Source organism: Electrophorus electricus, chromosome 12, assembly GCF_013358815.1.
Source record: "Electrophorus electricus isolate fEleEle1 chromosome 12, fEleEle1.pri, whole genome shotgun sequence".
In the NCBI taxonomy this organism is placed as follows: Eukaryota; Metazoa; Chordata; class Actinopteri; order Gymnotiformes; family Gymnotidae; genus Electrophorus; species Electrophorus electricus.
Genome location: NC_049546.1, coordinates 11729867 through 11801955, shown reverse-complemented (window position 1 = coordinate 11801955; position 72089 = coordinate 11729867). Strand labels below are relative to the sequence as shown.

The window sequence follows — 72089 nt, the reverse complement described above, 5'->3', positions numbered from 1 at the left end:
CAGTCGAAATGATTAAAACACAATGAAGAGAGTGCTAGAATGGATTATGGTTTTATTAGCATCTTTTCAGCAAAAGAGGTTATGTTTACGTTACGCTCAATTAAAAATTATATACGGATTTGATCTTATCGGTTCTGACTCTATTTTCAAGGGTTTTAAAGAACAGCATGATCAACTCCGTCCTCAGCGCTTTTTTCCTTGGGTGAAGGACCAGAGCGGGTGTCGAAGAGGTTTCCCATATGACCTGATCACCAGGGTTCAGGCTTTCGTGCAGATTCCAGTAGTCCATGACATCGTCACGTACCTGCTCCCCGTACACACTACCTGCTCCTTGCACACGCTACGAACTCTTTGAGAGCGGATTTGATGTTCTGTTCCTCCTGCAGGTCGGTTACCACTACCTCAGCGAATCTTGCTAGATGATGGAGGTATCTGAATGCCACACAGCTTCAAAACTCTGGCTAGAGTGTGTATGAACCACAGCTTGAACAGTTTTTTTATTAGCTTAGGTGCGTTGAGGCTGAAATAGGATTCATCCGGATTGTACAGGCATGTGTGCTGACGCTGACTAGGATGGTCAATAGCACAACCATAACAGTTTTCTCTCATATCTTCATCAATTATTCTATACATCAGATTCCTGATCACAGCTCAAATGACCACCAGCACCAGTGCGTTGATGCACCCATTGGTTTCGTTGTTATTCATGTTTTCACAAAAGCTTGTTTCAGAGGGTCCACTCTCACTGTCATTCACTCCTGTAAGAGCCGCTTCATTGTCATGAGTTCATTGTTGTAGTATAGAATATCAGACCTGTTTCTAGACTCATCGTTTCAGCTGTAATGTTTTGGCCAGTCCATGCCCCCCCCCCCCCCACCATTTATATTAGATGGGCGAGGTGGGGGTGGGGTTATTGCTCATGGCAGCAACACAGGGCTCGGTTTCCCTTTGACACGTGACACTACCTTCTATGTATGGGTATCGAATATCCGCTTCAAACTTATCAGAGACCCTCACTTTTAAAGAATCATTCAACAAAACGTTTCAGCTGTTTAAATAACATATCGATCAGGCTGAAATACTTTTGCAACTGAAACCAGCTGCTACATCCAAAGTTCAACATTGTAATAAAATTCATATGATTTTATTTAAAAGGCCAGGTAGTTATGTAGTGTCTTTTGTTACTTTGTCTTGTTTGACAGTTTTTCTTAATGTGTTGTCTAAAAACCAAAAGAACATGTGTTGTGGTTACCAGATCCAATCCAATCTTAGTTCTCATCTGTGTTTTCTTACTGCATTGTCTGTCAATGAGATGTACACCTTAACTCTTATAATGAGAGAAATCCTATTTGGGAAAAAATAGCCAGTTGTCTAATGATAAGGAAGTTAGTAAAGACAAAATTTAAAGTAACTAAATCCCTGAGGGGCATATTTGGAAACAGCACTCACACTCTGTATGCATTTATCTAAACATTTTACCTGTCTAAACATTGCAATTTCAAAATAGGGGAAGAGAATAAACATTATGATTTTTTCCCAAATGTAGGATGAAAGGATGAATGTTTATGTTTATGGCATTTAGCAAACACTCTTATCCAGAGTGACTTACAAAGTGCTTTGTCATTTACTCATAGAATATCCTAGTACAGTATGTTAGAATATAACATACCAATGAACTAGAATACTGTAGAATACAGGGATCAATGCTGAAACCTAGAAGTACAAAATACATAAGGTCTATCTTAAACAATAATACGTGTAATAAACAATAAGTGCTAGAGTTTGTTAAACAACATAAACAATGTCCTACAATAAGTACCAAATAGATGGGTCTTCAGTCTGTGTTTGAAGACTGCAAGGGACTCTGCTGTCCGGACTTCAAGTGGGAGTTCATTCCACCATCTTGGAGCCAGGACAAAAAATAGTCTCGCTGCTTGTCGTCCATGAGTCCTAAAGCAAGTCATTTCAAGCTGAGCCATACTTGAGGTTCAAAGTACTCGAGGTAGGGATCGGGCTTTGACCATTGACCTCATGTATGAAAGGGCTGGTCCATTTTTGGCTTTGTAGGCAAGCATCAAGCTTTTAAATCTGATGCTTGCAGCTACTGGGAGCCAGTGAAGGGAGTGCAGCAGTGGAGTAATGTGTAAACTTTGGAAGATTGAAGACCAGTCATGCTGCTGCATTCTGGACAAGTTGTAGAGGTTTGATGGCTCTTAGAGGAAGACCAGCAACTATTGAGTTGCAGTAGTCTATCTTTGAGACCACAAGAGACCGCACAAGCAGCTGGGCAGCTTCCTGTGATAGAAAGGGCTGAATCCTTCATATGTTAGAAAGGAGAAATCTGCAAGACCGGGTTAGATTAGAAACATGAGTTGAGAACGACAACTGGTTGTCCAAAGTTATGCCCAGGCTACAGGCAGCTTGGATGGTGATACCAGGGAGTTCTTGAAGGAAAATGTGAGGTCAAGGTAAGGCTTGGGAGTACCTGGGATGAACAGAAGCTCTGTTTTACTAGGGTTGAGCTTCATGTAGTGGGCTGTCATCCATGACGCGATGTTAGTCCAGCATGCTAAGAGACGTCTCGAGACCTGCTTGTCAGAGGGTGTAAAAGACAGAAATAATTGAGTGTCATCGGCATAGCAGTGGTGGGAAAAACCATGAGAAGATATTATATCACCAAGAGAACAAATATACAAAGAGAAGAGAAGGGGGCCTAATACTGAGCCCTGTGGAACACCTCTCCACAGGTGTTCCACAGGGCTCAGTATTAGGCCCCCTTCTCTTCTCTTTGTATATTTGTTCTCTTGGTGATCTACAAGGTTTGGATGTGGATCCTCTCCATGTCACCTGATAGGACCGTCCCTCCAGATAGGACTGAAACCATCTTCAAGCAGAGCCAGTCACACCAAGCCTGGAGAACAGAAAGAAGAATTGTTGTGGTTCATTGTGTCAAAGGCTGCTGAAAGGTCTAGAAGAATCCAAACAGATGACTGTTTGGCAGCTTTCGCAGCGTGATGTTTTTCCGTCACTGCTATGAGGGCCGTTTCTGTAGAATGCTTCAGAAAAATTAATATGTCTGCTTGGGACTTTACCAACTTCTACAGAGTGGACAGCATATTGACAAGCTAATTGAGCCGGTAAATTATCAAATGCCAGCTGAACTTCACAAGACTGCAGGTTACCTCATGACTTGGTTAACTGCTGCTACGTGTAACATGTCATGCATCTTTCCCAAACATTATGGAATATGGCCTTGTCTAATACTTTACTTTCTTGTTTGGTACATTTTCTTACCAAAATGTCATAATCTTCAGCTCTGACCTAAAACTTATTAAACATTTGAAACTTTTGTCACGTTAGATGTTTTATGTTAACCTCAGTATGTTACCAGTCATCTTAACTTTATGTTACCAGTCACCATAACAGAGGTCTTGACACTCATGCTCAATTTTCTACTGCAGTCTCTGTCCACTCAGTAGAGGTCCATTTCAGCGAGCGAGCCTTAAAACTTATATATTAAGTCTATTGGAAGTATATATAAATATATTTTAGCCCATGGTAGAAGTAATTTGCTCCATGAGTCACGCAAAACTATCTGAGACACTTTTTCTGACAGACTCAGTACAGATGTTGGATTTGATAGGCTGTTACTGTGTTGTTGAAATTGTCATAATGTAGTGCTTCTCTGGATGCAATGTGAATGGACCGTCAGTGATATTTCCTCAACATGATGAACAGGTGACCTCAGCTTTGCCCCAGGCCATTCTCAACCTATTTTCGTAACCTAAAACTGGCTGTGTGCAATAAAAAATACACAAAGAAATCTGTCAAATTTATGTTCTTTAGGGTTTGGCATGCAAACCTTCATTTTGTTAATCCCCACCACTGAAATAATTACTTTTCTTAAATCCATTTTATTTAAAGACTGATACCAGATAACATGATAGCCATATTGCCACAGACATAAATGGGTGTCAAATTTCAGAAATCAGATTTTTGGAATACTTGTGTTCAGGTTGTAATCAGCAGCAGTGAAAAAATAAAAACTGAGTATATGCTATAATCATTTTTGCATTCGTACCACGCCCTCCAGGATTGCACACACCTGAACAGGGTTTACTGTTGTATGTTTGTCTGTCTATTTAAACCCCTGTCGGTGTGTGCTCCATTCTTGGTCATTGTCACTACATATGTGTTAATGTCTATCTCTGTAGCCGTAATGTTGGTTTCTGTAGTTACCGTTAATGTGTTTATATTCTTCGTTTAATGTTAATTGTATTGTCACGGTAGACATTATATGTGAGTGCCACTTTTTTTCATCTGTGTTTTAGGTTAATAAACGTCCTACACCATCAAGAGGGTCTGTGCGTCCTGCCCCGTGCCCTGCAGCACTCAGGCCTACAGCGTTGCAATTGGACTTGATAACAGTGCCTGAAGATGAGAATTGACCTTGGTATTACACTGGCATGAAAGACTAAATGGCCCTGACTCACAGGAATATGACATTGTACCAAATATCCACTACGCCCTGTTGCAGTGTAGTAGTGGTCTTACTACCCTGGATTCAGACTTTCAGGCAGATACTGCACTGCTCATTTTCAGAGGTGAAGGTTTAAGAGAAAGTAAAATTATTAACCTGGTTTTAACTTGTCAGTGCAAGTTGGTTTTTTGTGGAAAACTTTAATTATGTCCTATAGGGACTTCCATCTGTCAGTTCACAATATCATTAAATGTACTTGCATCACACAGCTACAAAAAAAATCTAATTTGGGCAGTCATAAATTACTAGGTGACAGATATTATAAAACAGAAGATAATTTGTCTTTTCCTGTCTATGTAGGTGAGTTGGTCTGCATGTGAGCAACTGTTCAGTTTTCCTTCCTGTCTCTGTTTAATACATGCTGTCAACAACAACAACATGTTCTTCTTTTCTCAAGGCTTTAAAGTTTAGTTTTTCATGATTTGTGTTTGAGTGACTTCGAGTCTATGAAATTAATATTCTTCAAGAATAAGCCCATGACACATATATGTGTAACGTGGGGAAGGTCGAGGGCGAACATACCTGCAAGGTACCACTGCCTCGGATGTGAGAGCAGGCAGAATTCAAAGCAGGGAAGCCATAACGAAAATGATAGACAGGACTGTGTAAATGAATGACAAGTTTAATAACAACAGGAACACCAGGAGAACACAATACAGAACCAAATCCAGGAACAAACAAAAGGAGAATAGGCTAATAAGGGTGAGGATGAGCACTAGATAAAGAAGGTAATTAAATATTAAGGGAAGACATAGGGGAAAACAACGAAGCATGAAACTAAGACAGGGTAACTAAAAACACAAGGAAGAGGAGTACATAGAACTGGGCTACTTAAGCTAACGAGGTAAACAATAACCAAGACTAAAATACAGGAAACAGATTTAAAAGGAAAACCAAGGAATCCTGAAAAAAATGGAAGGAAACCCCATATTGTTTATTGTGTATTTGTTTATTATTGTTGTACTGACTATCAATGCTCTACTTCCCAGAACTCTTTTCGAAATTCGTGCCAGTTTTCTTGCTGGTACGGCCAGTCTCTCACCAAGGCGAGTAACCAGATGACTGCTAGGATTGAGAGACATTGTCACTGACCTGTCCGTGATTAGGAGGAGAGACTAGACTGGGACCTTTGGGAAGGTTTTTGACTGAGAGATAGCAGGAGAGAGTGGAAATTTTCCCCTGAAGTTTCATTTGTTGGAGACTTAATATACACTGTATATAGGCCCAAACTAACTTTTTCCCATTTTTTTCTTTCAAGTCTAACAGTGTTTGTTAGCATAAAAGTATATTCTCTCTGCAGTAGGCATTGTCTGTTTGTTTCGGTTCTGTGAAGAGAGTTATCCATATTCAATTGAAAAGCTAGCTACAGCTCCAGGCTATACCACTGAACTGGCTACTTCTCAGCAAAGAGGACTAAATTCTCCACGCTGCTGCTCATGTGGATAGAGAAGGAGGACTAGAGTCTTAACAAAGATCATCACACTTGTGTTGTGCGAGTAGCTGCTCGTTGCAGTCACTATGGCTCATCTCTATACGTGTCAGGGACTCGTGAGTATCAGACCAACCAGCTCCATGTGTCTCAAAAACTTCTCCCGCATTCTACAAATGTGCACCAACATTTTGGGCCCCAGCGAGTTCTAACACAGACGCTTGTGAACATCCACACACTAAATTGGACATAGCTAAACTCTGGTTCATGTTCATATTAATTATAGTAACCATTTATTATTGATTGTTTGTTATGTTTGCTAATGTCCGTGTTTACTCATATATATGCATTTTTGTTTAATTAAAAGTGCCATTTGGGGTTTACTAACATGTGAATCATTTGGGTCACTCAGCACAAGGGGTTTAAAAGGCTTTATTGGTATCAACATATTTGACGTAAACCCATTTTTGGAGGCACTGCGCTAACTTACATTTAACTAACCCAAAATTTCTGAGATGTGCTCCCCCTAAATTATCATTTTATTAGGGCGCCTTTAGGGAGGGGTTATATTTTTGGAGGCACCGCATGGGATTTATTGATTTATTTTCCTAATCTCCTGTATGCCAAATATCCTTGTTGATGTACAGAGTTAGCAGTATGGACCTGAGTCAAGCTGTTGAGTGGAGTAGGCAAGAGAATATTAACCCTGCAAATTCCATTGTGCTGGGCAAGGTTCTCATTGATGTAGCAGATGACATTATTGAAAGTGTGTTGGGAACAGTCAAAATGTTTGGGCGGCGCCGGATACAAGGTTGTCCTGGAGACTCCACAAGTAGACAAGTATTTATTCTACTGGAGAGCAGCATGGTGTTGGAGCACCATGAGGTTGGCATTGAAGGAGAGGTGGGGCCCTGGCCTCTGCATTTAGTGAGTGGTCTAGTGGGGGATTCCAGCTCTGGAGATGATGTTTTCCGTGCCAAGCTGTCTATGCTACTACAGCAGGAGGGAAAACCTATGCAAGATGTCCTTGCCATGGCTAGAGCTAATCAACCCCCTAAAGCCAACCTTAGTGTAAATCTAGTGAAGACCACACCTGTGAACCAGTTTGCCAATGGCAAAGTACCTACCAATGGGCTTAGTTACTGTAAATGAATGCTGTTTTTGGATGTTAGGCCAGTTCCCTCAGAAGAAGAGGAGTATGATGCCTGGATGGAACAGGGTACTCAAATGATCAGTGAGTGGCAGTGTAGTGAGGCTGCAAAAAAACAACGTATTATGAAGAGTCTAAGGGGACCAGCTGCTGATATTATTAGATTTCTGAAGGTTAGCAACCCTTTGGCTACTGCTACAGACTGTTTGGAGGCCCTTGATACTGCATATGGCACTACTGAGAGTGGGGCAGATTTAGTGGCTAAGTTAAGCCAAGATAAGGGTGAGAAGCTCTCTGTTTTCCTATGCGGGCTGAATAAACTTCATCAAGCACATCTGAAAGGGGGAGTTGAGGTTGAAGGTTTTAATAAAGCCCGTATAGGTCAGTTTGTTGAGGGGTGCCCTTACCGGTGATGGGGTGGCTCTTAGGCTCTGAATGACCCACACCCTACAAGATCCTCCTTCTTTTTCACAGCTGCTTAAAGAAATCAGAGAGGAAGAGGAATGGATCAAAGCCAGAAAGGGAGTGAGAGCTGCAGTTGCTACTGCTGCTGTATCTCAACCTGCTAAGATACGTAAATTAGACAGTTTAAAGAAAGAGGTAAAAGAACTGTCAACTAAAGTTGCTAAACTGTTAAACGTGGCTACTGTGAGGTCTTCACCTTGTGGGCTAGGGGAAGAAACTAGGACTGCAGGTCAAGTAGTACATAATGATGATGTATCAGAGAAAACAAAATCCAGACCCAACATAGCAGGTATTTTCTGTTACCGGTGTGGGAAGGTGCACACACCAGGAGAGAATGTAATGTTCCCGAGGACTTGAGAAATGTTAATTGGAAGCTGATTAACATGAACCGGCAGAACAAAAACGTCATGGGAGGTGCATGAAGGAACAGCACAGAGCTCCAACTGAGGCATTTTCCACCAAATGTTCATCTACAGTAGTGAGCACCACAAAGATTCCTGAGGGTTTAGTGGGGCGCACATCAGATGTACCAGTTCAGATAGAGGGGATTTATGCTAGGGCACTTTTAGATAGTGGTTCTCAGGTCACTATTTTGTATAGGAGCTTTTATGAAGCACATCTGAAACACTTGCCAATATGGCCAGTTGAGGACTTGGAAATATGGGGGTTGAGTTCTCTTAAGTATCCTTATGATGGGTATCTGTCGATTAAGCTTGGATTTACTGGGGGAATTGCAGAGGTCCAGGAAACAATAGACACATTGGCATTAGTGTGTCCCGATGCTGTTTCTGAGTTATGTGTAGCCCTGTTAGTGGGAACAAACACTCAGTGCGGAAGCTGTTTAATTCCTGCTGAACTCATGGTGGGGAACAATTTTTAAATACTTTAACTATACACCCCATGATCCGGAAACCTTATGAGTCTTTGAAAGTGACAGAAGCTCCCTTCAAGAACCAGAACAGAAAGAAACTGTCTGGTTTGTTCAGCATAAGTCCATCGCTGTGCAGCCAAGTCAAGTTCTTCGTGTTGCTGATGTGCCCAAGTTCCCTGTTAAACTTACCAACTCACTGTTGCTGATAGGTCAGCATCAAGAGGTATATTCCTCAGAGAAAGTACAAGTGAGACCTGAAGTTCATTCACCATCTGTCCTGTCCAAGAAGAGTGTAGTTGTCATTGTAAGGAATGTCTCCAGCAAGCCTGTAGTTCTGCGAAGGGGAATGCCACTTGCTAATATCTTTCCTGTCACCATGGTGCCACAGCTGGAAGCATGTCCAAACCCTAATATGACAAACACATTGTCTCCTGATGCATTTGATTTTGGAGACTCCGCAATGCCTGAGGAGGCCAAGCAACATTTCTGCGAGAAGATGATGGAGAGAGGGGAAGTATTTTCCCACCATGAGTGGGATGTGGGATGTTCTAAAAGTACTCTGCATGAAATCAGGTTGATGGACTCCAAACCCTTCAGAGAAAGATCTCATCACCTAGCTCTAGGAGGTATAGAGGATGTGCACAAACATCTTCGTGAACTTCAAGAGAATGGGATCATTTCTGGGTCAAGAAGTCTCTATGCATCCCCTATAGTGGTGGTGCGCAAGAAGTCTGGGAAAGTTAGGATGTGTGTGGTTTACCGGACACTCAACCAACAAACCATCCCCGACCAGTATACCATTCCAAGAATTGGGGATGCCCTCCACAGCTTGTTAGGAAGTAAATGGTTCACAGTCTTAGATCAGAGAAGTGGGCATTACCAAATTCCTATGAGTGAAGCTGATAAAGAAAAGATGGCTATTATTTGTCCTCTAGTCTTTTACCAATTTGAACGCATGCCTCATGGAATTTGTGGAGCCCCTGCAACCTTCCAGAGTGTCATGGAACAAACAGTTGGGGACATGAACTTTCTTGAGGTGTTGATAAATTTGGATAACTAAATTGTTTTTGGCAGAACTCTGGAGGAACACGAAGACAGACTTCTCAATGTTCTTGATCGGTTGAAAGAAGAGGGTCTTAATCTGTTGCTGGACAAATGTCAGTTTGGTAGGACCTCAGTTACCTATGTGAGTCACATTGTTTCACAAAATGGAGTGGCCACAGATCTGTCAAAGATAGAAGCTGTGTTGGCCTGGCCCAAGCCTCAAACACTGTCAGAGCTCAGATCCTTCCTGGGATTTTGCGGTTACTACCGGCATTTCATAAAGGATTTTTCCAGCATATGTCCTCCTCTAAATGAGTTACTTCAGTGCTATCCAAAAGCTGGCAGGTCCATTCAGAGAAAGACCTTCAAGGCTTCTGAGTTTTTTGGTTCCCGATGGACTGAGGAGTACAGTGTTGCTTTTGAAGAGCTAAAAAGCAGGCTGACCCAGGCTCCAGTGTTGGCTTTTGCTGATACACAGAAGCCCTATGTCTTGCATGTTGATGTTAGCCTGGATGGCTTAGGTGGTGTTCTGTATCAGGAGCATGACGACAAACTACGGCCTGTTGCATTTAACAGCTGAAGGCTTCCTCCATCTGAGAAAAAGTACCCAGCTCATAAACTGGAATTTTTGGCTTTAAAGTGGGCTGTAGTAGATAAATTACATGATTATCTTTATGGAGCCTCATTTGAGGTAAGGACTGACAACAATCCTTTGACTTACATTTTGACATCTGCAAAGCTTGATGCAACCAGTCACTGATGGTTGTCTGCTTTGTCAACATACAATTTCAGCCTGAAATATAGGCCTGGGCAGAGGAATATAGACGCAGACTCTTTGTCCAGTTGGCCCCGTGCATGTTCTTCCCCAGAGGGTGAATGGCAAGAAATTCCTGCTCCTGGGGTTAGGGCAATGTGTCAGGTACTGTCACATGATGGCTGGAGGATTGTGCGATCAGGTCACCTTATATATCAAATGGGGGCTCCTGTGTCTTCCATACCAAGGGCTTATTGTCAAGGTACTACAGTGGGAGCTGACCAGCTGCCAGTTTTCAGTTCACAAGACTGCACAAAGGAGTGACCTGTGTATTGGACATGTTTGGTCATCTCTTAATCAAAGAAAACCTGCTGCAAGTGTTGGGACTATACATCCAGACATCAGCTTTGAGGAGAGAATGGGAGAAATTGTCTCTTAACCCTTAAGGACTATTATGCCGAATAATTAAGCTCCTTGACCAGTGAATGAGACAACAACTAGTGCTTCCCAGGTAGTTTTGTGGTGTTGTATTAAAATCTTTGCATGATGACAGTGGACATCTTCGTTTTGATAACCTATGCCCTAGTACGAGACCGATTTTTCTGGCCACGCATAAAGCACGAGGTAGAGATCTATTGACAGACCTGTGATCATTGCATAAAGAGGAAAACCATGCTTCAATGAGCTGCTCCTTTATCCCATCTGAGTAGTTCTGGACCCATGGATCTTGTATGTATATATTTTCTTAGCATTGAGCCAGATTCTCAGAATGTGTTTAATGTCTTGGTGGTAACGGATCACTTTACAAGGTATGCGCAGGCGTTTCCCGCTAAGGATCAGAAAGCGGTGATGGTAGCCAGAACCCTGTGGGAAAAATATTTCATTCATTATGGTCTGCCGATGAGAATTCATTCTGATCAGGGAAGGGATTTTGAGAGTAAATCAATTCACGAGATGTTGAGCACGTTGGGGGAGAAGAAGTCCCAAACATCACCATATCGTCCACAGGGTGATCCCCAGCCAGAAAGGTTTAATTGCACCCTGCTGGATATGCTTGGTACTTTGAATGTTCAGTAAAAGTCTAAATGGAGCCAACTCACCTAGTGCCTGCTTATAATTACACACCCACTGAGGCTACTGGTTACTCCCCATATTATCTCTTATTTGGACGAGAAGCGAGACTGGCCATTGATGATTGTTTCGGTGTCTCTACTGATGATGCATCACCTACATTGTCTGAAATGTGTCAAGGATGAAACAGGAATTGGAAGAGGCCTATCACCTAGCACAGGCTACAGCTGCCAAAATCAACCAATACAACAAGGAGTGACATGATAAAGTGCAGTATTGCTGTCTGAGCTCAGGGGACCAAGTTCTCATTCGAAATCTTGGTGTTAAAGGGAAGCAGAAACTTGCTGACTGGTAGGGGGTCAACTGCTTATGTGTTGGAGAATAAATTGAGCTGCCTATGTATCACCTAAATCCCATACTTGGGACGGGGCCTGTGAAAGTAATGCACCATAATCATCTCTTGCCCATTGGACAGGAAGTTAAATCCTGAAGTGCACTCTGAGTCAGTAATTTCAGCAAGGACTCTTTGGTGGCAAAATGCTAAGAAAAAGAAAGCAGCTGCTGACCCAAAGGAATATGATTCATGTACTGAGTTGTTGCATGCAGCCCAGTGTATATCAGATAGTGACTCTGACTATGGGTGTTATGCTGAGGACCGTGGCCAGAGTTCTCAAAAAGTTGAAGAGGGTCAGGAGGAACCTGTAGTAGAGACTAATCACTTACCTGTTGAGAAGGTAGATGAGATCCTAGTGTATAAGACCCAGGAAGAGTTACCCAAAACAGCTATATTCTTTTCCGAAAGGGAAACGGATGAGAACCAAGGGGAACATAAGGTAGATAATCATCTAAATATGGAGGGTGCAGGAGAATCTGAAAGTCTCAGAAGGTCTGAGAGGAGTAAAAGGCCTGCTGAGTATCTAACCTTTGATAGTTTGGGTAGACCTAGAAGGGAGCCAGAATTAATAACTAACATGAGTGCTGTTGAAGTACCTTCAAGAGACAAGATTTGTTTTCCTTTATATTTTAATAGTCATCACGCATGGTGGTGTAATTGCCAAGCCTTATGTAGGACTTGTTCAGGTACACCGGCGTTATTGCATTGTCCAGTTGTTGTGAATTAAGCTCAGGATAATGTAACCCTTGTGTTTAATGCAAATGTTTGTTTTTGAGTTTGGTGAGTCCAGCATGGGGACTTGCTGAGATTTAGTGATGGGGGAGTGTAGGGATCCTGAAAAAAAGGGAAGGAAACTCCATATTGTTTATTGTGTATTTATTTATTATTGTTGTATGAGTGTTAAATACTCTACTTCCACGGAATTCTTTTTGAATTTCATGCCAGTTTTCTTGCTGGCATGGCCAGTCTCTCACCAAGGCAAGTAACCAGATGGCTGCTAGGATTGAGCGACGTTGTCGCTGACCTGTCTGTGATTAGGAGGAAGGACTAGACTGGGACCTTTGGGAAGGTTTTTGGCTGGAATGTTTGACAGCAAGAGATAGCGGAAGAGAGCGGAAATTTTCCCCTGAAGTTTCATTTGTTGGAGACTTAATACACATTGTATATAGGCCCAAACGGTAACTTTTTTCCCATTTTTTCTTTCAAGTCTAACAGTGTTTGTCAGTGTAAAAGTATATTCTCTCTGCAGTAGGCATTGTCTGTTTGTTTCAGTTCTGTGATGAGAGTTAGTCATATTCGGTTGAAAAGCTAGCTACAGCTCGAAGCTATAACACTGAACTGGCTACTTCTCAGCAAAGAGGACTGAATTCTCCACGCTGCTGCTCATGTGGATAGACAAGGAGGACCAGAGTCTTAACAAAGATCATCACACTTGTGTCGTGTGAGAAGCTGAGAGGAGACGTGAGTAGCTGCTCATTGCAGACACTACGGCTCATCTCTATACATGTCAGGGACTCGTATCAGACCAACCAGCTCCGTGTGTCTCAAACACTTCATCTGGCATTCTGTAAATGTGCACTAATGTTTTGGGCCCCAGCGAGTTGTAACACAGACACTTGTGTACATCCACGCGCTAAACTGGACATAGCTAAACTCCGGTTCGTGTTCGTATTAATTGTATTGTTTTGTTTGCTAATGTCTGTCTTTACTCATATATGTACATTTTTTTAAATTAAAAGTGTCATTTGGGATTTACTAACATGTGAATCATTCAGGATAGAAAGATAGAAAGCATGCAGGAACTAAATGAGAGCGATCACTAAAAAAGAGGAGAAAGGCGAGTGCAAACAGAGTGAGTAACTTAACTTGGACAAGTACAGCATAACCAGAAGCGAGCGAGGCAGAGTTAGAAAATGCCATAGACATAAACATAGACACGACAGGGAAACCATGGAAACAGGGATGCCAGGAGGGTGGCCATTCATGACAATATGTGCTTTTGAATTTTATAATCAGTTGATGGTGAGTAAATAATGGAACATAATTAAATGATAGACGAAGAATCAAGAAGAATAAACCTGACTATTATGTCTTTGTACTGAGATTCAAGGAACAATTTCCATGCTGAGACATGCCATACCAGGAAAATACTACATAGTATGTTTAAATTAAACTTATGGCATTGCTTGCAAAAAAATTGTCCTTAAACTATTTAAGGTTGTCACAAACTTGATATTAAAAGATAATTTTAAATGTTTATTCTTGTATGTCATTTTTAAAGAAATCCCTCCATAATGAATCTCTGCCAAGTTATTACTTGATATTGCCGCAGATGGTTTCCTTTTTAGAGCTTCTGTGTTAAGTCTGGAATTTTCTAGAAGAAACATTTGGGGGATGCATAAAAACAGCAAGACTGTTTTATATTCTTTGCAAAAATGTATTCAAGAGCCCATAGATGATTGCATTGAGGCTGCTATTGAAGAATGCCATGAAGTAGCTTGTGACAAATAGTCACTCTGGGATGCGGGGAGCCATTCTCACAAGCCTGACGGTCACAACCAACCCAATGAAGTTCAGAGGAGCTGAGCAAACAGCAAAGAACAAAAAAAAACAAAACAAAACAAAAAAAAACATAAAAATGGTCAAAAACTCATGCAAGTCACTGGGATTCACTTTCATCCAGGGTCCAGGCTTCACCTGATGCTTCATATGGATCACAAACACCCAGATTCCTATGTAGAAGAAGGAGATCATGAGGAGCTGTATAAGGAAATGGACCACCACTACAGATATTGTATAACACGAGCTAACTGTCTAAGTAAAGGTGCACAAGAAGATGTGGGCATCATACTGTAGGGAGTCCACAAAAAAAGTTTGGCACAATGTCGATGGCTTTGAGATCCCAGGTGAGACACAGGTAGAATCAGGTGTTCTTGAGGCTATAGAGTTGGTCATAATGGAGGATGTGGCAGATGTAGCAGTAGTGGTTGATTGCAATCGCCATGATGTTGAAGACTGAGCCAAGGCCCATGATGAAGCCACACACTCAACAGTGAAGATCTTCCTTGTCCAGTCATTGTGGAAGATCGCCAAGAGAACCAGGGGTAGGGACCACCCTGTCTACCACTGAAAGGCTAACAACAAAAATGTTACCTTCAAAGACAGGCAAACTTTGAGATTTATTCATTGTTGGGCAGCAAATTACCCATAACATCACAAGTCAAGCTCAGAAAAGACTGGGCATGCATCGTTTCCTTCTTTGAATTACAGTGGTGCACTTTCCTTATTATTCAGCTGTTTGACAGTATTATGGCCAGCACATCAATGCTCATATCAGCTTCTGTTATCATAAGTATGCAGGCATCAAACTATTTGTATTGCTAATATTATTTTCTGGTGTGTTGAATTCACATGCAACACACCAGTATCTAGTTGTTGTTGTTGTGTTTTTTTTGTTTGTTTGTTTGTTTTTTGCCATTTATTAGATAATAGCTGTAAGGTATGAGCTGACTTCTCAAGCCAATTTAATAAAAACAATTTTATTTGAAATACCTTGTTTATGTAGAGTTCATAGCCCTGTTGTAATGCACAGTTTGTATTAGCCATCCTCTAGTTCTTCAATAATGCTCAGTTTCTTATCTGTAGGACTGTTGTTAGATATTTTGGGGTGTGAGACCATCCTCATTGCAACAATGATACTGACACGAGGAAAAAATCTTAGCTGTGCTTGATAAACTTGTTCCAGCTGCAGCTCTAGACAATGTCTGTGTTGCTGTTGTTTTGTCCATCATTTAAAACAATTCTCCTGTGGTCAGAAACAGGCCAGTGATGAATGGCGCTGAGGTTGACTGGCAAAGTGTGCATACCAATGGATGGGCAACCATCTGTAATAATACCCTAATAATAATACATGAATGCAGATATAAGGCAGCGGTTTCTAATACAGTGGCTGGTAATTGTTTAATGTTAAATAGTAGAGTTGTAAAAAAGTAGAGTTTTAAAGTTGTAAAAAATCTGACTCAGACTTTGGCCTTACTGTAGAGCATTGTACAACTTCCATGTTACTCTGAAACCTTCTTGCTACTCTGAAAGAGTTTCAGACTCTAGAGTGAATGAGGCATAATCAGTGTCCCTTTTGGATTCTTTTTTTTATTGGTTCATCTACAGTTGATCACTAGACATGGTGGGCTTTGTGTGTTTTTCTGCAATGAATTTTAGATTCCAAAATGGGCACTTCTATACATGCTTATAGACAGTCACACACACACACACACACACACACACACAAACACACACACACACACACACACACACACACACACACACACGTACGTACGTACGTACATACATACATACATATCTATACACACACTCACACATTGTTTTGCATCGGACTAGTGCTGAAGTCAAACCTCACACAAATAAACTATGCACTCCTGTTGCAGTCTTGCACATTATCCTACTTGCTGCTAGAGTACTGTACTAAACCAGCACTGTACTCTGAACTGTTCTGGCTGTTACCGGTGACTGCTATGTTCAGGGTAGCATGTCACTGATTGCTATGCACAACTCGCTTTATATATGCACAGTACTGTGTACTGTACTAAATTGCACTGTCTACTCATTTTGTATTTTGTATTTGTCCTGTCCTGTATTTATTATTGTTTATTTAATGTTTATTTAATGACATTTTGCACTATATTGGACTGTTTGCACTTGTGTAGCATGTTGTCTGTCGCACTGTTGTTTTTATGTTGCACCATGGTCCTGGAGGAACATTGTCTCATTTTTGTTGTGTACTTGTATATAGTTGAAATGACAATAAAACCTCTTGAACTTGAACTTGAACTTTATGCCTTTTGGTAAGACCTATTAGATTTCATGACTTTTTTTTTGCTATGCTGTTTGAAGTATGAGACAAAAATAAGATGGACATTTATTTAGACAATTAGTCTAATTGTGTCAGATAATCTGGCATTTCTGAGCATGTTTTGGAGGTTGGAGCATAACTCTGCTTTTGGTTTCTATAGTTTATCTGATAAAGTAATATTCAAACACTTATAAGCACTTATATTTGTCTTTACTTTTAAACTTGATTTATACTACTGTGCCAAAAGCTCAAGACAGCTAAATAACACAGAACTGCAACTATACCCTATGCCCTACTCACTGTACACCTTCGACTGCACAGCCACTTCCAGCTCTAACATCATTGTCAAGTTTGCTGACGACACTGTTGTCATGGGTCTGATCTCGGACAACGACGAGAGGGCCTACCTGGAGGAGATTAAACACCTGGAAAACTGGTGCCAGGAAAATAATCTCCTCCTAAACGTCAGTAAGACAAAGGAGCTGATCGTGGATTGCAGCAAGAAGCAGGAGCGGCACTACCAACCTGTGAGGATCAGTGGAACCACGGTGGAGAGAGTAGATAGTTTCAGGTACCTTGGAGTTCACATCTCGCAGGACCTGTCCTGGTCCCGCCATACCAACTCCCTGGCAAAGAAGGCTCGTCAGCGTCTTTACCACCTCAGACGCCTAAGAGACTTCAGACTGCCCTCCAAAGTACTGCGGAACTTCTACACCTGCACTATCGAGAGCATCCTCACGGGGAACATCACAGTCTGGTTTGGGAATAGCACCAAGCAGGACAGACAAGCACTCCAAAGGGTAGTGCGTTCAGCAGAGCGCATCACTCACACGGAACTTCCTGACCTGCAGACCATCTACTACAAGCGGTGCCAGACCAAGACCAGGAAAATTGTGAAGGACCCCACCCATCCCAACAATAGACTCTTCTCTCTGTTGAGGTCAGGGAGGCGCTTCCGCTCCCTGAAGACCAAGACAGAGAGGCTGAAGAGGAGCTTCTTCCCACAGGCCATTCGGGCCCTGAATCAGGGAAACTGATAAACTGTGGGGACCACCACCACCATGTAACATAACTGTATATCTGTACACCTGTATATATAGATTTATACTCAATTACCTTGTTACACAACAACTGTAGATATGTTATTATACAAAATGGATCTGTACATTCTGTAGATTGTGTACATATATACCCAACCATATTACACCTGCACTGTACATTCTGTAGATTGTGTACATATATACCCAACCATATACATTGTACATTGTGTATATAATCATAATATACATATATTGTACATACATTGTTAATATATTTTGTACATACATAGAGTATATATATTTATCTTGCATATATACATTTTTCTCTATGCACCCCTGTTTCCTTTCCTCAGTTTGGACAGAGCACTCTCCACCATTTCACTGCGAGTTATACTGTGTATGACTATGTATGTGATGAATAAACCGAACTTGAACTAGCATATTAATTCAAAGGCCATTGGCAAAATTTAAAAAATGCTTTGTATAAATTCTTACTTTGTAAGTGGGCTAAAATCTGCATTGCAATGTATCTACTCACTGGAAAGGCACTTCATTAAGGCATGATTTCCTCAGCATTAAACCATTTACAAGACAATTCCGACATGGATTCACAACCCCAAATAAAATGTGCACATTTTTTTAAAAAGCCATTATGTCCTGCTTCACTGAGTGCTGCATAAATCTACAATTATAAGCCTAATTTGAATTCTAATCCAATAATGAAGACTACACTTTTAAGTGGTCTAGAATACCCAATCATATAAAATGTATCAGAAATTGAACAATTATTCAGTAAAACCAAACTATTAGGTATAATGAAATGATGCAGTGTTTATGCAACCAATAATGTTCTTTTTACATTTTATTTGCATCATTCTTTCAACAAGTTTTATTATTATTATTCATTTTTACAGAGGCTATTCATTTGTGAGTTATTCAGCAGTTCCATGACACAAGCTTTATTCTTGCAGCAAAGACTTCATTCGTGCTTTAGCAGATACGAAGTCATATCTCCTTGGTCATCTTCCCTGATGATAAGCAGATTTCCTCTTCACATATGCAAAATTTACAGTGAATGTATATGTGGAACATTTATGTTTCCTGATGAAACATTGTGCAAGCATTACATTGTTTATAAACCAAAATAAAATTTGCATAGATTAGAAGGATAATCCTGCAATATACTAGATCTGAATCATGGTTATACATCGTTTTAAACAAAGATCAACCAAACTGAAGTTTCTTGATATTAATATATTCCTTAATACACCTGAATGTGTACTACTAATGTGTACTTCTACTAGTCAAGCAATTTTCAAACATATACCTCTGAAAACTGTTTTTAATCAGCTCATACCAATATAACTGGAAAACACTGGTTTAAAAGAACAAATATTCAGAAGTAAGAATGCATATCAAAAGAGTCATAAGATATTAAAGTAAAGAAACCCAGAAAGAGACTTCAGGGAACCAACTTCATGTGCTTTCGCTTTAGTAGCAGGTTGTATTTTATAGTTATAATGCTTATATTAAATATAAATATTATGTGATATGTTCCTTTACCTGCCTTTGTCAGTATGACCTTAATATATAAAAGCAAATATTATCATGCCTCCTATTTACTGTAAATAACTAGCAATATGCTGTTTTCAATATAATCTTGAAACGTCTTCTAGGACACATTTTAGGATACACCAGTTGATCAGATTATTAGGTACACCTACTCAATTTTATGCTCCCAGCTTTGTGGGAACAGTTTGGGGATGGTCCCTTCCTGTTCCAACATGATTGTGGACCAGTTCACAAAGCAAGGTCCATAAAGACATGGACGGGAGAGTTTGGTGTGGAAGAACTTGTCTGGCCTGCACAGAATCCTGACCTCAACCTGATAGAACACCTTTGGGATGAATTAGAGCAGAGACTGAGAGCCAGGCCTTCTTATGCAACATCAGTGTCTGACCTCACTAAGCGCTCGAAGAATGGTAAAAAATTCCCATAAACACACTCCTAAACCTTGTGGAAAGCCTTCCCAGAAGAGTTGACGCTGTTATAGCTGCAAAGGGTGGGCCTACATCGTATTAAACCCTATGAATTAAGATTGGGATGTCACTCAAATTCATATGCCTGTGAAGGCAGACAAGTGGATACTTTTGGCAATATAGTATGTGTGTGTGTGTGTGTGTGTGTGCGTGTTGCGTGTGTGTGTGTGTGTGTGTGTGTATATATATATATATATATATATATATATATATATATATACACATACACACACATACAAATAATGTAATGATGATAGGTTAGGAAGCGGACACATAGGCTGAGCAGAGCGATATTTATTATGGGCAAATCCAGAATCATAATCGTTATAACAGTCCAGGGTCATAGAGCCAATGTGGAGTGACCAGGAATGCATGTGTCGTGATTGGCCACCCTCCTGGTGTCCATGTTTTCATGGTTTTTATTTTCCTTTATTTCCATGTTGTGATTCCATTCCTAAGTTTAGTTTTCTCCAGCCCTCATGATTTGCACCTGTGTCTTGTTTAGTGTCAATTAGATCACCTATTTAAGCCATGTATTTTGTTTACCACATTGTCGGTTATTTTGGTTTGGTCAGTTTTGTTTAGATTTGGTGTTGCTATTGTTGTCTCTGTTTACTTGCTAGTTAATTTCCTGAAGTCCACCTCCTTCTGCTGCTGTTTTGTTAATCAGCATTTTGTCATTTCTCCACCAATATATTACTTTTCCTTTTGCTTATTTCATATTTTGGTTTGCCTGCTAAAATGTTATGACATGATAGTCAAAAAAGAAACAAAACACATGATTACAAAAGAGGAAGCAGGCTATAACAACACCACAAGCAATGATGAGAACAAATAACTATCACTAGCGAATACAAACAGGCAGCAAAACCATAAGGCTTGGAAGACAAACAGAGACTAGGATTAACACAATGACCAGCAAACAAACTGGGAACAAGACAGGGTTTAAATACAAGTACTAATGGGGTTAACAAGATAAATGTTGGGTGGACATAAATGAAACATGGAAGCAAAACAAACACAAGACAGTAAAGAGGCTAGGAGCCAAACATGACACATGACTCTCACCTAAGGTCTTGGTTTCCTTGGCAACCTGCCATGTGTTTCATTGTTTTTGTTCAGTTCATGATTTAGTTCCTGATTTTGTTTCTTGTTTCATTTCTCCATCCTTGATTGCTTTCACCTGTCTCTCGTTAGCTCTTATGTGTTGTATTTAAGCTCTGAGTTTCTTTCATCTAGTGCTGGTCATTGTACTAAGCCTGCATCTAAGTTCTTCATCTCCATGTTACGTTTCTGTTACATGTTACATTGCCTTGTTGTCTGTCGACTGTTAGATGGTTACTATGTATTACAAAATATATTTGGCAGAGGAGGCATTGAATGCCTAATTTTAGAAAATATTTACATTTATAATTTCTTCTCAGTACAGTAAGCAACAAATACAGTAACTCAAACTGAATGGCAACATACACAAGAACCTACATCTTCCATTGAAACATAAACTGACCAGTCAAAATGAAGAAACAAGTTCTGAATCAGAATGACAAGGCATTAAGAGTTCAAAGGGAAGCAAAATAAAATGTACTTCTTTCTATGTTGATAACCAGATATATTTGGCTACAATAATGTTATACATAGGGTAATCTTTCAGCCCTTTAGCTTTGACAACCACTTAGACTGTGTTCGAGACACTAGATCTTTTATGTTCACTATTAAGGCTGGCTAACATGGCTAGTAAATTGAAGATTTTGCTGGAAAATGACAAATGTATTTACTGTGTGGCTTTCTGTGTAATGGGCTGTGCTTTTAAAACTTCGTTTCACAAATACAGTATTACTGTCTGTTTGGTTAGGTAACAAAAATATGGATTCACCCAGCCTCCTTAAAAAAGCCTGGCCTAAAGACAATCTGAAAATTACCTTTACTTTTAAAAGTCTTGGAAAAAGTTGCTTGCTCTCATCTGTTAAACAACCATAGTAGTCTGCCCTAAGCCAGCAAATGATTTACTTTTTTTGTTTATTTCTCTTGAATGTTAGTATTGCCTCCGACACTGCTGATCATACTATTTTATTGGATTATCTGAAGTGTGGTATTGGCATCCATGGTACTGATATCAGGTGGTTTGCTTCCTACATGGAAAGCAACATTTTCTGTTAAGATGGGCACTTTTCCTACTCTTCATTGTCAACTGTCTTTGGGGATTTCAGGGCTCTGCTTTTGGCATTGTGTTGTTTTCCTTATACTTGCTTCCCCTGTGTTCCATTTTCCAGATATACAATATCACTGCTACACAGCTCTATCTAGTAAGCTCTATCTCCAATTTAAACCTGAGATACTGGCTCACTGCACCTCATCTCCAATTGCTTGAGAGATGTAAACATTGTCATGACACAACATTTTCTTAATTTAATCCAAGATAACACTCAGGTACTTATTTTTAGTAATATTGATATTACTAGAGCAAATGATTTGGAGCCAATATCTAGTAATATACAGAGCCTTGTGAAAAATTGGCTTTTAATTTTGAGAAGGTCAACCCCATCCATGGGGAGCAGGGCAATTTGGATGTGTGGTGTGGATCTCCCTGAATAAACAGGGATATCCTCCTCTGATACCCAGAATCATTCCTCCAGCCCATATCCCTCCCAGTCCTCGAGATATTGCATGTGCCCTTGGCAGCGGTGAGAGTCCACAGGGGCATGTAACAAGTAGACCGGCTGAACGTCAACCTCCAGTGGTTCAGGGGTCTGACTCTGGTGCTTTCTGCAGACACATGACTAGAATACATCAGCTTCAGTAGGGCGACATGAAACGTGAGATTCAGTTGGAACTACCTGGGGATTTGAACATGATAAGATACTGGAGACATCTGTCTCACCACTTTGGGTCCGATATAACAAGGATGATGCGTCTTGCTTCTGGATTGGAATTGCATGTATAGACCCAGACACCCTCTGACCTGGATGATACAATGCAGTATGGTTATGGTGTTGGCTGGTGAGCTCCTGCTGGAATAGCACTGCCCTGTTCAGCTGAATATATGCAGCCTCCCAGGTTTCCACATTCTTCTGTAACCAGTGGGCCAAGGCGGGGATGTCAATGGGTGTATCATCCCAGCAGATAAAAGCTGGCTGATACCCATAGACACACTGTAAGGGGGTGAGTCAGTTTCTTGCATGTTCAGCCCAGGGTAAATATTTGTGCCAATAAGTTTGTGAAGAGCAGTACTGCCAGAGAAACAACTCAATTCTTGGTTTCTCCTTTTGACCTCCCCATTGAATTTTGAATAGCTCCCAGTAATAGGTTCACTCTGACTCCTAGATGCTTGCAGAACTGGTTCCACACATGGGATGTGAACTGGGAATCTCTTCTGGCAAGCCATGAAGGGGAACTTATAAGAAAATATCGTAAGGAGATCTATTTTATTGAATATAGTTTCATAAGGGATTCTTGTGGATTATAGATAACAAAGGTAATAGGTAGGTGTACCTGGTCAAGACCTACAACTGTTGATTGTACAGAAACGTTCATGCAATGAGTCAGACAATGAGGGCTCCAGGTTACTAATTCTGCCTTGAACCAGGAAGTTACAAGATCATCTAGGGCGAGCCAAGGGAAACCTAGAATCAGAGAGTCACGAGGCATCAAGATGATAAAATCTTTGTCTTCATTGTAGAAAAGACCTATTCTGAGTATAAACGGAACCATCTGCTTCTCCTATGGGCTGGCTGTTGATCAAGTAGATGTTGAGAGGGGGCCTAACCTCAGTAGCAGGGAAATCTATTTGTGCAGCTAAATCCTTAGCCATGAAATTACTGGCAGGTTTGGAAACTATTAGGGCAGTAAAAGACCTGCTATGCCTCCCCACCCGCCAGTTCACAGTAAAGGGAAGAGTCATCTGATGATTACAGATATAGCAGGTAAAGGAAAACAGACTTACTTTGGTTTGGAGTGGAATCCTCCTCTTGCCTCCCCATCGGGGTCTCCATGGGCAGGAGTTCTGCAGGTGACATTCCAAACTGCAGTACATACAGAGCCCTAGAGATAGACAACATGTCCTCTCTAGATAAAGCAGGGCCCTATCCCCATGCATAGGCACAGGATCAGTAATTCCCTCTGTGAGGGATGTCATTACCCCTTGGGATGGAGAACTGGTCTTGTAAGCTACAGGTTTATGTGAGCATTGAGGCTTGTCAATGGTAACAGCCATCTGTATTAACTCCAGTCCATTGCAGGCTAACTCCAGTTGTAGTTCCCAGGACCGATCTCTATGGAATACTGTTTTCAGGGCTGGTTTGCTCCAATTACTCCCTCCAGCTACCGTATGGAGCTCCCATGCATAGTCTGCTGCTGTGCACCTTCCTTAATGAATCTCATGAAGTGTTATAAATGGATCCTAGCCAGCAGCAGGATGGTCAAACACTGTGTGGAACATATTATATAAGGGGACCTCAGACTTCATGTAGGGGTCTTGATTCTCGAAGAGGGCAGTCCCCCAAATCCCAGCTTCTGTAGTGATGAGTAGTGATGGGGTAATGTGAACACATTGTTTCTCTGTGTTAAACTGATCTGTGTGATAAGAAAAACACAGCAAACATTGCATGGAAAAATAGTTGTGTCATTCAGGTGAACCATCAAAACACTCAGGCTCAGTGACAGGAATAGTGGGGGGTGGGGCTGATTTTGGTGGGGCAAGGGACCTGGGAGAAGACATCTTGGGGTGAGCAGTGAGTCTCTGAATGGTCTCGGGCAGCTCTGCAATAACAGCATCTTGAGGCCTTGATTTACGAATACCAGTCTGGTTATTTCAGTCAGTCATGAAACCATTATATCTGTGCCTTAACTCTATTATTCTAGTGTTTGCATATTAACCTTTACATGTTTTCCTTAGTGATTACCTCTTCATCTCAAGTATAACCGAGGAAGATTATTTGCATTATTAATGCTATTATAGTAACATACATGTGTAGTAATCATGCTCTCTAGCTACCTTTTCTATGCTCTCTTCTATGCTCTTCTATCTTTCTTAACAACCAACTCTGTTTTTAAGTTGTGTGTTTCTTGGAAATATAATTGTGTATATTACTTATCAGAACATATGTACCCTTATCTAAATATGTGGACCAAATGGCTCAGGTGAAAGGTAACTGATCCCACCTGTTATAGTCTAACGGACATGTCTCATAACCAAATATCATTATTTGTTTTATTCCCCTCTCTCTTCTTTTTTATTAAAATTATTTTTTATTTTTATATTCACACGCCAAAGTCGGAGATGAGACAAAGAAATGAATATGCATGGGCAAACTTGAGAATGATCTATCCCCCTCTCTGAGTAATGGTTATAAACATCAACACTCAGGAACAAAGAAGAATAAGGTGGATAATTGTATGGAAAGTTGGATCCAGAAAAGAAGAAGTTAGAACTTCATATGAACTTTGTTTTGTGTTGTTGGTAAAGTTAGAATGAATCCTGTTATACCAACAGTAATTAGTACTAATTAGCCAGCTTTAGATTTCTACAAACTATGTCTAGGATACACTCACGCATTAACTCCTGCAAAGTCAAGGAACTGTCTATCTCAGCTCTACACTCTCGGTGAAGCTCAGGCTCACCGATTTGGGACAATCTTTGGTATAGGGTCGTTGGCAGCGTGCTGAAATATTCAGGATGAAATATAGGTGTATTTCCAGCCTACCACAGCCACACCTAAACTTCAGTGATCCCTTTTGCATGGATGGACTGGCCAGTTTGACAATTGTTCCTGGAAGCTAATGTAAGAGCTATATATGTTCCGTTCAAATGGTATCTCGGGGTGTCTATAAGCGAGTTGTATTTCCTAGAGACAATCCTGTTCAGATTAATATTTCCTCCCCTCATTAGTGTCATAGTAATCGCTAATAAAGAGTCGGAGTCATCCTTACATGTTCAAAGAAGACTTACTTGGCAGAAAAGAAGAGGTGAAAGCATAGCAGAAAAGGTCAAAGCATCAGGAAAGTGATGAGAGTGCCCTCTGCCTGATGTGAGTTAGGTGTGCCTTACAAGATATAGAAAAAGACTGGACCTAACTGGTTTAGTCTTATCTAATGGCATGTAGCTTTACAAATAATAACATTTTTGTTCTGTATCAAGGACAAAAACCTGCAGGCAGCTTCAGGGTGCGATTTCAAGTTCTAAAAAAAAGTTTCTACTTACTGGCACATTTAAACATAATTCACAAACTAAGACAGAACGTGTTAAAATCAATCTCTACATATTTGACTCATTATAATTGACACAGTCAATTAACTTTGGAGTACACGTTTACGTTACATATCAAAAGACTATAAATCCCAGCTTTTACATGTCTTGGGAAGCCTGTTTTGGTAACTTATATCTGGAAAATAGTTTACTTAAAATGCTAGCATATAATACCTAACATTGAGAAGAACACTGCACACTGCATGTGTTTAAGGTTTCAGTTGTCAAATGTGCTTACAAAGTACTCTGTAGATTCCTGATTTGAACATTTTCATAATTTCTTCTTCATTTGAATTTAGGTACAATTTGAGCAAAAATAGCATTTAATGAACTTTCTGTATGTGGTGCAGTTGACAGTTTGTTGCAATACAGTAGTTATATTCAATGGAAAAAGTCTGAGTGCACTCAATGCCAATTATCTGGTACTGCACTGACAAACTTGCATTTTTATGACATGAAATGAAACAATGAAGAGATTTAAGTATAGACTGTAATCTTTTATTCTTGATGCTTTCATTTATAGCAATATCTATTGTATATTATATAATATTTCAAGGATAATATAGTATATAATACAAATATACATTATTACAAATGGAATAGGCTATTAATCTCTGCAGAGGAGTTGCTTTATTAGAGAAAGGCATGGTCACAAATAAAATTGCAATTAAAACTACTACTGGAACAAATTACTTTGCTTGTCTGTTTTGAGGAAGTTATTTGTATCAAAAGTACACAATTCAAAACTAATCATAGCTCAAAAATGATTCTTAATGAATTATGTTTGCTAATATGTAGTATGAAAAAATGTAATGAAATAAACTGATTTAAACCAATCTTTTCCCCATGACTTCTGCCAGTTATCAGACATTGGTAAATAGAGCACTAATACAGTATACTCAGGGAACACACACATTTATGTATATAACAATTTAAGGGTTGCATCAAAGGTTAAAAACAGATTAACTAAATCTTACTTTATGAACTGTCTACCTAGAATAATCCTATATATATAGGACAGTTCATAAAGTAAGATTTCTGAGCTGAAGAAGTCATCACTTTTATAAAAGTCATCTAGGACTTTTATAGTCAAATACTGAGCCATAGTGTTGCTTGACATGATAATCTGACAATCATTTGCATGGCATGGCAGACCTTGTGCACCCTTTTGCCAAACATTAGTCCCAGCCTTATTCTGGTCATTTGACAAGCATATTACAGTGCATTAATGACTAGCCATTAAGTGAAAAAATCTGCAAAATACTTTTTATGTGCAATGACATTGTACTGAAGCAGGTCAACAGAGTGCGCTAGCTAGCTACCAGCATAGCTAGTTTGTTCAGACTGGTTTCATTGATTAAAAACATTCTTATGAAATGTAATTTTGCTGTTCAAAACAACCCAGAAGAGATAAAAGTATAGTGTACATACTTCAATTTATCGACAGTTACAGGATATCATCCCATAATATCTCTGGACTGCAGTTATTTGGGTCTGAGAGTCTTTGTCATCAGTGCCTTTACTGAATCCAAGCAACTGGGGGTGATTTGTAGCTATTTGCAGAGATGCTAACAGACAAAAAATTTGGAATATTTTTAATATTGTGGCTGTGAGGTATTTAAATTTCCCTGAGTTCTAAGGGGCATAAGACCCAGAAAAGCACAGAGAACCCTCATTTTTTGCACTCTTGAACGCTTGAAAATAATCTATCATAACCAACAGGCAGCTGAATACTGTTTGCCGTGTATAAGACACTCAAACTGCTTAGTCATTCACCCCATCCTACATAATAACAAGAATCCTCCATTCAAGTGGGTGAATTGTATGCAAAACATTGTAATATTTTATCATTGTCTTATTATTTACTATAACAACTCAAAGTAGTAATCAAAACAGGATATCATACTTTGATGTGGAATTAATTCACAATGGTGTACAACATAATTCAGATTTGTAATAGGTAATTTGACTTAAAAGAGAATGTGGTCATTCAAATTTCCCTGCCTGGGCTTACTCTGATCTGCATTTTAATAAGGCTTTCAGACATAGCAAATGTAGGAGTAGTGTGAAGTGGCATCTCAGTTTGCCAAAACATAACCAAATATGTCAGAAGTCAGACTAAATTCAACAAAACAATGTGGCATGTGTTATTAGGACATGATTTCTTAAAACGTTCCTTTAAGAATTTTTAAGGGCAAGGGGGTACTACATTATTATTGCAAGACAGAAAAGGCATTGCACTTTAATAATCACATTTCATTTGTCTTATAATGACACATTTTATTTCTTTTATTCACCTGTTTCACAGCATATTTTTGTTAGTAAGTCTTTTTATTTTTCCTCTACTGCTTGACTTTCCTTTTAATTCCTATGCTTTCTCATCTAGAGTCTATCAGTAAATGCTCTGGTCCCTTAATGGAAGCTGAGTTTTTCAGAGGTGTAAACACTACAGAGGTGAGAAGTGTCAGTGTTTAGAGGTAGTATAGAGAAATAATCTTGGTGTTCTTCCTCATTCTTTTCGACTCCCCTTCCCTCCTTCCTCCCAATATCAAACTGAATGCAAACATCTGATGGCTTGAGCCAATTGGAGTCTCCAGGAACTGAAACTGATATCTTTTTCTCAAGATCATGCTCCTTAGAAAGAGAGGGAAAGAGCAATAATTTGTGTGGATATTCATTAAGAATTAGTGTATTTGTGGAAATGTATATATACTTGGAGTAATAAATTCTTTAGATGTGTGTAGGACACATACTTTGATCATCTCCTCTTCATGATTTCCAGCTGAGTCAGTTCTGGCTTCTTCATCTATGTATCCCATTCTCAAAGGGGAAGGTGATTTATTTTCTGTATTATCAATAATAGAAAGGTAACCCTGAAACACACACACACACACACACACACACACACACACACACACACACACACACACACACACACACACACACACACACACACACACACACACAGGCATACACGTAGACACACAACTAAATGGGAAGCTTGCAAAAGTTGAGATGCAGGGATGTTAATGATCAGCACTGGTTTGATCAACAACCTGTGCATGCAGTTAGAGTGCAGGAATGTCAGGGTTGTTACATTGGTGATGTATTGGAGGTCAGTTTCTGACAACATGATTATTGCCTGAATATGTTTGGGAAGCAGACCAGTCTAGGTCCAGCAGTGACATGGGTAAGAACTCCGGCTACTCTGCTGTGCCTGATGCTGTAGCAGTGCCCTACCAAGTACTCTGCCTGTTATTATCAGATCGTAGTGCTGAATGTAAATTATAGTATAATTCTAGACAGATTGGGTAAGAATAGCAAAAATTGTCCTAAAATGGGTCAGGTCATAATTAGAAGGCCAAAGCTATTTTTTCAGGATCTGCTGTAATGAATCTGAAAAGATGGCCATAACATGCCAATCATCTTGATCATACACATCTTGATCCACTCTTATTTAATCTGTATATACTCTCATTAGGCCAAAGATAAGCCTTTTGATTACAGTTATGCAAATGATACACAAATATACATGACTCTCTCATCTGAAGATTATGGTGCATTTGACACATTGAGGCATAATGATGCATAGTTTCCTTCAGGTACGTATGGACAAAACAATGGTATTTGGCAGCAAAGAGAAGCAACCACCTGTCTGTCCTTCATTTTAAACCAGATGCCCAGTCCCCACTGAGGAAAAAAAACACACACAACAGGATGTTGCCACTGCCAGCCTTCATTGGGGTGGGATGGTGTTTGTTAAGAAATGACCAGTGTTAGGGTTGTGCCACAAATAGCTTTTAAAATTTTTGCAAAAACTTTTAAATGTCATGAGAGATGAGGGTGCATTGTCAGGTATTGCAATGGAAGATGGACAGCAAATGCCAGTATCAACATCACAAAGTGTTAAATGACATAAATGAAATTTACAGTCTTTATGACTGTAAAACCAATCAGCAGTGGGGCTATATGCAACATCACAGCGTGTCAGGTTTTAGCAGTTCAGATGTATGGCTATTGTCATGATTTAGATTACAATTGAAGAATAGGAGAGTGAAGGGAACACTAGAGTCAAATGGGATAATTGCAATATGATTATTCAAGTATAATTTTTATGTTTGAATGCAGCTTTTTTAAGATAATTAAGTAGATAGCTAATATAGTTATAGATTACAGATTAGTAGCTAGTGTTTTGTTTTTTTTTCTTTGGGGAGCAGATGTAAATGACTGGACTACTGGTAAATTTTGTTCAGGTCTATTCCAAATACAACAAAATTGGTGAATGTATCAAGTCCATTTAAATCTTAAATTTTCTTAAAACTCTCATTTAAGAATGAATTTGCTCATATGAGTGGTTCTTAGATGTGTTTTTTTATCCACACCTTTTCAGAAAATCCTCTTTTCTCAAACAGAAAGATTTCTAAGAAATACTTGAGAGACACGTAAATATAAAAGAAACTTGTTTTACCCTACACAAAATTTAAAAAAATAATAATAATAATTAAATGTTTTAGCCTATAAATGGTGAGCAGGGTGAAAGGGTTTTTCATGAGCATTGACGATAGCATGTAAGTTTGCCCTTTCTTCACTGGTTGAATTCAGATCATACTAAAATAATAAAATTCATCAAAACTTCTGCTAGAATTTCTTGATCTTTTTGGAAGTGTGCGGGCTACATTTTTCATTTTTGTGGATATTCTTCACACACCTACAGCAAATGGCTTTCTGTTTGTTTTCTTGAACTTGAGCACAAGTACACACCTTTTGTTTTCAGTTAAAAAAAAAAAAACTTGTCAGGAAAGGCACAAAACACTTTTTTTTCTCAGTCATCTAAAACTCCAGAGATATTTCTGAAGAAATTCTTGTGTCTAAAAATACCCACCTACTCGTTGAGATGGAAATTACAAGTTTAAAACTAAAGCATACTAACTATAGCAACAAAATAAATGACTCACAGAATAAGATGGGCTTGAATTCCTCTTAACTGAAGCTCTACTGCCATAAGAAGAGTCTGAAAAATAGGCTGTATCATGTCTGTAGTCCTGTGGACAACACGAGCATGAATTACTTTTTTAAGCTCTTTAAACAACTTCAAAACATAATGTGATGATACATGTAAACCAATCGAAACATAGAGTGAAGATAATGGGATTACAAAATTGATATAGCTGCACCTGGCTCTGCAGTGTGCCAGAGTTTGCGCGGGTTGAACAGTGACGGTCTCTGAGGCCACTCAGTATGTTTGTGACACTGCACCTGGGATACCTCTTCATGAAGAGTATGAAACCTGCCAAAGTTGCAAACATCCCTGATGGCACACTGATGGACTTTATTACCCCTCTCCATTTAGTATTCCTTTCTAAATAAACAATAAAACAGAAAGAGAGAAAATCATGTATAAAGCAAATTCTGAAAAATGACTGCATATAAAAGATAAATGGTATAGTTTTTAGTTGTTCTTCTAGAATGGATCTTAAATTCTCATGTCTGTGCGAGTAATTTAAAAAATTAGGATTGATGGATATTTTTTTCATATTCACCCACTGACCCTATATTATTAAATGTAAGGATTTGCTGTAACTCTTACCTTTGACTGTAATCACAGTCCTAGACACCAAATTGCCTTTTGCATCCCACAACTCATATATTCCATCGTCCTTTCCACTGAGTGCACTGATCACCACATATACGCCTGTGTCATTACGCAATAGTGAGAGTCGGCCTCGGTAGTGGCTCTCACTGTCCACGATGCCCCCATCTCGGAACACCACGGAGGGCGTGGTTGGGATGGCACGCAGGGTCGGACTAAAGAATAGCCGTGCCCCAGGCACCAGCCCCCACAGCTGGACAAACAGGGACTCCTTACTGGAGAGAGTGAGATTAAACATATGGGCTGGAGAATGAAAATGAGGCAGAGAAGACGAGAGGAAAGGAAGGAAACTTGGACATTAGGGTGAAGCGATTGGGTGGAGGAGAGGAAGGAGGTGCCATGGAAGGATGAGCGTGAAAGTGCAAGCGAGAGAGAAAGATCAGGTCACAGCGGATGAGTGCTTTTGATCTTCATGTCCTTCTGGGGTTTCCTTTGTTATTCAAGCTTCCTTTCACTGCATTCTACTTACCTCTCACAGTAAGGCTGATTCTGGACACCACTGTGCCATTGCTGTCTTTAACAGTGTAGGTGCCTTGGTCACTGGGAGCCACACTATCTATCACCCAATACCGATTCCTCACATGTCCATGGCTCTTCCCACCAACCTTGAACTTGGCCGTGGTCCACACAACGACCGGTTCTGCCGGTGAGCGAACAGTAGGAGGAGAGGAAGAGTGCTTAGGAACAAGTGAATGAGAGGAGCTCAGAAACTCCAACATGTCTCCATATTGTGGGATCTCCAGTTTGAACGTTTCCCCGTAATTGCGGCTGAACCTCTTCAGGCAGTCTGGGACACAGAAAGGTAGACAGACAAAAAGACCAACAGAGGAACAGAAAAAGAACTCAGTGTGTGGAACTCCTAATGGTAAGTATATTAAGGCATTCTTTGCATTGCCAAGGCTAACATGGTAGTGAACTTAAGAGGAACAAGTATACAAGCATTGTGGCATTGATTATGCCATTCATGCATCAGCCTAACTATACCAACTATACCAATGAATACATTTGTCCATCCAATAATAATTGCAGGATACCAGCAAGAATGTAAAATACATCCACAAAGTTTCTCTTTTTTGACTTGCATTTTGCATAGGTACCTGAGACAGTGAGGTGGACAGTCTCAAAACTGAAACCAGTGATGGGGGATTTTATGGAATACAGCCCCTGATCCTCAGAAGTCACATTTCTGATGATCAAGGTCATATTCCTCATCCACTCATACCGTGGGTCTTTAACCTGCACAACAGCCATACAGAACCATATACTTAAAACATGGGGAACATAGTACAAACATGTTCTGTATTCTTACAAGTATTTGGGAAAATACATACAGAGCCTTGTAATAGTAACAGAGTAAAATGCTAACTTCTCTACTACTTTAATTTATTGCATCTATCCTAGTAATCCAGTTTACTTGAGCTGACATAAAATGGGAGTATTCACCAATAAAAATGCTATTATTAAGAAATAGGAAAATAATAAAAAGTGACATTCTTTATTGTTACCTTATATATAGATTTATGTAAATCTCTATCTATCTATGTAAACAAAAGACAATTTCATTGCCCCATTGCACAGGGAATTATGTAAACTCACGCTGGTGTTTTCAAGCACCACTTTCCTTGGACGCTGCCACGCCGTGCTGTGAAAAGTTACAAGCCTTGATCTTGAATCAACTGCAATTTGAACATCCTGGCCCACACAAGCAAACTGATATCTATTTCCTGGGAATAAGGAAGTGTCCATAATGATAATCAAGACAGTAGAGCTGATAAATAATATATACTTCCCTATATTTTGGGCTTGGGTTGTTGTTTTTTGTTGTTGTTGTTGTTTTTATTTGCCTACTATGCATGTGAACTTACCAGAATAATAACCTGGAATTTAAACACAGAAAGACACCTTATGAAGAACATTTGACTAGAATTTGATTATAATTCACGTCAGTGAATAGTCACAGAATTCAATGAGGTCTTTACACTTACTCAGACATACAGGAGAGTTCAACAGGAGTAAAAGGTACAGGAACATCCATTGGAAGATCACATGTGATGCAGAACTAACTTTTTCCATTTGAATATTTTTTCAATAGGATTTCACTGTACCAAACTAATGTTTCGATCATCTGAATAAAAATAGGATTACCTCTTGTTTACTGTGGTAGGCTACTGAATGTAGGGCTATATCCTGATTACAATCGACAAAGACAAAACATTCAACTCTTTTACATAATATTGTCGTTACAGCAAGCTAAAAGAATAAACAATTACTCTATTGCACTATTAAACTTGACGTAAGTCGTTTGTATCTAACAAAAACAGACCTGTATTATATCGCCAACACTGTACACGTTAGATACAGATGGAAGGGGGCGTGGGTCTGCGTCATTGTAAAATACACTATTTGCGTTCTACGTCAGTAACGGTGTTTTTATATTCCTTTACAAATAACGAAATGAGTAGTCTTTAGTTTATGTAGCCTAGTAACCGCTTTAAAATGCTGTCTTACGTTGCGATATTGAGTTTAGGTCTTTTTTAAATAATATTACTTCGCAGCAAACTTTCTTTGTAAAATTGGGCGGTCCTTTTGATTTAACTGACGTAATCTAATTCAGTGGATCAGTCTGTCAAGGATGTCAGAGTAGGACGTAAAACGGATTTCAGTCTCCTGGGGTTTTTTTTGTTGTTGTTGTTGTTGTTGTTTTAACAAATCAAAGTCTCTCTCTCTCTCACACACACACACACACACAACTAAATGTTAACATAAAGATTACCCTGGTATATTTCGCTTAAGTTAAAAGGTGGTTAAGAAACGCAGCTTATTACAAATGTATATATATATATATATATATATATATATATATATATATATATATATATATATAGAGAGAGAGAGAGAGAGAGAGAGAGAGAGAGAGAGAGAGAGAGAATATGCTCTATTGAGGAAAAAGACACTCAGAAATGCAGCTACATAATGAGGGGGCACTTAGATCAGTGGCCCTCAGTCCTGATGCTATGGACCCCATACCTTGTGCACTGTTATGTGTAGTTCCAGCTCAGCTTGGCTCAGCTCATGAATAGTTTTAGAACGATCCATTCAGCTGAATTAAGTATGCTGGAACAGTAGGGTCCAGCGGGGTAGAAAATGGGGTCTGAACGACTACTAATGAGAGTGGAGAGCAATTGAAAACCCTATAGTCAGAGAACAATACATGGAGTAATTAATGTATTCATGTCGTCTCATTTTTTTTTCCTCACCAGCCACACATCCATAAAAAGTCAGTGCTGCAAGTATATTAATTTCATGGGATCATATAAAGAGAAATACAGAAGAAATACTGCAGGCTGCTTAACGACAGACACTGCCCCCAAACTACAGCCCAAGTTCTCAGAGTTCTTTCCCCTCCCACAGTTCTACAGTTTCCCCTCACGCCACAACCTTCAAATGAAGGTGTGGTCTGCATTCACAAACCCATCAATTGTTATGATTCCAGGCATTTTTTTAAAAGCTGGCAGTTGGCATCATGCCCAGAAGGAACTCAATGAGCAACTTGCCTCAGGCTCTCTTTTTGCCCACTTCTGTTGGGCAAATCATCGTTATAGTTAATCTCTGCTACCTTCTTTTTGTAGTAAAAAATAAGGTTGCGGGTTATAGGCCCACGTCAGGGTCTTAGAATTCAACAGGATAATTAGTCTGTTCCCCTAAGTCCATTGTTTTGCTTTAAAAAATAAAGAAATAAAGTAAAATTGATAGGAATGGGTTGGGGGAATTGTTATGGCTATGACAGAGAGTGAGAGACATTTTTGAATTCCTCATACATAAACTATAATAAGATAATAAAACATGTTATTTATAATAATCGTCCTTCATGTTTCCAGAATTAAAGATACTGTAATATTCATTTCTGCCTAAATTAATTAATGCACAACTATATGCATTTTTTGCAAAACACGCTTCCTCCCAATACTACAAAGATTCTGTGAACCTACATGTAAACTACATTAGATAGTAATTTGTCTATCAGTCCATCAGGTGGTGCTGTACAGTTACTATAGAATTTTATGACCATGGGTAATATGCTTCTCTCAGATGTCTTAATAGTATTGCTGATTTTTACACTCAACTGAGATTTACACTCACAAATCAGCTGACTCCAAAAGATTTTCTCACTCTGTAAACCTAAATGCTCTGAAAGACCCCAAAGAAGTAAATAATCAAGTCAGTCACTACAATATTACTGTAAAATTGTTGCACTTGATAACATAAGTACTGCTTCTTATCATATGAAGTCATTGCAATTAGTTTTGGATCTAAGAGTCACATTTTATTTGTAGGATAATTTTTTTGATTGTAAGACAGTGTAATACTGTTACAGTCTTACTGTGCCATTACAGGCCATACTTTATTTTATGACTTCATTGCAGAGATTTTCAAGCTTATAATGGTATGCTATTCACTATAAAAGTATTTGAGTATAAAAGTAAAAAGGAATATTACTTTCACTTAATGCTGTAAACTAATGTGTTTTTGACTATTTTTATTATTCTTACAGCAATTTCTTGTAACAGTACACTTTCATTTTTGTGTGCTCTATAACAATAATTTGTCTTGAGCTGAAACAGATTCAAATGAATAAATACATTGAATCTAAATTATTAATGTAGGTTACATTTTCTTAACACCTGTTGCTATTTAAAATAAGGGAAGGGAGTAGGGTATACCCATTATTGCAGCTTCAAAGGTGCTTACCTTACTTATATCTGAGTGAACCTAACTGGTGAAATGACTTTTATATTTGAAACGTATATTGGTACATTATGGCAGAGATGAGTTCAGCTCTGGACTTTACACTTTGTTACATCATTACTGTAAATCTATTCTGTCAAAGATCCTTGTTGATTAAGAATGGTTAGCCCGTACACTTTTTTCATGAATTATGTCCTCGCAGTACTGGATTTAACTTTCTTTATGTGCTCTTGCAGTTATACCATCTTGTAGTTTGCTGTTACTGTGGAATCTATAAATGAGAACTAGCTTTGGTCTAGTCTTTATTTCTATACTATCAGTGTGATGGCTGTTTTCAACATTAAGATGAAGCATGCTGTGATTTCCATAAAGTGTGTAAAGTACAGGTTAATTTCTTATTTTTCAATATATGCCAAAGATATAGTCGAGAATGCTCTAAAACACTATGTATGGCACATGTGAATGTGAGAACCAGTGTTAAAGGCCATAAAGAATAATATTTAAATTTTAAACATGAGCTGCTGACATCCATATTTTGAATTCTGAAATATGAAAAAAAATAAATAAATAAAACAAACAAACCATGTATCACTTAAAAATTTGCTAAAGGTTTTTTTTAATTAATTCGGTATCCCACTTAGCATATTGCCATACGGTTTGTAATAAGATGATGCTGAAAGCTTATTCCTTAGTCATGTTTTACTGAAATACATCAACATGCATCCATAATGCATACATGCCTTTAACCCAATAAGCCAATAGAGCCTCTGCTCTGGACGTTCCTTTCAGAGTGTGAGATACCGGCTGGGGAAGGAGCATCGATATTTTTGTGATGGCCTGAACACACCTCTGATTTGCCTTTGGTATTTAGGATTCAAATTAAAAAGTGTGGCTGTGTTTTTGCAGGCTGGTGAGGGTACAGATGCACTGACAGACTGGTAGTATATACAAGCACAGCAGTGGGCCATGAACAGCATGATGTCACAGTAGAAAGTTACACGGGACTCATGAGGCACAGCCTTATATGATCTCTGATTCATAATCAGTCTGTATTCATTTGCTTCTTAAGTCATCCTAATTTTGTTAAATATCATATCTTGTTCACAATTAAATTGTGTATACAAATTACATATATTCTCAAGTACTGCTTTGCAGACTAAGAGACATTTACTTGCACATTGATTTTATGGTGATATTTCTTAACACGTAATATGCATGGGCTCATTACCTTGGATTGCTAGTACACACCATCAATTCTTAACAATAAACTTGCTAGACACTTAACATTCCAGATGCCTCCTTTCTAGGTGAGTTATGTAAGACCTCCCACAATGCATCACTCTGACCTACTTTTGTCCACGTAACATGATTTTTGAAATGGAGGGCTGTGAGGGTTACGAGCAAACTCCTGGTTCCCACAGCACTCGTCCTCCAAGTGACATTCTTTCAGTTGCAAACCCAACTTGGCAAGAAGTAAAAAACATGGGCTTCTGAACAAGTGAAGCTTTGGCCCCAAAGCTTTGATGAATGATCCAATTAAAGGAAGAAACTGAAATTCCACCAAGGCTCCTGATATCAATTTCGGATCATACCGTTACCTTTTCCCTCTGCAGCAGCAAGGCTATTTTAGAATGAGGTCCAAGTACATACATATAACACACCTGAGTTATGACAAAAAAACATGAATAAAACTTCTCTCTTTTCTTTTGCAAGACAAATTTGCCAAAGGGATACAATTTTGCTGTGTCATAACATTTGTTTACCTGATCAATTGCACTATGGATTAAATGTAGCCAGCAAAATGCTTAAATCCATTTCAGAGATTTAAAACAACCCCTGAATGAAAGTGGCCCCATTATATAAGCCTTATTAAACATATCCCACTGACCCCTCCCCCTTGACACAGATCAAGCGAATTAGACCCATCTAGTCTCTTTGGATCTAATCTGTTGGAGGTGTTGCTGTGGTGCAATTTTATCTCCATAAACCTCTAAAAAAGTCACAATATGTAGGTCAGTGACCTATTTTCTAGAGGTTTGCATAAGCTTTGCTTGTTCCTCTTGTCATGTGTTTGTCCTCTGTCAGTTTTTTGGCCACCCACTTGGAAGAGAAGAATCGCTTAAAATTCAAAGATTGTCCTTATATTATTTTTTTTCTGATTCCATTTATTTAATGTAATTATGCATTGACGGAAAAGTATGTCAAAACACAGTACACATGAAGCCTGTAACACATTCAGTTTTGTAAACAAAGATATACATTTAGAGGCAAATAGTGTCATACAGCAACTGAAATAAGACTCCATAGTAACTTAACAATGTATAGCCAAATGCCTTAGCAAAAGAAGTACTAGTCCTTATCAGAGGTAGGTCAACTCCAAGTATTAGTGCAAGGATCACAACAGAACTTATGGACCTTGAGAAATAACAACCAGTAGCTAATTTAGTGTTAAAAAAAAAAAACCTCATCTTTACAATAATTCCCAATCCCTTTACAATGTTCCCAATACACACACACACACACACACACACACACACACACACACACACACACACACACACACACACACACATATATATAATGATGGAAGGGAAATTTAAAACATTACATCACATGTGTTGCATGGATTGATCCTAGTCCTGCAATAAAATACACTTGCGGCTTAGCCTACAATTATTAATCATTTCTACCCACAAAACCAATGTTATGTCTACAAATTTTGAAAGTAAACTTTGAAGTTGGCCATGCAATCTGCATACAATCAAACAAAGAATAAGCTACATTTAACTACAATATGCTTTGGATATTCTTTTCCCTCTGTTTTCTACTTCATTGGCATCATGGAAGAAATCTGTGTTAAGGCACTATATATTCATTTCTCATGTTAGCATTCAGGAATAGGGACCCAAGGGAAAGAGAAATAAATTAAGTGCAGATTCATATAAAACAACAACAACAAAGCTCAGTTTTTAAGAGAATTTAGCTTACAGTTTCCTTTAAATGTAAGATGTCAATACTTATAGTACTTGTAGTGCCCAATACTTCTTGTATGCTTTTTTAAAAAGAGAAAACAGTTCATTTGTTTTGACAAATAACAAAATAATGATTTGAAGTTTTAAAAGTTTAAATTGCTTAACCCCAGCAAACAAATTCTGAATTCTAGAAAGCAATAGAAACTTTATGGTTCACTCAAATGAGAGCTTTACATCTGCACACATCATTGCCATTTTGCTAGGGTATTATGTTATTGCTATAGAACCATGACTATTGCAGCATTCTGAAATGAATTGCCTACAAGTAGATATAGTAAATCTTTATAATCTTTAATATTGAATTAACATCTGCAAAGCCTTATTATGAATGCTATCAAGTACATCTCAATAGCCAAAATGTTGTTTGGCTGTTTATTTCTGGGTGGTTCTTCATAAAATTCACAAGTCATTTGGTTATGCATAAAATCAATTATTCCTTTACTGTGAGATAAGCTAATTTGCAGATCTTCTCATCTCTTGTCAAAATGAGCATTTGTATCAACAATATAATAAATAATTAATTGAATGTGTACATTTGTAAATATTAGTATAAGGGTCCACAACATACCCTTTCCCTTATTGTAAACTGTGCACCAAATTCACACACATTTATAAATAAAAGTAATAATAAAATACAAAATAATAATGAAAATGAATGAAAGAAATGCATGTGTCCAGTAATGCACCCGTCATTCCTATGCATAGGATCAGCAAGTTGCGGAAGCCAGGCAAAGTCTTCAGCTGTTATTCCCATTTAACTAAACCCAATTTTGTCAAGAAGCTCTTTGTATCTATAGAGAAGGGTTAATATAATATGGTAAAGAGGGAGCAGTAAAGGGGTGAAAGGCCATATTGGTAAGCAGGGGGAAATTACGTAGAATGACTGCGTGACATTAGGACAAGCACTCGGCGTATGCCAGTCAGCCTGTCTTTGAGAGATGTGAGTGCCAAAAAGGATAGCTGAGCTCGGCCTTCAAGTGGAAGCACTGCCAGCAGCCACCAGCACCATGATGGCCCATTGGGAGATCCCTGTCCAAGACACAACAGTCCAGCTGTGAACACCAAACCATACTATCCTCCTATAACATGAACATGGCAATGTTCTGTCACTATATGGTACACATTTTTCCTGATGTAAATCAGATATTACTGAATCATTAGCATGCAACAAACAGCTAAGTTTGATTAAAATCCTTCCCAGGGGTTTTTCAATGTTGGTCACCAATGTACTAAATGTACCTTCTTATATAAAGATCAGATTATTTGCGGAACAATTAAGGAAAGTATCACAATAATGGCATAAATCTGAAAAGTAAATACTATTATGTATGGAAATTATGAAATCATAAATATGTTTTATTAAGATACTAACAGGCTTTAAATCTCCATAAGTGTAAGTAAGTATAAGGTGATACCTGGGGCTCCAAGTCCTTCTCTGGCATGGGACCAAAGTGGGATTCTATCCGCTGCTTCTGCTCGGCCTGGAGGGAGTTGACCCAGTCTAGTGCCTGGTCATACACCACATCATGGAGCATCCGCAGCTCTGTTTCAGCATCCCCTGCTACCTGTAATGCAAAGAAAGAAACAACATTTAATACAAGACAGAAACAAAACCATAATTTTTTACTGTTACCGATTAATCCATTAATCCAATCCAAACGACAACAAATCAAATCAAAACATTTTAGTCAAAAGCCAAATATTACAGAAACAATAAATATACAAAGTGAGTGAAAATCCTTACCTTAATATCCTCCAAGTACTCAATGTCTGCAGTGTTATAGCCATCTCTCTGGCTATGCTGGATTACTCTGAATCTCCTTCTCCCAATGGTGTCCACAACAGAGCAGCCATCAGCGAAGAGCTCCACGTTTCGAATCTCGAGCATGCAGCCATAATCAGCAAACCTAAAAGACACAGTTACCATTCTGCAGTTGCCAAGGGCCATCATATTTCAGAATGAATACTTCATATTCAAATGTCTGATGTAAACTAGTCTAATCTTTTTGGCTTCTTATTGGCCCCCCCTTGTTTACCCTTTAGCAGGGTCGCTGAGGCACATTCCAAACTGTTTTGTACCCGTTTCCATGCACCTGCGGATCATGAGCCGATAGCATGGTTCGAAGATGTGTAGGGGGCAAGGGACGGTGGGGAAGGCCATGGTGCAAACAAATATAGGCACGTTCTTGTTTAAGCTGTAAAAGAGAGAGAGACGGACAGACTGTGTTTGATGTAAAAAACAATTCAATTATTTTTTCAAAGCAATTGCTCTGCTGCTATTATTTTCAAAAAGTACATTTCATGTTTATTGATTAAAAGTCTAGACTATGTCTTGTCCATATGTAAATTATAGGTTTTATTTCTGAATACCAATAAATATATTATTATATATCTGTGTATATATCTTTAATGTAATTTTGAAGGGCTGACATTAACCATATGTTTGTTGATCCTGCTTTTTTGCTGTCAATTAAAAGAAAATCAAGCATACACTAGTGCAGCAGAAGTACAGCATCAAATCACCTAGCAGTAATTTGGATCCTTACTTGGATAGTTCTGCAATTTCCTCTTCGTAAACCTTCTGTCTGTCTGTAAGCTCTGCTGGCAAGTACTTGCTTATGATGTCCTCCATCAGTATAGTCTTACAGTATTGCCTTTGTGCCAAGTACTGTAGAAGAAAAGGTACATTGGTTAAATATAGTAATAGATGGCCTCTCTGTGAATTTACAAAATCTACAACAAAACCTTTTTTATATAATGTAAGACCGACATAATTTAAGACCACTTTCTTATTTTATTTTATTATCATTCACATTCAATCATATTCTGTAATAAAACTTGCTACCTACTTCTGAAAGGTCTTCCTTACAAAGAGGGCATGAAGGATTGTGGTCCAGACATCGCTCTAGACACTTCAGACAGAATGTATGCCCACACGGAGTGGTCACTGGCTCATAGAAGAGTCTACATAAAGAAAGGAACATGATATCATCCTAAATTATACTTTCAATACATACTCAAACACATATTTTAAATAACTTCCAGCTTATATATAGATATTTGCAAAGTGAATATTTGCATATACCTTATGCAAAGTGAACACTCCAGATCACCTGGGTCAATCAGGTCAGTGATCATGCGGCATCGTCCTGTGTCCACTTTTTTCTGCTCATCTCCTGACAAAACAATATGTAATAATACTTTGCACATTAGAATTCCCTAATTTACATACCCTCATACCTGGACATGCTTATTAATCTTTTCTCTCTTTCTGCCCATGTACACCTTACAACTGATGTCATGATGTACTGAGCTTCAACACATCTCAGCTGCCATGGCTACTCCCACCAACCCCTGATGTCCCCTACTGTAGCCCACCACAGCTCTACCCCAACCAACTACTTCTCTGCTGCTTTGTGACAACATCTGTTGTAAAAAGTGCTATATAAATAAATTTGATTAGATTTAATTTGATAATAATCAGCCATGTCAGATCTGGATTACTCAATGAGAAGACCAGCACCTCAGAAAACAAGCCATTTTCCGTAGGCTTTCTGATGAAAGCTAAACATATTTTAGTTTTAGATGGTTCTACTCATAATGGTGCACAATCTTGCTGAAGTTATCTATCTAAAATTAGAATTTTCTTTGAAGGTAATCTTATGTGACAAGTGCAAGCTCTTCTCATGTAAGAGATTTTCATAAAATCTGTTTTGAGCATTTCTCACCTAGTTTATAGCGCTTGTATGCACCATCACCTGTAGTTGTTTTGCCATCGTCCTCGGCACTGAGTTTGCGCTTGCATAAGAGGCCTTGCCCAGTGACACTGGCAGGTTCTTCTGTATCAAATCTGTACTTGCTACAATCCTCAGTACTTGAAAAGGCCCTTGAACTGCCACTCTGAGCCACAATGTTGTTGATGTAGATTTTATAGTCCTGGGGGAAAACAAACAAACAAACAAACACAAAATATTTATTACAGGATTATATTTACTTTCACCCAAAACTTAGAGATCACAATTTTTTAAGGTTATAATCTTTTTTTACTAGGTCCTACTTTTAGATTTCAGCAAACCAGTGTTTATTTCTATGCTATTTTGTGTTCAATTACATACACACAATTTTTAACTTATAGTTAGGCTTGTCTACAGCTTCTCCCCACCTTGTATGATCTTTGTAACATTATGGGACCATGAGGGATTAGGCTGGAAGAGAGCAGCCTTGTCCTTGAAGACTGCAAGGTTGTACAGTCAAGGATTTTCTTTCGCAAACAATTCCTGACTGGGATAAGGAGATCGCTTAGCAGCTACAAAGAAGAGTGCATAGTTAAAACAAGGAAACAGGCCCTTGTCTTTGTGCATCCTTGACATTCAAGCCAAAACTCTGCTCACTCTACAGATAAGAGTTGAATCATTTTGATCATAACTAAATTACCATAATACAACAAAACATTTGTGCTCACCTTTTGAGCCTCGGTTTTGGCTAGTTCACTTTCATGATCCAAAGTGATGGACAGCAGGTACTCTGTTAAAGCCTCCTTTCGTTTCCCCATTGCAGTGAGGACCTGCGCTTTCCTTATATGTCCCTATATGACATGTTAACAATAACTTTAGCAATGTAGCTTTTGCACAACAAACTCTAATCTAATTCACATGCAAAACAGCCCAATTAATACACAAGATAAATGTTCCAAACAAACAAAAAACAAAGCAATGATACATCCTTAATAAACTATCTTTGTGGCATTCAATTTAGGGGATAATCAACAACAAAAATAAAAACCAGTGTGGTATGCAGAAAATTATTAATGAAATAATAATAATACGAAAAAAACCCAGAAAAAAAACCCAGAAAATTATTAGTGCACACAAGTAGATTTGATAGCTATAACCTCTTATATCTTATTCAGAACTAGTAGCCTGGGCACATTATATATATATATATATATATATATATATATATATATATATATATATAAATTATATAACAGTTTTGTTACATCTATCATTTTATCGGTTTTTGGTATCTTAGTTCAAAATAAAAAAATAGTTTCACATTAATGGATTTAATTAATGGATGAAAAAAATATACATAACACTAAAACAGTAACAGCAAACATACTTCTAAAATAGCTATAACCTATTTTAAATCATATGTAAGTTAGATCAAATAGTGCTGTAACCCACTTTCAAATCAAATCTAACCAAAAATTACACTGAAATTATAAATAAAGTATACATTTATCTTAAGTACGAAAGATGATTCATTGTGAAAATGTTGAGATATCATGCTAGAGAGAAGCCTGAACTCAACAAGCATCTTATAAGATATTATGGCATTTAGCCTTTGGTCAGCTATTTTTATGGAGCTACTTTTGTTCCAAATTATGGTATCACTTGGACAATCTGAATCATCACAGCAGAGCCACTTAGTGTACATTACACACAACCTTCAAAAAAAAGGTTATTGTCTGACCTTTGCCCAAAGTGGTTTCAATTTGCAAGCCATATCAGCATCGCTGAGTGCATCCTCAAATTTCTTCAGACTGGAATTGATCTGAGAACGGTTGGCGTACAGCACATGGTCCTTCGGAGCTATGGGGAGAGTGAGAAAAAAAATTGAATAATTGAAAATAATTGATTGACACTAGGTGTATGAACACTGAAAGAAATTTCCCCTTTTCCTTTCTAATAGGCTATATGCTTTCTCCTCCACAGAACTCCGAATTTATACAGCAGCTGACAAAAACGGTGTCATCTAATGCACCACATTTCTACAGTACATTTCACTTTGAAAAAAAAACAACCATTCTGTGGGTATGATAAGCCTACACCAGGGGGGTGCTAGTGTAGTCATAACATTTAAATATATACATGGCAGTGATTATGTTAGTGACCTTATTTTATATATTCTAACCCTTGACCTACATCACCCCCCCCCCCCTTGTTGTTATACAACTGAGCGGTGTACGCTTATGCAATGGTCGGTCTCGTAGCCTAGATTACATCTATTCAACTTCCACGCCCCGTTTCCCTATCTGCGACAAGACTAGCCGAAATAGGCTACGTAATTGAGAGCAGTCGTCATCATTTATTTTGAAAGCTGAAATCACGATGACGCTCAACCACGACTGTTCAGCGTGTTATTGATAAGCTATTGCGTGATATCCGTTCTTTACAGAACGGAAAGTTATGTAAAATTTGGATGTATTTACAATAACACATTTACATAATCCTGTTTCTTATCCAATTATTTCTATCATGTGAAATCCCAACATACCTATATGTATTGCTTCATTATATTTTCCTAAGGCATCTTCCAGTCTCTTCTCTGCATATAGTCCATTCCCTTCTCGTCTCAGCTTGACTGCGTTCAGTTGAGATGGAAACCACTTTGCTAACAGGTTGCTAAGAACGACATTAACTCTGTAATTGTGCGGTTCTGTGACTTTTGAATGGTCTTTGCAGCCTTTACAGCAAACAGTCTTTCTCTCGCTCTCCAGGCACTTTTTACAAAAACAATGTCCACAAAGCAATGTAACAGGTTCATAGAGGAATCCAAAACATATCCCACAAGCAAACGTATCATATCCGCTCCGTTCAGTTACAGCCACCACATAATGGTTGTTTTGGCTGTCAAGCCGCTCTATCCTCCGTAAACGTCCGGAGAGACACTGAATAAGATTCTCCAGTTGGACAGGTCGAAGACGGTAGAATTCCGAGGCTTTCTGGTATGTTTCAAATGCTTCACTCAACTTACCATCAAAAGCCAGTGCATCAGCTCGTTTGACCAGTAACTCTTGCTGAATAACCGGGTCACTGAAGCGTAATATCTGGTATTCATATATGCCCTTAGAAAGCTCAAAGTTTTTAGACTGGATAGCCTCTGCTGAGATCTCCAACATGCTATCCATATTTTCAGTTCCCATGATGACGGCACGTGTATTTAGAGAACTAAAATATTTTTCCATTTTTGTAAGTGATAAGGCGGCCATCAAAACACTTCATCTTCTCTCTCCCTTCCTTTTTTCCCCTCAACTCAAGACTTCCAAATAACTATATAGCTCAGCATTACTGATACGAGTAGAAAAAAAGTGTTACATAAAAGTCATCATGTGACCAAAGCCAGCCACTCCTATTGGATGGGTTACTTAAACTGTTACAAAACAATTCAGTTGTAACAGTGTCTGGTCTAGGTATTATTTCGGTCACCTCACATGATGCTCAAGGAATTATGTAGGCAAAGCACAAATATTAACGATCTGATACAAACTAATTTTGTGTATATATATATATAAGTCTTTCACAAAACCATTTCCATCCCTAAATACTATTCACAAATTATGGTTATTTTTTGTCCCTTTGCTCCTTATTCTGCATCCTACAGTTAAAGACTTTGAAGGACTAGTCGATATATAGGTCGCCAAGCATATGAGCTCAATCCTAGTTTGCAGTGTTTTGTAATGAGACTAACAACCTTCCTCATAGCTTTTGTAAGTGTGAAATCAGGCCATGTCTGCAATGCAGCCAGGTGAACTTACTAAAGAACAGGCAATGTTCTTAATTACATTTAGCTTATTTCCCTTAGTAAGCATGAATTTAATTAACCACTATAAGAAATATAACGTGCTTCAACAACCACAGTATCAGGGCCGAGGTAATACTTTATACGGTGTATGTACTTGGTCTAAAGCCTTTCCATAAAAACCAGACATTTAGGCCAGGTATAATTCCATTAGTGACAATGGTTTAATTACATAAACTGCTGTGTCTCCAACTACACATTTCTTACTAAACATAAAAAATATTCTCAGCATGATAGGTTAGCAACTTAAGTAGGCCAATTTCTCAGTCTTGGATCTTCAGAATGCTTCGCTTCTCCAAGTCATTCATCTCTTTTAGAATAAGTGCAACATTGTATCGTATCTCCTGAAATTTGGACACAGGAACCTGTAAATAGGAAAATAAATACTTATTAATGGATGTTAGATATTTTTGACTTGATACAATCAGATCAACAATTGCAGCTTGTGAATCAAGGGGTTCCTAAGTGTGAATTAGGGGTTCCTAAGCCTTTAAATGGAAATCTTTAGCCCTGAATAATTTAGTTTCATGTAAAATACCTGTTCATCTGAATATTAGAGTTACATTTGTAAAAGAGAGATGGGCCTATGAGGCAAATCTTTCTGTACCAGAGGCAGTTGGGCTCCATTGCCTTATGGTATCAGTAACTCTGAAGCTATCAGACCTTTTATTGCTTTGTTGTCTAATGTCAGAGGTTTTCCCTTAATCTATGCGGTTCAACTGAACTGTTTTCAAAATTTATCTTTACCACAGACCTCAAAATGCATGCTACAACTGTTTCTCATTGAAGATATCTGTAATGGCTTAACTTGCTTCCATCTCTCATGTTATGACAAGAGCACACTGATCAAGAGACGTACTGAGAGACAACAGTTAGTAGTTACTTTTAATAATATTAATAATATTTTAAAAGTTGCTTTTATTATTTAATAATAACTTTAACAGCAGGTATCTTAGATACAGGGAAGAAAACATCCTAGAAGATCTTAAGACATAAGCGTCAGTACACACTATGTAAGAACATCATGAATCACTATCAAATCTAACTTGCACTTAACACTATATTAAATAATAAATAAACATTAATTGTATTAATACTGTGTTGCACATTCTAGATGCAGGACTTTTAACGGAGTGACATTTAGTTCTCTTACTCATACTTTACATATGTTAATTTTATTTACTCAACCAATGAGTTTGTGGTGTTAAAATTATATGTGAGTACAATAAGAGTAAGATTAAAATTAATAACAAAAAAGATTAATAAACTGATTTTATTGAACCAATCTAAAACACACTAAATAATAAGCATTTTGTTAAATTCTGTAAAACCTTAACACCTTGTACACACAAAGGTCTATGTATTGTTCCATTTAGGGTCTTTAAGATACCATATTAGTACTAGATTTTGATGTTGTGCCCAAAATGGCACCTTCGATTGAACATCACCCTTCACATATTTGGCTAGCTACATAAATAAAAAGCATATAAATGTCCATTTGAAATAATTCAACAAAAAAAGGCCTGGAGCTGGGATGGCATGGAGGAAAAAAATCTTATGTGACAGCAAAAGGTTTCTTCCAAAGATGTGTTTGTAGATGACCATGGAGGAATTTTAATACCAATAAGTTATATCATCTTAATTTACCTCAAAGCGATGTACATTCCCATCAGAAAGTTTCAACTGCATAAGAATGGAGGGCTGCAAAGCTCGGGCTAAAGAGCTGAGACACAAAAATTATTTGTAAATGATCAATACTTTACTCACTACACTGAAATCAATAAGTAGGCTTAACAATACCTATACTGTACAGTGAAAGCTGCCATGGTGTGAACCTTTTCTGACTGAAATATGCCATTAATTGGTGGTGTATTTTTACGCAAGTCAAGTCCACAATAAAAGAGAATTTATTTCCTCAAATTAAGTTTTGAGGTGATTAATTCCTTGTAGATAAAAAACTAAGCATATTTCTTAACACCTCACAAAAACTTACACTTGTTATGAAAATGAGATAGCCTTCTCAGTATATGACTAGAGAATTGTTTAAGCACATGAGTATTGTACCTTGTTGAAATGGCAACATCCACCCTCCATCTGAATTCCTCTAAACTGGGTATTCTTGGGCCCTGCTGTTTGACAACATTATCTAGTGTTGATCTTCTAGGAAAGGAAACAGAATATGGACTTAAGATGCACAAACTTGGATACTTTATAATATGTGCAGTTTAAATACAGAGGCCAGCAAGTAAGAAAAATGAGGAACTGATCCCTGTGTAGCTCCTAAAATATATCTTAACTGCTTAACAAATATTACAATTTGTATAGCCTGAAAATATAGCAATTACTGGCCACCCTACTACTTTTATACATACCTATTTCCAAAGACTACACTGGCAAAGTCTGCAATGAACTCCTCAGAAATTCTGAACATGACAAAAAGTAATAAATCAATAGGTCATCATAGATTATACACAAATACACACACATATACATGTGTATGTATGTGGTTTTTTATATATATATATATATAGAGAGAGAGAGAGAGAGAGAGAGAGAGAGAGAGAGAGAGAGAGAGAGAGAGAGAGAGAGAGAGAGAGAGAGATCACACAAATTCAAATTTACTTCAACAGACATTTGGTTAAATTTTGTTCAAATTAATCTGAATAATCCTAGACCATTTTACCTGAGCCCACGGAGATCCTCTTTGAAAACCTGAAGAATTTAAATGGTGACATTTAATTCAAGGTGTTTCCTTGGCACTGAGACATGCTGTTATGCTGAAACATAACTGCGCTCTGCAATGATGAACTTTTACTACAGAATTCATCTGACACATCTTTGGCATTGTTTTTCTATCATTGTATTACCAATAAATATTTACTAAAAATACTGTAAAAATAACTTTATTAAATGTATAGTCAACAAAACAGAAAAATAGATTGTGATATTACAGCTCTAAGAAAATCCCATTTACAGCTTTTTTGAGTTTTACATTTCTTAAGCAGTGTATTAACCATTGAGTTGGGGATTTTTAGGCATGGCGCTATTTAAAATTTGTTAGGCTAAGGTTAATTTAAATGGAGTATAAGAGAGACATCTTCCTTATGCTTACCTATTAAAAATCTATTAAAAATCTTAAACTGTGGAAACAGATATACAGTAGAAGACATATATTTAATCTGGCTTCTATAACTAAACGTACCTCTTGTTTTAATGAAGATGTCGGGAGCCGCAAAGCTTCTTTAAGAAGTTCATACATGCCTGAAACAATGTGGCTTAACATTTCTTCTGAAAGAGGACTGTTCTGTGCGATGTCTGCCATGGCCCCACCGCAGTCCTTTCCCTCAATTGCGTTCACTACAACTGTAAATTGAAATTGAAATATCAAACAAGTACTTTTCTTGAAAAACCTAAAATGATTGCTAATATTATCAATAATAATACTACCATATAAAACAACAAAATAGTACATGTAAATATGGTATTGAACGTGCACATCGAACGTGGGTTTGTTGTGGATTTTATTGTTAGTTAGCTAACAGCCAGCTAGCTAGCTAACTTACCTTTAAGGATTTTTCTAAATAACTCTTTGTCCAAATCCTTCAAGTGCTTGGACATAATTTCGACTTCTGTGGGAATTCTTCCGCCCAAAAACCCAACACTATCGGCCATCGTGCTACTTGTTAATATGACCAGAATTAGACTTTACAAGGTGCAACTGATCACAGAGAAAAACAAATGCTGGATAACATACTAACGCGAAACATTTGCGTTTGGAAGCTTAAAATAAATCCACAGATCAGTGAACCATCTAAAATCATGCTTCTGTGTCGGTTTTAATAGTTAACTATTTAGAAAACCAGAAACTGACTTTAAGGAAGAAGTGTTTTGTAATTATGTGATCGGTATGATATTTCCGCCTAGAGTCATGTGATTCGTAAACTGGGGATGATGGGAAACAGCAAACAATCACAAATTCATTTCGAGTATCGCAGATTCGCGAATCTCTAAAATTACTTGGTTTGGAGGCTCTCACATATTTATAGGATTTACAGCGCATCTATGCAACTGCTTCATTATTCGAACGCCCACTGGAGCTATGTTCGTAAACTGCTCTTACACTCGCCCAGTGCACTGGCATAATTGCGAGACCTTTATTTTGAAGGAACTTATTAACTCTAAACGATTGTGCATATGCTTTATCATTTAGTAAGGATAAAAGTGGATTAATCTTATGATACACATTCATACAATATCTTGGCATAGTAATGTTAATTTATTGATTTTGCTGTTAAAGAAATTGGATCAACGGCACAAATCTCCACTTCCACTGCAAATATGCGTACACAACTTTCTGGTGACGTTGCTCCTGAAACCATCTAGGATTTATATGGCATGATATGCCAAATTGCTTCATTATTCGAACACACAGTGAGCTTCATGACCTTGTAGTGTAGTACCACAGATCTCTCTGGAATTTTCAGTATGTCCTGAATACTGAATATTTTATATTCCTTTTACTATTTCCTACCACCCATCTTCCCTGTGTTTCACTATGCTCTCCATGACCACACAAACATCTATCTATCTATCTATCTATCTATCTATCTATCTATCTATCTATCTATCTATCTATCTATCTATCTATCTATCTATCTATCTATCTATCTATCTCTCTCCCTCTCTATATATATATATATATATATATATATATATATATATATATATATATATATATATTCATATATATTCAGAGCTTGTTCCTGTGCTGCCATGATTAGTGCCTCTATGGTGTCTTTCAACTAGCCTTCATCACACACACACACACACACGTATATATATATATATATATATATATATATATATATATATATATATATATATATATATATATATACGTTGACATATAATGCTTTAATATCTCAAAGTTTATCCCACAAATCAGAACAATCAAATGACGATGAATCAATCTAATTGACATGTACATTTTATGTTTTTACTGAGTTTGGAAAAAGGGATACGCTGTCTCGTATCGGTCGTATCCTAGTTAACATTCGGTATTTCGGTGCACTGCAAAATCTGTTGCGTTGGAGACGCTGCTATGCGGGTGTCTGCGTCAACTCGTCGATCTTTAGCGTATTTCCTTGGAAATGGTTCATGCATATGATATATAGATCATATATCATCTTTACGCGAATGCTTTTCCTGTAACGTTGTCAGGTAGCTAAAAGTTGCGTAGGAAGGGTTTTGCCACAGAGGATATGGAGTTCGCACTGTGAACAACTAAACAGGTATGTTTCCTACGATTAGCTCTATCCAGTTACAGTTATCCTGCTTTTTATCTAGCTAGCTATACAAATAAACTAGCTAGCTAATATATTCGAGTCAACATGAAATGTTAAAATGCAAGATTAATGTTAGATAGCTAATCTAGTAGCTAGCTAATCAACCTAGCTAGGATAATTTACTCGGTGTTGGAGGACTGCTAGCCAGTTTAGTTAGCTGGCGTGGCTAGCTACTTTGTAAACAAAGGAAAACGATAGCGTTAGCTAGGATAGCAAACTAAACCCAATTCGACTGCTACACAAGACACATGACCATCGTTTCATTTGCCTGACATTCTACGTATTGCTGATTTGTCGTTATTTGGCTATCTTAAAATCAATGTCGAGTACTCGTGGAATGCTTAACTGGCTGGCTGGCTGGCTAGCTAGCTAACTCTACCTAGGTAGATATTTTGGGCTAGCTACCTACAATTCTAGATATCTGAACTGGCTAGAGGAACCCACAGAACTAGTAGCTAGGTTAGTTGGGTTACTTGGTAAGTCATAGTAAAAATGCAGATGTGTTGATTAGCAGCTTTAAGTTGAAGTTAACTTGAAACTAGTCAAAAGTCGAACACGGACAATGGCTAGCATAGCTAATAGAATAGTTAGCTATCCAGTTAGTGGTGGATTCGTCTTACGTTACTGTAAACCTATAATTGTCTACTATTACCAGAATTCCAAACTATACTTTTATCTTATTTTTGGAAAACGTCACAGACGAATATTTTAGAGCACATAGTTACTAATTTCTTAAAAATGGGGTTGCCTTTTCAGGCACTCAGAAATGTGTATTAAAACATGCATTTCAAGTTAACACCAAGCCTAATTCCACAGGCTACATTGCAGCACGTACGCTTTGATCTTTACTCATGTTAATATTGCATAAAACTTTAATTAATCAAGCAATTAAAAACAAATTCCTTATTACAAGACGGACAGCTCTATTAGAAAAGTGAAGTTTCATATGTTTCTATGAAGTTTCATCATTTAAGTATTCAAAGACACTTGAGAAAATCATCAGTCCATTGTTTCATTTTAAGGTAATAAATAAAGTACCCTGTTAGTTTAATTCCTGTTTTTGTCTTGTTTATTCTTGGTTCTGCTTGTCTCATGCAATCATCAAAAATGTTGTTGTGGCATTAGTATCATGGTTGCATTTTCATGTAGTGCAGGACAGTATATTTTAGCAATCTTACAATGTGGATCTTTAACATTTCAAGCCAAATCGTTCTGAAGGCCACTCTGCTTTGGAGGCAGAATGAATGTAGTTGGTTAATAGTCAGTGAGTAGAACTTATTATGATTGGTTAACAAGCAATGGGTGTACATTTTCACTCCACACTGTTCCTCTGCAGTGGTTCCAAGAAATAACTTTAAGACCAAGTGTGTAAGAACGTACTGTAGTAGTCAGCGGAATGAAGCAGTCACACACACAGTTAAAGTCTAAACATAGCTACCGTTCATGTATAACACAACCAAACTTTTGGACACACTATTATACAATATCCGTGAAACCCTTTATAGGATAAAATGGTGGCTAACATCATTGTCCCATACATGCGCAGAAATGCCTCTGTTAACCGTGAACTTACTATTCCATGTTAATACCTGCCTCAGAGGCAGCAGAGCATGTATATATAATTCTGCAGATTCCTCAGGGTGAATGTTCTCACCATGGCAACGTTTACATCTGGTTGCAATTGAGGTGCAAAATTATTTTCCGCCCCCCCAATTCTAACAAGTGAAAACAGAGCATTACTTTAAAAAAAATTTAAACGTTGCCCTCTTTCAGACAACAACATTAAGACTGTCATCAAGCGATTTAAATTGCCATTGTTTAGTTAGGTTCTTAGCAGTTATTGATAGTTTGCCTGCACAGCACCTTGTTGGCTAACAACAAACAAGTGAGTGAAGAAGATGAAGCTTTAGAGGCTAATTAGCTTACCAAGAAGTTTTCCAGGAAACTAAAAACCATATAAAAAGGATTTATTAAAATAAAAGGCAAAACCACAATTAAAACAGTGTACTTTTCATGTAGTGCACAGCTAACATACTGAGGAAGCATATAGTTTTCTAAAGATAAGCTTCACCTACTGGTTATTTTGATTGACATTGGTTGTGGTTTGAACCATTTAGGTTTCTTCTGTCTCTGAGGCAGAGCTTCTTTCAAAAGCTCTTAGGTTTTGAGTTGTGATCTTGTACATGAGCCCTAAAATCTCAAACCACCCCAGTCATTGTCAGTGTATACAAGTGGGCCTGACGACGGGGTGAAAAGTGAAGACACTATTTGTCTGATGCCCTCTAATAGCTGGCTGCAATACAACTTGTAACACCACCCATTCCCATGTAAGTGAATGGCTCAGATGACAAACTTTCATTTCAAATTACACATCTGATGATAATTTTTTTTGGCAATTGTGTTCTGACAGTTTTTGGCAGTTGTCATTTCTATAAGCTCCCCACACAATAATACAATGAGGTGACTGACAGTGATTGGATGTGTTGATTAATAGTTAATACTGGTGGTCAAACATGAATGCACAACACCTTACTCGACAGCAGTAAATTCATGTAAGGTTATCTATTTATTTAGCTGGCTAGCTAAATGCCAGATATTATTTTTTCTAAGATATTTTTGTGATGGGACCTAGAGTCTCTACTGTGCATGCTATGGCTGCAATTTTGATCTACTCTGCAAGTGCACAAGATGGTAGGTCCCATTTCAGCCATATTTTTGGCTTCAGAATTTCACCATCCATTAATACAGTCTATGGTCCCAGGCCGTAGATTGTATGACTGTATACTATTGACAGTTGTTAATAATATACTATTAACAAATGCAGTTGCTCCAAATATTGTAAAAGTGAGAAACTGCAAATTGTTTTGCCCACTGAAATATAGTATTTAGTTCACATATATGATCAGGCAATGATTTGGTTTGTTTTCTTTATATGTGTATTCACTTAACTGTATTCTAATCTGTCTGATGCAATTCTGTGGCTGTTATTCAGGTTCCAAATGTCTGACGACCTTTATGCGAAGTTCCTTGCTCCTGAGGAGCCTTTTCCTTTGCTGTCGCAGCGAGGAAACCTCAGTGAAGATGGAACATTGGATGTTAGTGACTTTGGCTGTCAGCTATCTTCTTGTCATCGGACTGACCCTCTGCGGCGGTTTCATAGTAACAGGTGTGGCTCTATGCAGATTTACACACATTGATAGGGATGTATTCTACTGTTTGATCTAAGCAGTGGTCCAAACCCTTTGTGAGCAACACACTGAAGTTTTGAAGAATTTTGTGTTTATTGAAAGAGTTGATGAGTTTATTGATATGCAGGTTAAACTGGTGCATCAATCTATCCTCACGTGAAGTAGCATCAGACCCTCAGAAGATAGCTGTACATATATATAGCTTCTATGTAGTTGTTAAATCATTTAAACAATTACATTTGTTTTTTAACAGTTGGTATGGAAATTTGGCTATGGTCTTTATTGATTGCACAAAACTGACTACATTGTGAAGCTGTTTAGGCAAGGGTGGGATTTTATTTAAACCCCACCTACGTTATATTGCCAAAAGGTTTTGCTCACCCATCCAAATCATTGAATTCAGGGGTTCCAATAACTTCCATGGTCACAGGTGTATAAAACCATGCACTTAGGCATGCAGACTGCTTCTACAAACAATTGTGAAAGTATGGGTCGTTCTCAGGAGCTCAGTAAATTCCAATGTGGTACCATGATGCCACATGTGCAACAAGTCCAGTCATGAAATTTCTTCACTACTAAATATTCCACAGTCAACTGTCAGTGGTATTATAACAGAGTGGAAGTGATTGGGAATGACAGCAACTCAGCCATGAAGTGGTAGACCATGTAAAATAACAGAGCAGGGTCAGCGCATGCTGAGGAACATAGTGTGCAGAGATCGCCAACTTTCTGCAGAGTCAGTCGCTACAGACCTCCAAACTTAATGTGGCCTTCAAATTGGTTCAAGAACAGTGCGTAGACATCTTAATGGAATGGGTTTCCATGGCTGAGCAGCTGCATCTAAGCCTTACATAACCAAGCGCAATGCAAAGTGTCAGATGCAGTGGTGTAAAGCATGCTGCCACTGGACTCTAGAGCAGTGGAGACATGTTCTCTGGAGTGAGGAATCACACTTCTCCATCTGGCAATCCGATGGATGAGTCTGTGTTTGGCGGTTGGCAGGAGGATGGTACTTATTTGACTGCATTGTGCCAAGTGTAAAGTTTAATGGAGGGGGGGATTATGGTGTGGGGTTTGATTTTCAGGAGTTGGGCTCGGCCCCTTAGTTCCAGTGAAAGGAACTGTTAATGCTTCAACATAACAGGAGATTTTGGACAATTTCATGCTCTCTATTTTGTGGGAACAGTTTGGGGATGGCCTCTTCCTGTTCCAATATGACTGCACACCAGTGCACAAAGCAGGGTCCATAAAGACATGGATGAGCAAGTTTGGTGGTTTGGTGACCTCAACCCGATAGAACACCTTTGGGATGAATTATAGCAGAGACTGCTAGCCAGGCCTTCTCATCTAACATCAGTTTCTGACTTCACAAATGTGCTTCTGGAAGAATGGTCAAAAATTCCCGTAAAAACACTCCTAAATCTTGTGGAAAGCCTTCCCAGAAGAGTTGAAGCTGTTATAGCTTCAGAGGGTGGGCCAACATCATTTTAAACCCTATGGTTTAAGATTGGGATATCACTCAAGTTCATATGAATGCGAAGGCAGACGAGCGAATACTTTTGGCAATATAGTGTATGTGTTTAACACTCAGGCAGTGAAATAATAAACAGAGAAGATTGTGAGGCAAGGAAAGGGTTGAATTGTATTTAAAACTTCTGATAACTAATGTACAAAAGTCATGCAGTAGGGTCAACATTTAAGTAAAATATAGACAATTTGGTAATCAAGCAGTGAAATAATACATGTCTTTACCTATGACTAAGATTAATGACCACTTTGTTTGTCTTTTTTGGGAGTCCCATTAGGAGACCATTTACAGTAATTAACCATGCTAAAAAAGCATGGGTGAGTTTCTCTACATCTGGTTTTGACAGAAAATTTAGTAACTGATTTGATGTGACCACTAAAACTGAGGTCAGAGTCTATTGGTATGCCAAGGGAACAAGTTAGCTCTTTAAATTTGAAGGCTTTTGAGTCTATATAGGCAGCGTGTCTTTTCTCTCAACTGCAGAATGTTTTGGCACATCCAGATGTGCTTAAGGTACTTACAATGTAAGTCAAGGGGACCATAGTTCTTTGGGGAAATCTGAGTGTTGTCTGCATAGCTGTGGTAAAATGGCCAAATTTTACAAGATTTTAAGATAAGAGGAAGCAAGTTAAATCAGATTGGTCCAAAAATCGAAGGACATAACTCTTTCAGAAACATTAATTTTCTATTGCAATAGAGGTCCAGTCCCATTTCACCTTTGCTTCTACTATGTAGTCCTACTTCTCAGCTAACTTTATATTTTTATTGCTGATTTGTTCATGACAATCCTGCATTTTGGCCTATTTTAATGTTGCATCACCCCCCCGAAGACATATGTCCAACGTGGAACTAAAGTCCTGCACTTTACTACTCTCTTAATATCAATGCAGACTAGAAGGGTTGCCTGCAGAGCACTGCAAGGAGCCTGGTAATGAAGCGGTGGTCTTTTTTTGTTGTTGACCGATTGGTGTGTGAAATTGTGAATGACAAGTGCAGACAACTGAAAAAGGATGCCTATAGAGAGATCACCACAGCCAAGGATGGCATATTTGAAATGTCTGGCAAAAACTTGTCGAGTCTGTTTATGTAGAAGCCATCAAGGACTGCTGATGTCATGTTTGGTTCTTGAAACGTTGTCCCATTCCTTAGGTGAAGATTTTAACCACTACCACTTGCAACTCAGTTCCAAGGGGCAACGGGACACTTGAAAACAAGGGATATGTAAAAAAAATAATAAATGGGTTTGGGCATAAGTAACTCCTGCCTTGCAAGTATGATCTAAACCATTTTAGAACCTTTCCTGACTGTAGATAAGGTTTTTATAGGCACTGGTATCAGAAGCAGCACTGAGCTCGAGCAGCAATATAATTGAAATCTTCCCAGATTTTTGAGTTGAAGATGTATAGCAGAGTTTCAACAGACTCCAATGGTCTGCATAGTGCTGGGCACAGATTGCTTATAAAACGTATAGCCATGCTTTCATTTATAAACTGCTTAAATCTGACTCATCTGGTCGTGAGTTATAGTGAGGCCCATATATCAGCAAACACACAGTAGCCTAATGATGTGACAAGGCTACATCCTTAACAGAAGCTGATATGTTGAGACCTTTTGAGATAACCAAATCCAGAATGTGATGATGACACTGTGTGATCCCAGCTACACTGCTGAGAGTCCAGTATTGTGCAGAGATCCTTGTCATAATTGCTCTTGGGATTGTCAGTATGTTTGTTAAAATGTCCAGCAGTTACAAAATGGCCAAATTCAGTGGAAATAAACGATACCTGTAAATTCATTATTGTGTATTGTACTTCGGAGGCCTCTAGACAATTCCAAGTACTATTCTTGGGACCCCTTTCAGAACTAGCACTAGTACAAAAATCAAGGCAAATAATGTCCACTTTTGGCTTTGTATTGCTTTTGACTTAGACACTGTAGCTGGAAATACAAATAAGATGCTTGTGAAAATAAAGAAAACAATTTGAGAAAAGCGCTAAGCAGAGAAGGATCTGAACATCATGGAAGCAGGAAGCAAATGTGATGCTGGATAGTAATAACTTGGCTGATCAGGACTATAGCATTGCTGCAATTTTGCTGTGAGCTGTGATTCTTGGGTAAATCAAATAAAATTTATTTATATAGGACTTTTTACAAAAGATGTTGTCACAAAGCAGCTTTACAAATGTCCAGGTCCAAGCCCCCACTGAGCAAGCCAAGGGCGACAGTAGCAAGGAAAAACTCACTAGAGCATGAGGAAGAAACCGTGAGAGGAACCAAGAGGTGCCCAGCTTCCTCTGGCTGACAACAATTTTAAGAGAAAAATAAATCGTATTTTTTCTTTAAAAAAAAAAAAGAAGCAATTAATGTCTAGTCCAGTTTTCTAGATGTTCTAGTCTGGTCCCGATGGTGTGCGTGTGTCCAAAACCCATCCCACATGAGAACGTCCATCAAGGGCAATGGAGAAGTAGTTGGCTGGTGTGGAGGTGTGGTGGGCTACAGCAGGGGACATCAGGAGGTGGTGTGAGTAGCCATGGCAGCTGAGACACGTTGAGGCTCAGTAACATCATGACATCAGGAGTAGGTGTACCTCGGCAGAAAGAGAGAATAGAATATTGGGCATGTCCAGGTATGAACGTGTGTAAATTAGGGAACTATAATGTGCAAAGATGGACTCTAGCAGATCTAGCTATGGCAGCATAGCTAAAAGGATAGAGCCAGAAGGAACCATAGGCATGAGGGTACCCTGGAACTTCGGCACTCTGCTGCACTCAATCAACAAACTTCAGTGACATAAGAGAGGTGAAGTGACAGCATCATAACATCTCATTTACCAACTCTCTTTACATATTGTACATATGCTCTACATATATCTACCATTGCACAGACCCAAGAATTGGTTGTCTGAACTGCTTTCTCTGGTTGAAGCTCATGAAATATCAGTTATTCCAGACTCATCCATTTGCTCTGTTGTCTTCAGATGGAATCTGACATCATGTGGCACCAGTGTGGCAAGCTCAGAATGCAGTGAGGAACTCTTTTCCTCTGTGTCTGTGGGGGATCAAGATGACTGCTACTCCCTCCTTGATGACCAGGAGCTCACCTCTTTTGACCTGTTCCCGGAGGGCAGTGTCTGCAGTGATGTGTCTTCTTCCATCAGCACATACTGGGACTGGTCAGACAGTGAATTTGAATGGCAGGTAAGAGTCAGAAAAGCCACAACTCTGTTTCCTTATGTTTACCCATCACACAAGATGAATCCCTGCGTTCAGGAGAGAGCTGCCTTAGTAGACAGTACTTTTGGCCAGCAATTGCTTGCTCCCAAAATAAACCTTGAAACCCTGTCCCATTTATAAGTTGGCAAACAATTGTCTTTTAAGGTACTTTATTTGAGACAAATTTTAAGACCGTATTGCATAGGTACTTCTCAGTGAAGGCACTCACGTAACTGTGTTCACTAAACCAAAGTTCCATGGAAGTTTGAGAAATATGATGGGAGAGCTGTCTGACCACTAAAAGTGTAGAAAACATTTACAGTTACAAAGTTGTGTCCACTGATACAACAGTCAAATTGTGGTTCATCAATTACATTATAAATAATTTTCATTCAAGTTCAAGTTCAAGTTCAAGTTTGGTTCATTTGTGACATACATAGTCATACACAGTACAACACGCAGTGAAATGGTGGAGAGTGCTCTGTCCAAACTGAGGAAGAGAACCAGGGGCGCATAGAGAAAAAAATATATATACAGATAAATATATATATATATATATTCTATGTATGTACAAAAATATATTAACAATGTATGTACAATATATGTATATTATGATTATAATAATATATGATTTCATGGTTAATATTGTCAAAGATATCCAGCTTATGTAAGTCACCAGCCAGCATTAGTTAATTAACTACCTTTGTGCTGTCATATAGGCTGTCAGCTAACCACAATAATGATTGCAAGACACAAGTGCACAAGTTCATTTTTAAAAAGGAAGCAGGACCCCTTTAAACAGACACCACCATGTTATGCCTCCATGTTTCTACAGTAGCCCAGAACGGAAAAACCAAACACTGGACCTAGAAAGTCCCATTCTAGTGTTTGTTGAAATGGTAGCTTGAATTTGGTGGGGCACCGGTTAGAATATGTAGAAAGAAGAAGAATCAGAGGTTTTGCTGGTGTTGGCTAACCATTTTGTGTTGTTGAGAAATTTGAAAGCCCAAATACTGACACACAGTATTATACTGATTATTTAGCATAATAAAAAGCAAGAGAGGGCCATCTGAGAAAACAAGAAATAACAAAACAAAATTGGGACAGGCGACAGCATAAACTAGGGAAACACTGGTATGACCTTTCCCAGATGGAAATCGCTGAAGGGGGGCAAATGTTTTCAGAGTGATGTCAATGTTGTCTGTTTTCTGCTAGACAGGTAATTTAGCATACCAATCTAAATATAATTTTTTGCATTTTGCAAACTGTGAGGTGTTGGTGCCTGACTGGAAAGACTCCTTTAATGTTTTTAATGGACCCTGTACTGAATGACCAAAAAACAGCTCTGCTGGGTTCAAACCTAAGAACTCCTGAACTTTGGACTTTGTTTGGCAAAAATGCTCAAGTGTGCCTTGTGACTCAGGGTGGTAGGGACTAGAAATCTGATGCTTATGTCTAAAACATTCACAATCTGTGCAAAAACTTCATGTATAAAGTTGGTACCACAATTTGTTTGTATCAACAGGACAACCTACATGTAGTGAAAATCTTTACTAAAGCATTTATGACAGTTTGTGCCATAATCCTCCACACAGCAAACTGTGTAATCCATACACATAAACATTAAGAGGTACTGGTTCTTGCTTTTTGCTTTTGGCAGTAACCAGCACATTTTACAATAACACCCTCAAAAGGTTCTCACAACCGGAATTGGGCACAATGGTGCTGGAACCAATTAGACTTCCCAGCTTTCTGACTGGTCTCACACACTCAGAAAATGTGACAACATCCCCATGCAAAACTGGCCAAAAAAGAGTACAAAATCCTCTGGTAATACCTAAATGTCCTGACCATGGGTGTTCATGTCCCACTCTTAAAACCAACATACACAATTCAACTGGCACTACAGTCTGGAAAGAGTTATTCCTCACATTTTTCTCTTTAAAGTCTTCTCTTCTATGAAATAGGTTACCTGTTTTCCCCTGTCTGCAGAATCACATACCAAATGAAAACATCGCTGAAGTGTGTCATCCTTGTTCTGAGCCTCAGTTGTCATTTCTCAGTTAAATGGGATGTCAGCAAATGAAAAACTGACTCACCATCCATAACTAACTCACTAGGAGAGCTAACCTCATCTGTCCCCTTAAATACCATCGCATCTGAAAGATCTATCTCGTCCACAAGGTGGCAAGACTGAGCACAGGCAGTAACATAAGCAGCAAAAACATTACCAAACTCCTTCATAAGATTGTCATCAGGTTGTGCATTTACGTCAGAGGGTCTAAAAACTTTTAAAATGGGGAGACCTCCACTTCCCTCCCAAGATCGTTACCAAGGATAAACTCAGTAGCACAGAAGACCCACAGGAGGTTTCACTGTTTAATGACAAAATGGCCTTGCAAATAAAGGACTGAGCAGCTCCAGTATCACATTGGACTGCCATAGGCACAGTAGCACTGTCACATCTGATAGGAACTGAACCCCTTAAAAAATGGCTGGTATACAGCGGTTTGTGTAGAACTCTCAGGAATGGTGCCACTCTCACAAGCAACCCCATTAGGTTGAGTACTCGGATTTTATTGTCGGTCCTGCTTATATTTAATCTTAAACAGTCATTGGCAATGTGGCATAATCCATGGCAATAAAATACTCATGTCTATCTGTGCCGAAACGCAAATTAACAGCAGCCTGAGACCATGTACTAGCTTTACATTCATTTCAATACATTTTAGTCATTAAAATCCTCCAAAAGCATGGGTTCATGTAACAAGGTAAAATGTAGATATCCACTTGTAACAGTCCCTTCCCTCTGCTAAATCTGCGTGTCTGTGTTTCAGATTTCAAACAATTTCTAAATTTCTGTATGCCTCAGGAACAAGCTCATAGACACGCAAGATAACTATATTCACAGTGTCATAATCCAAGCTGTCACTTAATGATAAGGTAGAACACACTACTTGTGCTTTCCCCACATGTTTATGCTGGAAAATCAATGTCAAAAATTATTTTGCTCTCCTTAATGAAGTTGCAGTATGCTCAGATATATTAAAAGTATGCACCCATTTCAACCTCAAGAAATGGAAGTGCTAATGCAATGTACTTAGTCATGACAGAAGCACTAGACTCATCTGAGAGCCAGATGAAACAGCTGCAGAGATGCAAGAACTCCAGCAGAGCTGGTGGAGACATGGCAAACTCCTTCACCTTTTAACTTCAGCTCCTGTAGCTGAGTCTCACGCACCATAAAAAACTGACAAAACTCCTCAGAACAGATTTAGATTAAACCATGCAGGAAAAATATAGTCATCCATTATAGTTGTAACATTTATTTATTTTATTGTTCCCACAGAAATATGCAATTGTAAAGCCCTTTTCATTGTGTCCCTATACTCCCTATATAGAGTAGCGGTGACTTGCTGAACTGCTTCTGGTGTGAAATAAGCTTTAGTTGGAAGTTCTCTGAAGCACCATTTAAATACTGACTTACTTATGTTCCTTGCCTTTCCATTCGTATATACCCACACATTACTATTATAGTATATGCTTCTTTTCATTCATTCTCTTTTCCCAGTCTTCTTGTTATTGTTTCTCTGTTCTTCAGAAAACTACTTTAACCATGCATTTCTTTGCTGAGAGTCCCATCTAGTGGCATGCATGGCACATTGCCTAATCAAAAGTTGAGAACTTGCTCTTATGTTTACCTACTTGACAAAAATGGACATGAACTTACAATTTTCCCAAACCTTTCCATCACCACTTGCATCTCTACAGCACATTTTAATACTATATGCACTTCATCAACTATCTTAAAATGTCATATTTAATCTGAAGTGATTTACATTCATATCACATTATCAATTCTTAACATTTCTGTCAAATTCTCCCTCAAAAACATTTAAAAATGTTTGCAAGTCTATTTTCCATAGAAAAGTTATTTTGTGTTTAGAAATAAATTAATTTGATATTGTCAATGAATTGTTAACATCAAGTGAAATAGCTTTTGTGAGTTTGATCTTTTTTGTTTTTATTGCTGGCATTGTGACCTGGCTGAATAATAGGTTATATGCTATGATGCTAAATGCTCAATGATGAATTAAGCTATTTTTGACACTTGTGAAAGTGCATGTATATTTGCAAGTAACTAACTTTAAAGATTGTAAGTTATGCACCATTTGGGCTTTAATTTGCCAATATTATGCAGCAAAAGACTTCATGTCCGCCATAACGTATGCGACTACATTGAGAATGTTTACATTGATTTGTATTTGTGCAATGCTATGCCAGTAAGTACAGTCTGCCAGTAAATGTGAAGTTCTGTTTAGAAACTTATGTATTGTCAATACTGATTTATGCATAAGCATTCACTTGATTCCTAGTATAGTGTTTGTATGAAAACAGATCTACAATAAAGGCATTTTCCCAGAGAAAACCTATTTTTGTTGACATGGGATAATAAGTTAGTAATAAATCAGTAAAGGCCCTTTTGGAGATGGAAGATGTTTTGTACAGGATTTGAATAGACTATTCAGACAGTAGAATGGGCTAGCTTGTATTTCATTTAATTTGCTACATAACAAACAAGAAATTACATTACCTTGTGAGAGGTTTTGCCAAGGAATTTAATTTTCCTTCTTTTAATTACATTTTTCATTCCCTTTTAATTCATATTTTAGCTTTCATTTGTTTAGTTTGAGGATAGCAACACTGCGATTTTGCTAATACAGTCTTGGGTGTTTTTGTTAAATTCTAGTTAAAATAAAATTGCCTCAATAATTTCATTTGGCTATGTAATACCATTAACTTTTCCAGTCCTAAATGTAGATCAATAAGTCATATTGTTACCGTAACGGTGAGTGGTACGGAGGCAGACGCATATGCAGAAGAGTGAGATTTATTAGGGGCAAATTCATGGTGATTAGAATATTCCAAGGTCAAATTACCAACATGGAGAGTTTGAGAATACATAACACAAAAACAAGGGCTAGGGTATTATACACAGAGGCTAGGAAACACGAACAACTAATAATCACAAAAACAGGCTTGGATAAACGCAACGACTAGACTTGCATACAGGCTTACATACACTGGTTAGACTTCCAGTGAACTGCCAAGACACAGGGAGCAAGACAGGGTTTAAATACATGAACTAAAACACTAAAGACACAGGTGCAAATCATGAAATGGCAAAAACCAAAACAAGGACTGATCTATAACAAATGAGCATTTCTTTCTAAATTAATTACATTGATTGGGTAGGACGACAATAAATGTGGTTGCAGTTTGAGACCTTTTAATATGCATGTTTGCAGGAATGAGTGAACTGGGTTTTTTTTGTTTTTTTTGTTTTTTTAAAAATTGTTCTAACTCTATGTAGCTCTTTGTTGCAATTGTCTTTTAAGAATGAACACATGTATATGTTTTTAGTTGCCAGGAAGTGACATTGCCAGTGGGAGTGACGTGCTTTCCGACATTATACCCAGTGTACCAAGCTCACCCTGCCTTGTTTCAAAACGAAAGACCAAATCTCACGGGAACCTGGATGAACTGCCATGGAGTGCCATGACTAATGATGAACAGGTATGGCCTTAACAATACAAGCTGCTTTTATTATTTTTTTTATTTATTGTGAGCAATATTATATTATGACATCAGTATAGTTTGTAAATGTCTAATATGTATCAGTAAAATGCCATGTCAATGTCAGTAATGACATTTTAACAATTAAAAACACAAAATTCTTAAATACATTTTAAAATAAACCATACAAAATAATGAAATAATTTATTGACCGTGAGTGTTGAACCTAAATTAAATTAATCTATAATGTTAAATACTAGTGAGAGTGGCATTTCTTCAAGACTTGGGTATCTAAAGTAACAGAAGTTTAGAATTCCCTGACCTTCTAAAACACAGACATGGAGTTTGTGCATTCTAGCTCATTCATGTATCTTTGTGGCTCATTTACCCTTAACCTTTACAGTTAGACTCACTTGGTACTGAGGAAAAGCTAGTGAACTACATAGTTTGATTAACTATGTTTAATTAAAACAGTTAAGAGTCTGTCTTTCCATACAATACTATTGCTTTTTCCAAATGTAATAGCTGGCAAATTTGCCTTTCAGGTGGAGTATATTGAGTACCTGAGCCGGAAAGTGAGTACAGAGATGGGACTACGAGAGCAGCTTGACATAATTAAAATAATTGACCCGAGTGCTCATGTATCTCCGACAGACAGTGAGTTTATCATTGAGCTGAACTGCCTTACAGATGAAAAACTGAAACAGGTAAGTGGTATTGGTTTCTTGCCTAATTCTGCTAAAGGTATTGTGCTAAACCAAAGGCATGTAATGTACTGAAATGGTTAGTGATTCCACTGTTGTACAGTGTAAGAATGCCTGAGGGAGATGTTAATATCTTGCTTGCATTGACATAGTGCTTAGTTCAGTAGCATTGGGGTGGTTTGTTAGGAAGGAATTCCTATCATTGCTGTTTATGATGTTAGATGTTTCTTTTGTTTCAGTTTTGACAGAATTGCTGTGTTTTTTTAAATGCATTCTTAAAGAAACTAGTGTGTAAAACGGGTAAGAACCCATCTGTGGACTAAGAAACTGTTCAGCATTTACTAAACCATTTCTAACTGACAGAAATGCAGGGATTGGTGTACAGTAACTACACCCATTGGTTTAAGGTGGGAAATTGTATGCAAGGCCAGAGATAAACATATCAGTAGCTTCAAGCATGACTAGCTGCTAATTTACCACATTCCACTTCCCATCTCTTCCTTTCGCCCCGCTACCCAGGTGAGGAACTACATCCGGGAGCATGGTCCACGGCAGCGGCCCGGCAGCACGCGAGACAGCTGGAAGCGGAGCGTGCCGAGCAGCACCAGTGGCAGTGCCCACAGCAGTAGTAATGGCAGCATGGTGAGCAGTGGCAGTAGCAGTGCCGGCTCCACCGCCTCAAACTCCTCCACAAGCATCAGCCGCGCCCACAGCGACGGCAACCTGGCCTCTGCCGCGGAGCGCATCAGAGACTCTAAGGTGGGCTTCGGCTTCTGCCGTCCAGTGTCTCACATGGATTAGGTCCAGCCTTGAACTACAGCCGTGGCCAAAAGTTTTCAGACTGACACAAATTTCAGTTTACTGCCTTTTTTTTAGGATCCTTTTGTCTGATGTTTATATGGTGAAGTACAATTCTAAGCATTTCATAAGTTTTTATTTTTGTTTTAAAACTTTTTATTATATCAACTACATCCAGTTTAAGCAAAGACTTAATATTTACAGTGTTGACCCTTCTTTTTTAAGACTTCTGATATCTAGCATGCCAAGGCAAATTGCAGCTGCTGGGCAAAATCTTGACAGATGGCAACCAATTCTTGCCTAATCAGTGCTTGGAGTCGATCATGGTTTCTGTGTTTTTGTCCACCCTCTTTTTGAGGATTGACCACAGTTTTCAATGGGATTGAGATCTGGGAAGTGTCCTGGCCATGAACCCAAAATTTCGATGTTTTGTTCACCAAGCCACTTGGTTATCACTTTTGCCTTCTGACATGGTGCTCTGTCATGCTGAAAATAAGCATGGTTCATCGACAAATTGCTCCTGGAGGAAGTTTTGATACCATCCCTTATTCATGGAAGTGTTCTTCGGCAAAATTTTTAGCAAACACATACTCCCTTGGATGAGACGCAACCCCACATGAATGGTCTCAGGATGCCTCACTGTTGGCATGACACAGAACTCATTGTAGCACTCACCTTTTCTTCTCTGCATAATCATTTGTCCAGATGTCCCAAACAGTTTGAAGGGGGCTTTATCAGAGAAAATAACTACCCCAGTCTTTTGCAGTCCAGTCCCTGTACATTCCTGCAGAATGTCAGTCTGTCCTTGATGTTTTTCTTGGAAAGAAGTGACTTCTTTGCTGCCCTTCTTGACACCAAGCCATCCTCCAAAATCCTTTGCCTCACTGTGCATGCAGATGCACTCACACCTGCCTTCTGCCATTCCTGAGCAAGCTCTGCACTGGTGGTGACCCGATCCCATAGCATACAGTGGCTGGAATGCAGTAATTTTTTTGATAAAGTTAATTTTCATGGCAAGGAATGACTTAATTAATTAAGTAATTAATTGCAATTTATCTGATCACTCTTCACAATCTAGAGTTAATGCAAATTGCCACCATAAAAACTTAAGCAGCAAACTTTGTGAAAACCAAAATTTGTGCTAGTCTCAACTTTTGGCCATGACTGTACACTTCAATGCCATATTTAAGTCATTTTAGGAGATTCATTTTAGTCCTGACCTAGGCTTAATCTGGGTCTGGGAAACTGGCCATATCTGCTGATTAGTCATTAATTTTTCTTATTGTCTCATTATGTCATTTAAGCAGTAAATTATTATTATTATTATTATTTACTGCTATAAAATATTTTTATGGCCCTTATGACTGTCCCAAGCAATTGTATAATAAATGAAGTTATTGATGGTGAATGCTTTTTCTAGAAACGCTCTAAGCAGAGAAAACTGCAGCAGAAGGCTCTGCGTAAGAGACAGTTGAAGGAGCAGCGACAGGCTCGCAAGGAAAGACTGAGTGGCCTGTTTGTTAATGAAGAGGTCCTGTCACTCAAAGTCACCGAAGAGGAGGACCATGGCGATGACGTTGATATCTTGATGTGACAAGAGTGAATTAATCAGTGCTCCCTCTAAGCCTTGATTCGCTGTCACACTGTCAGTCATCTTTTATTGCTTTAAGAGTGAACGTCTTAATAGGTTTGAAACAACATCATTCAGAATCCTTAACAAACGCGAATCAAATAACAAAAACTGAGTCAAATGGTGAACTCACTCCATATGGCAATAAACCTCAGTTTTTAATTGGACAGTAAAGAGGTAACAGAGCAATCAGTTTGCAAGGTCATGTTAATATGTCCGTTGTCAGCATTCTGCATTATCATTTTAATCCATCAAGGTCAACATATGGAGTAGTCTTTAATTCACCACTATGGTCACATGAACATGTTTGGGACACCAGGCATAGAGGGAACACTGAAAACCAAATGCATAAAAGGTCATTGCCTTCATTGTAAATCAGTGATTCAGTGATTTTTAAAATTCGTGATTTATTATATTTCTGTTTGTGTTGTTACCTTGCTTGTAGTATAAAGTAGGCAGGGTTTAATACTAATTTCTGGAGGAGTTTGGGTTTGGGGGTAAATTGTTTTGCCCCAGATGAATTACTAAATATGTTCTAAGGGAAGAAGTACTTACTGATGTAAGTAACCTACATCACCAGACTTTCTTAATTCTTAAGTAATGGAAAATTACTGAAAATTATAATTCATCCTTTGTGATGTACATATATTTTCATAAACAATGTTATGTCGAAACTGAAATGAAAACATTTGTCTTGAAGCATTTAAGCATTTAACTGGCATTAACACATTGGTCTTAAAGCATTTAAAGAGAACCACCAAAAATCTCAGTAAAATGCTGCTCTGCTCCCTCATGTTTCATCAGTGGAGTGTATTGATTACATCGATGTATTTAAAACGAATCATAGACTTTTAAGAGTGTGTGGAACTCTCACCACTCAGGTTCTGTAGATGTGTGGATTTTTTGGGGGGTGGGGTGTTATTTTCTGTACAGTGTAGTAAAGTGCATGTAGTGGTTTCACCTAAAGTTTTGCTTTAGATCACACGAAGTGCATTGGTGACAATAGATCAGGTGGGTTTAATGTTTAATTTTCTTTTGTTTTTGAAGCTTCTCAGTATATCCTTTTATATTTTTACAGAGAGAAACTTTAATATCTCCTGTGTATTAGAAGCCAGTTTTTGTTAGTGCAGATGTCATTATTTCCTTAATGAAATCACACTTGAACTTTTGTACTTGTCCACATCAACTAGTAATTGCCTTGAGAGCTCTCTAAATATACCAATAGCAGCGAATACAGAGAGATTTCTGTAAATATTGTACTTACTCTAAGACGTAAAGTTTTGTCGGGGCAAAACTAAAACTATATACAGGTAATTTTTTCTGAAATTGTGTTGAACTAATGCTAGTGTTTTATAAAGCTTTGTGTCAAATGTATCATAAAATCCATCATTTCCAGTGGTAATGCTCAAGCTCAGAGTTGTGTAATTACAGCAAGCAGCTTTTAAAAAAAAATCAACCTTGTGTACGTCATTGTCTTAACTGTAAAATATTAAAGTACTCAGATAATTTGCACTGACAGTCAAATGCATACATTATACAAAGAATCTGCATGTACAGTTTTTTAAAATTCAAATAGGTATTTTTTTCCATTCTAAATTTAAAAAAATCTTTTATTAATGTCATACTTCATTGTTCTTATACCCTAAATGAGAGCTGAAACTAATATTGATCATTATTAACTTGACAGCTTGTTAAATATTCTTTAATATCTGCAGTAATACAAAGGAAACATAGATCTGATTATCCTCCACAGTAAAAGGTTACATATAGATTTCACTGAAATCTGCTGTGCAAATGTCAGTTGTGTGCGGGTGTGCATGCATTGCAGAATAAACAATGTTTAGTGCACTGTGTTATAATTTTTAATATCAAAATGTAATTGCTAAATATATTAAAAGTTTAAGAAAACTACAAAAATGTAAAATAATAGTAATGAAATCGTGTCTTCATTCACCCACTGTAAGAAAGTTGTATTGTATTTCTAAAGGTTTAACATGCAGGTGTGGCGACATGTCAAATAAACACTGGAAGAGTTACCAGTCTCGTTTTCCTGAATTATTCAAGACATGAATTTTAAGATGCAAATCTTTTTCATTATGGTTCAATGAAAATGCAAGGGATACATATAAACACATTCCAAATATATATATATATATATATATATATATATATATATATATATATATATATATATATATTGCACACCACACAAAGTTGCAGTCCTTGACAAATTCTAAGCTGTATCCAAAAACTTTTTTCTTTTTTTTCTTTTTTTTTGCTGAAAGCTGGCTCTAAGGAAGAAGGCCTAAGATTTCTTATATTTTTCACCATTCCAGGTAACAGCAAGGCTGAGTCAGTCAGACACTACTGGTAGTGTGTATGTATGCAATCTGAAAAACCCAATGAAAAGTGGGCTTTTACCCTTTTACTTTATTTCCCATTTTTATCCCCTTTTTGAGGTGTTGTAATGTTAGGGACTGAGTTTTCAATGTGTTTATGAGAGCCTGTATGATATGTCTAGTTTTTTTTTTGACCGTTTGGTTGGAGTAGCCAGAGAAGCTTTTACTGGAAACATCAGACTTCATCTATTTATACCTTAATTAATCAAACCTTTACTAAATTTAGTAAACTCCTCCTTGAACCTTGGCTACGTTCCTAAATCATTCAAATTAGTGGTAATCAAACCACTTATTGAAAAATCTAACTTCAACCTGTCAGCTGTCAAACTACAAGCTGATCTCAAACCTTCCAGTTATTCCCAAGATCCTAGAAAAAGCTGTAGCTCAGCAGCTAAAATCATATCTGAGTCAGAACCAGATACATTCAGTCTTTAGTTAGGGTTTATGCCTAATCACAGTACGGAAACTGCAATAATTAACATAGTTAATGAACTGTTCTTGGCTTCTGACCATGGTTATGTCTCTTTGCTTATATTGCTTGATCTGACTGCAACATTTCACACTATAGATCACATTTTACTATATAGACTCGGAAAATGTCATTGGGATTAGGGGAATAGCCCTTTCCTGGTTTAAATCTTATTTGGCTCAGCATACAACAAGGTTAGCTGTGGTGTCCCACAAGAATCCCACAAGGGCATTAGCTGCTTAGATTAAAAAGTGCAGGCTCTTTACTAGTACCAAAAATAAGAAAAGGCAAAGCCTTTTCCTATAAAGCTTCCACACTA

At 38.2% G+C, this 72089-nt stretch overlaps 4 protein-coding genes and 1 pseudogene across 7 annotated transcripts; 1 reads left to right on the top strand and 4 right to left on the bottom strand.

Annotated features, from left to right (window-relative positions):
- Window positions 1–13060: 13060 nt before the first annotated feature.
- Window positions 13061–14905, bottom strand: LOC113590374 (annotated as a pseudogene).
- An 11485-nt stretch (window positions 14906–26390) lies between these two features.
- LOC113590371 lies at window positions 26391–33936 on the bottom strand. 2 transcript variants are annotated; one of them, XM_027030484.2, is made up of 11 exons: window positions 33882–33936; window positions 33544–33683; window positions 33424–33435; window positions 33155–33282; window positions 32656–32794; window positions 32028–32345; window positions 31496–31801; window positions 31083–31267; window positions 30864–30950; window positions 28662–28781; window positions 26391–28542 (listed from the first exon to the last, which is right to left on the bottom strand). In XM_027030484.2, exons 2-11 carry the CDS (start codon window positions 33629–33631, stop codon window positions 28321–28323), a joined length of 1605 nt encoding a protein of 534 aa, XP_026886285.2. In that variant the 5' UTR covers window positions 33632–33683; window positions 33882–33936; the 3' UTR covers window positions 26391–28320. The 2 variants fall into 2 exon arrangements, 1 of the variants encoding a protein (XP_026886285.2); XR_003412099.2 differs by having other exon boundaries at window positions 28451–28542; window positions 28662–28753; window positions 33544–33928.
- A 5670-nt stretch (window positions 33937–39606) lies between these two features.
- LOC113590376 (LON peptidase N-terminal domain and RING finger protein 3-like) lies at window positions 39607–46393 on the bottom strand. Of its 2 annotated transcripts, none has more exons than XM_027030489.2 (12): window positions 45616–46393; window positions 44812–44930; window positions 43799–43921; window positions 43499–43642; window positions 43065–43272; window positions 42422–42512; window positions 42186–42300; window positions 41883–42004; window positions 41373–41531; window positions 41081–41243; window positions 40752–40901; window positions 39607–40365 (listed from the first exon to the last, which is right to left on the bottom strand). In XM_027030489.2, exons 1-12 carry the CDS (start codon window positions 46328–46330, stop codon window positions 40207–40209), a joined length of 2268 nt encoding a protein of 755 aa, XP_026886290.2. In that variant the 5' UTR covers window positions 46331–46393; the 3' UTR covers window positions 39607–40206. The 2 variants fall into 2 exon arrangements, with proteins under 2 accessions (XP_026886290.2, XP_026886291.2); XM_027030490.2 differs by having other exon boundaries at window positions 41430–41531.
- A 667-nt stretch (window positions 46394–47060) lies between these two features.
- Window positions 47061–50846, bottom strand: commd5 (COMM domain containing 5). Of its 2 annotated transcripts, none has more exons than XM_027030485.2 (7): window positions 50484–50846; window positions 50123–50283; window positions 49604–49632; window positions 49293–49343; window positions 48985–49080; window positions 48568–48643; window positions 47061–47285 (listed from the first exon to the last, which is right to left on the bottom strand). In XM_027030485.2, exons 1-7 carry the CDS (start codon window positions 50590–50592, stop codon window positions 47184–47186), a joined length of 624 nt encoding a protein of 207 aa, XP_026886286.2. In that variant the 5' UTR covers window positions 50593–50846; the 3' UTR covers window positions 47061–47183. The 2 variants fall into 2 exon arrangements, with proteins under 2 accessions (XP_026886286.2, XP_026886287.2); XM_027030486.2 differs by having other exon boundaries at window positions 48985–49077.
- Window positions 50847–52000: 1154 nt separating this feature from the next.
- fam199x (family with sequence similarity 199, X-linked) lies at window positions 52001–70938 on the top strand. The gene is made up of 7 exons (XM_027030487.2): window positions 52001–52211; window positions 55258–55431; window positions 59959–60178; window positions 65618–65770; window positions 66316–66477; window positions 66994–67233; window positions 68693–70938. Exons 2-7 carry the CDS (start codon window positions 55265–55267, stop codon window positions 68864–68866), a joined length of 1116 nt encoding a protein of 371 aa, XP_026886288.1. The 5' UTR covers window positions 52001–52211; window positions 55258–55264; the 3' UTR covers window positions 68867–70938.
- The last annotated feature ends 1151 nt before the right edge of the window (window positions 70939–72089 follow it).

Coding starts and splice junctions, on each gene's coding strand:
- LOC113590371 (XM_027030484.2), bottom strand. CDS start 33,631: ATGGAAAAAGTTAGTTCTGCATCACATGTGATCTTCCAATGGATGTTC. Junction 31,268..31,495: donor GACTGTGATTACAGTCAAAG/GTAAGAGTTACA, acceptor TTGTTTATTTAG/AAAGGAATACTAAATGGAGA. Junction 30,951..31,082: donor CTGGCACACTGCAGAGCCAG/GTGCAGCTATAT, acceptor TGTTGTCCACAG/GACTACAGACATGATACAGC.
- LOC113590376 (XM_027030489.2), bottom strand. CDS start 46,330: ATGGCCGCCTTATCACTTACAAAAATGGAAAAATATTTTAGTTCTCTA. Junction 44,931..45,615: donor TAATGAAGCAATACATATAG/GTATGTTGGGAT, acceptor CTCTCCCCATAG/CTCCGAAGGACCATGTGCTG. Junction 42,005..42,185: donor GTAAGGAAGACCTTTCAGAA/GTAGGTAGCAAG, acceptor TTTCTTCTACAG/TACTTGGCACAAAGGCAATA.
- commd5 (XM_027030485.2), bottom strand. CDS start 50,592: ATGGCCGATAGTGTTGGGTTTTTGGGCGGAAGAATTCCCACAGAAGTC. Junction 48,644..48,984: donor GATGTTGCCATTTCAACAAG/GTACAATACTCA, acceptor TTTGTGTCTCAG/CTCTTTAGCCCGAGCTTTGC. Junction 47,286..48,567: donor GGAATGTACATCGCTTTGAG/GTAAATTAAGAT, acceptor TCCTATTTACAG/GTTCCTGTGTCCAAATTTCA.
- fam199x (XM_027030487.2), top strand. CDS start 55,265: ATGTCTGACGACCTTTATGCGAAGTTCCTTGCTCCTGAGGAGCCTTTT. Junction 60,179..65,617: donor ACAGTGAATTTGAATGGCAG/GTAAGAGTCAGA, acceptor ATATGTTTTTAG/TTGCCAGGAAGTGACATTGC. Junction 66,478..66,993: donor CAGATGAAAAACTGAAACAG/GTAAGTGGTATT, acceptor CCCGCTACCCAG/GTGAGGAACTACATCCGGGA.